The 60,948-nt window shown below is 36.4% G+C and overlaps 6 protein-coding genes and 1 pseudogene across 6 annotated transcripts; 5 read left to right on the plus strand and 2 right to left on the minus strand.

The window, feature by feature from the left end:
- Positions 1 to 21,158: 21,158 nt before the first annotated feature.
- Positions 21,159 to 24,640, minus strand: LOC137748825 (beta-glucosidase 12). Its single transcript, XM_088689674.1, has 13 exons — positions 24,403 to 24,640; positions 24,139 to 24,208; positions 23,904 to 23,962; positions 23,691 to 23,766; positions 23,482 to 23,559; positions 23,234 to 23,321; positions 22,876 to 23,131; positions 22,597 to 22,712; positions 22,288 to 22,505; positions 22,162 to 22,193; positions 21,965 to 22,067; positions 21,686 to 21,794; positions 21,159 to 21,601 (listed from the first exon to the last, which is right to left on the minus strand). The coding sequence occupies exons 1-13, from the start codon at positions 24,580 to 24,582 to the stop codon at positions 21,373 to 21,375; spliced, it is 1,614 nt and encodes a 537-aa protein (XP_088545800.1). The 5' UTR covers positions 24,583 to 24,640; the 3' UTR covers positions 21,159 to 21,372.
- A 5,888-nt stretch (positions 24,641 to 30,528) lies between these two features.
- LOC148689664 (senescence-specific cysteine protease SAG39-like) lies at positions 30,529 to 31,702 on the plus strand (annotated as a pseudogene).
- Positions 31,703 to 41,710: 10,008 nt separating this feature from the next.
- On the plus strand, positions 41,711 to 42,858 carry LOC148689665 (senescence-specific cysteine protease SAG39-like). Its single transcript, XM_088689946.1, has 2 exons — positions 41,711 to 42,152; positions 42,262 to 42,858. Exons 1-2 carry the CDS (start codon positions 41,711 to 41,713, stop codon positions 42,852 to 42,854), a joined length of 1,035 nt encoding a protein of 344 aa, XP_088546072.1. The 3' UTR covers positions 42,855 to 42,858.
- A 1,826-nt stretch (positions 42,859 to 44,684) lies between these two features.
- LOC148689666 (senescence-specific cysteine protease SAG39-like) lies at positions 44,685 to 45,868 on the plus strand. The gene is made up of 2 exons (XM_088689947.1): positions 44,685 to 45,126; positions 45,236 to 45,868. The coding sequence occupies exons 1-2, from the start codon at positions 44,685 to 44,687 to the stop codon at positions 45,826 to 45,828; spliced, it is 1,035 nt and encodes a 344-aa protein (XP_088546073.1). The 3' UTR covers positions 45,829 to 45,868.
- Positions 45,869 to 48,566: 2,698 nt separating this feature from the next.
- On the plus strand, positions 48,567 to 51,843 carry LOC137749148 (senescence-specific cysteine protease SAG39-like). Its single transcript, XM_088688686.1, has 3 exons — positions 48,567 to 49,008; positions 49,118 to 49,240; positions 51,282 to 51,843. The coding sequence occupies exons 1-3, from the start codon at positions 48,567 to 48,569 to the stop codon at positions 51,749 to 51,751; spliced, it is 1,035 nt and encodes a 344-aa protein (XP_088544812.1). The 3' UTR covers positions 51,752 to 51,843.
- Positions 51,844 to 53,283: 1,440 nt separating this feature from the next.
- LOC137708034 (senescence-specific cysteine protease SAG39-like) lies at positions 53,284 to 54,669 on the plus strand. Its single transcript, XM_068446997.2, has 2 exons — positions 53,284 to 53,833; positions 53,968 to 54,669. The coding sequence occupies exons 1-2, from the start codon at positions 53,392 to 53,394 to the stop codon at positions 54,558 to 54,560; spliced, it is 1,035 nt and encodes a 344-aa protein (XP_068303098.2). The 5' UTR covers positions 53,284 to 53,391; the 3' UTR covers positions 54,561 to 54,669.
- A 1,178-nt stretch (positions 54,670 to 55,847) lies between these two features.
- Positions 55,848 to 60,628, minus strand: LOC137708033 (ketol-acid reductoisomerase, chloroplastic). Its single transcript, XM_068446996.2, has 10 exons — positions 60,094 to 60,628; positions 59,622 to 59,714; positions 59,260 to 59,325; positions 59,005 to 59,145; positions 58,139 to 58,366; positions 57,930 to 58,047; positions 57,689 to 57,828; positions 57,402 to 57,569; positions 57,091 to 57,246; positions 55,848 to 56,456 (listed from the first exon to the last, which is right to left on the minus strand). Exons 1-10 carry the CDS (start codon positions 60,382 to 60,384, stop codon positions 56,091 to 56,093), a joined length of 1,767 nt encoding a protein of 588 aa, XP_068303097.2. The 5' UTR covers positions 60,385 to 60,628; the 3' UTR covers positions 55,848 to 56,090.
- Between the last annotated feature and the right edge of the window lie 320 nt (positions 60,629 to 60,948).

The raw sequence follows: 60,948 nt of genomic DNA on the forward strand, positions 1-60,948 counted from the left end.
AGAAGCAGAAGAAAAACTGCAGAAAAGAAAGAAGATCGAAGAAGGAGAATCCGGAGGATTTGGTTTCGGAGATGATTCTCTCCCTAATGATAGAATTTGATGGCTCTCTTCCTAGCTTTGACAGTTTCGCTGCACAGTTCATGATTGCTTCCTTCACTCATCTCATGCAAACTCTAGGCGGGATCGTATGCCTATATCTCTCAAGGAAGTCCTGAAACAGCTCACTGGAAAGGGTAAAATAGGTACAAGAAAATATTTGATTAATTGTGGTAGTAAATATAAGCTGACTCATCCTCCTAGCATGGAATGTGTGCTGAGGCGGGATGATGATCAATGAGTTTACATTGAAAATTAGAAAGAAAAAAAAAATGGGTTCTTTCAAATAATATTATTCTTACCATTTATTTATACTATTATTTATATTATCTCTTTAATAGTGTTGAGATCGATATATGTTGGTGGACCTTATCTCTATTAAAGGTATAATATAAATAAATAGTAAATATATTATTACTCGGGTTATTGATAAAATATTCTTATGATGGTTTAAACTAACTTTTCTATTTTAGTTTTTCATTAGCAATGATATCCGCGCCATGTTAAGGGTTTTAAAACTATATAAAACATTCAGAAAGTACTAAATACCTTTCATAAGCAACACTATTTACATACATATGAAAATTTATTTACAACCACATTTACAATGACTAACATATTTACAATAACTTACACATAAGTGTCCCAGTGTCCATATCATGGTCATTGGATTCTGGTGCAGAGTTCGATGAACTCGCTCTAAACTCCAATCAATTACAGGGCTGCTATCTGTCAGCAACTCATCATCAAGCTCAGTATGCTTTTGATCTCAACTCTCCATTCACAGAAACTCAATAGCCATCTACTCCCTCATGATCAGAGCATTAATCTACCTCAATTATAGTTCTAAAACTGAATTCAACCCATAAACCCAATTCTAAATTACCAAACAATTAACTAAAACAAATTTAGCATCAGATAACGCTTTAAACAGACAAAAAACACAATATGCAATCTTGCACCGTCGAAACCCGAAAACAGATGATCATAAAAAAAGCACCCAGATGATCAAAGCAAAATGTGTTTTACTCATGCAAAGGTTTGCATTTTATTTATACCCAACCCTCAAACTTGCAGAAATCAGACAAAAGAAAAAATTAAGATGTAGATATGTCCTCAAATATACTGTGTGGAAGCAAAGCTTAGATGTTTGTGAAGCAAACTGCGACATCAGCTGTAACCACTTGATGACTATATAAATATGCAAACATGCATGCAGCTCCACTTGATGATATGAGATGATTTGAGCTACCAAGGGAAAATGTTACTGGGGATATCCAAATGTCATCTTTAAGATCAAAGTGATTTCAAAATAAATTTATTGATGACAAAGTTTATCAAAGTTATTTGAAGAATGATCTGCTGAACATGTGACTAAATTATGACATTATAGGCTCTCAATGCCATACAAATTCAGGTTGTCAACACCGCATTTTCGACTATAGGAGTACAGAAACCTGTTAATATTTCACTTAATTAAAGACCTCAATTAACTATGTTTTATGATTGAAACTACACTCTAGAATTTTAAATTTTTAGTCTAAATTAGAAGACTGAAAAAGCAAAAAATAATTGGCAAAAATATTGGTAAAAGGATTGGCAGTTCATAATTATTCGGCTTGTCGGCAAAGGAAGAAAGGATGTTTTATCGAATGTGCAAATCTACAACTTTTTTATTCATCGAATGTGCTATATTACAAAGAGAAGCACATGCGTCCAGAGAATTGAATATTAGTATCACTACTATGTATTTAGTTTCATGAAAACAAAGCACATTGAATTGAATTACACAAAGAAATGGACAAATTGAAGCAGAGTACACCATCTGAATCTTCGTCGTCGTTGGAAATCGATCAAAGTCTCCGGATGCATATAGAGATATTCCCGATGAACGCGAGAACTTCCTTGGTCACACCAAGAGCAGCACCATCTACCTTCGCCTCATCTTCTCATCAAAACTGAAGCGAATTTGAAGGGATTTTAGTGAACTCCGAAACCCTATTAACAGATGGGGAAAATATTATATTATACCGAACACATCTATCAAGTAAAAGGATGATTATTATACTGAACTTACACAGTCAAGAGCTAGGTTGCGGTGGAGATGGACCTTGAATAGGGCTTCTTGGTTGAGCGATGCTTCTTCTTCACATATTCAGCAGCAATGTCCTAAACAAAAAATCATATGATGACTCATATTTTTTGTCTACTCAAGTTGTATAGTGTAATAATGCAACTGCAAAATGACCAAGAGAATAAAACTTCTACTACTAAAAAGCTTTTACAAAATCATAAAATTATAAGAGTTTGAACCCTACCGGAAAATTATATGAGTAGACGAAGTTCTTAAAGCAAGATCGTAAGCTCTTGCAGCTTCTCCTCCGTATCATAGGTCATAGCCACCCGCAGGTCAAATTAACAGAAATTCAATGCTAAATCAAAAACTAAAATCCTTAACTATTGTAGTAGAGAAAATTCATATCAAGATAAACTACATTATTTAATTTGAATGGAATCAAACATAAACTTGAAATGTAAAAAATTAATACCTAAAGTCAGTTTTCAGCAGCAATTAATAGTAGCATAACTCAGATTTCAGTGGTAGGGACCCAAAAAAAAAAAAAAAAAAAATCAGTTAAAAAGGAACAATTCCAAAAAAATAGTAAGAATGATGTTTTGTTTTTATTGACCAATCTTGTCTTCTTTTTTCTGATTATCCCTTCCTTCTTGCAGTTGTTGTCCCACTGATTTGCCTTGTATCTTTCAGTTCATCTGTGCCTAATGGAAACAAAATTTAACACACCAATTTGTAGTTTTAGCTAACTAACTCAAGGAATCCAAAAAAATTCAATCAGAAAACATAAAATAATAACAAATGGAGAAAAATGAAGAACTTAAAAAGATGGACAAAACTTTTGAGCTTACTTGAAACTTTTGAGCGCTTAGTGTTTCTTGACAGCTCAATCCCCTACTTCGTAAATCTGCAAGGCCTAATGAGTATGAGTTAATCTAGAGATTTTGATATAACATCTCAGAAATTAAATGAATAATTTAGATAAAATGAAATCATATCAAAAGGACCCATAACTTTAAGAGAAAATTTTTCCTAGACCTTGGAAATTTAAACGAAGAATCCTACCAAAAAAGTAAATCAAGATTATGGAGGCTTCAGAGAAGAAAAAGACTGAAAGTCGTTCCACTGATAAGTGATGATGTGTTTTCATGGTCCCTTGAAGATACTTTCGATGAGTATTTGTCCAGGACCAGCTATATTCAGACTTCTAATTACAATGTGCCTTCTTTATGAATTTTTAAATGTAAGTGTACCTTGTGGCTTTTGAAATTTTGGTTGAAATTGTGAATGCTGCTCCGTTAATTAAATGTTGAAAGGATTTTGTAAAAACTATTCTGGATTTTACAATGCAGTTACAAAACTTAAGACCGTACAATTACACTTTTAATAAATAAATGCAGAAGTTTAAGTCAGTTACCTTGAGGACAAAGTGCGTCCAAAGGTAGGAAGAAATAGCCTTAAACCACAATTATTGAGATTTGCCAAAACCTGTTAAAAAAATTAGGGTGCTTTAGATTTTGGTCCTTACAATTCATTATTTCTAGATAAAAACCCATTTATCTTTAAAGATTCAGTTTAAGCCCAAATTTAAAATTTGCAAACATATAGGAACACTATTGACATATTAATACAATTTATTTACACTCATGCCACTCATACTTTATAGTCCCTTTTCCAAATTCCTAAATTTATGCCAAATGAAAAGTAGTAGAAAAAGTGAAATAAAATGAAAAAAGTGTTTGCATTAACCATATCTATGTCAAACTAGAAAAGTAGTTTTTTTTTTTCGTGATATATTTTGTAGCAATTTTATCCATATTAATTGGTAGGTAAATTAGTTTGTTCCAATTATTTAAAAAAAAAAATACTACACCTATATTATATATTTTTAATCAAATAACATTCCTCTAACTTGTAGGTAAATTATTTTCTATGTATTGTTATATATGTTAGACATGTTTTGTTGTTGTATAAACATGAGTGGAACATAATATTGTTGATTTTATACATCAAACTGCATTTCTTTTGTTATAGGTAAATTATTTTCCATGTACAAGTACTTATGTTAGGCAAGTTTTGTTATTGGTACATACAATATTTTGTATCATTGTAAAGAAAGATGTTACATTACACCCATGGTATAATTGTTGTAGGTAAATTATTGGAAATTAATTTGTAGTTAGGTAATGAATATTTTGCATCATTGGAAATAAACATTTCAAAGAGTAGGTAGGTAAATTAATTTCTTCTAATTATATATACAAAAAATTACACTACACCTAGCTATATTTAATTTTTCCAATTATTAAAAAAATTTATACTACACCCAACCAAATAACATTTCTCTAACTTGTAGGTAAATTATTTTTCATGTATTGTTAGATATGTTAGCCACGTTTTATTGTTGTATAAACATGGGTGTAACATAGTATTTTTAATACTATACATCGAACTACATTTCTTCTTAATATAGGTAAATTATTTCTTCTTTTTAATATACATCGAACTACATTTCTTCTTAATATACATCGAATTACACCCATGGTATAATTGTTCGTAGGTAAATTAATGTGCATGTAGATAATGAAATACAATGTTCTAATATATTAATAAAAAAAAGGTTAAATTCAAAAGTATGCAAGAGTAGGGTGAAAAAACTGAATCGAATAGTTTTATGAAAATTCAATACCTTTCTAAAAAATTAATATGCAATAAATTTTTAACATTAATGTCTTTTTTTTTTCTTGTTGCAAAATCATTTACTATTTCCTTACAATTAATTGTCTACATCAAGTATGTAATAGGGGTATTTTAGGCATGTGAAAAATGTAAAATGTGTGAATTAATATGAAGTTAATGAATTTGCTTATGTGGATCCTAGTCATTTGGTTTTCTTTGAGTAAAAAATTTATGTAGGGTTTTATATAAAGAAAATTGAGTTTGAAGGGCTAAAGTCATATTTTCACTTATTATTATTAAAAGAGCAAATGGTTTATTTCTCAAATATCCATGTTTTTAATGAAATACGATAATTACTATATTGAGGAATACATAATGAGATTACGTATCCTGAGAGAGCAGAACTAACGTTTAAATTTCCAATTAATTAGGTATATACCATCAGAGCATAATTAACCTTTTTTTTTTTTTTTTTTTTTTTTTTTTTTTTTTTTTTTAACGGACGATAGTATTCATACTAAGGGGTGAGAGAATAGGTTAAGCTTTACAATTAGCTTGCCATAATAATGTAGTTCAACTTCGTTTTTGGCGAGAATCGAACCAAAGACCTCTCACTTACAGATAGAGATGAATAACACTAGACTGTAGTACTATGTGGCAGAGGAGAACTAACTTTAACTTAAAAAAAAAAAAAGTAAAATACATAATTTCTCTTTCCTTTTTTGAAACTCTTCTGACTTCATCTTCCACAAGCCACCAGAAGGAAGAAAACCCCTTTCTCTCTCTCTTCCCTTACTTTGAAATTCCTAAAGATATCATTATCCCTCGTAAACTTGGGTTTGTTAATTGGTGGATATTGGAAGGCTATTAATTTATTCTCGGATCGCCGTTGCATATATAAAGTGGCCCGAAATGCTTTATTTGTACTTTCCAATAATAAGATTATGAATAAGGGAAATAAGATTGAAGTTTTGAGTCTTGACAATTTATTAAGAAAAAAATTATTTATTGATACAAAGCACTCCATCCCAAATCTTCTAGGTCAGTATGAAAATAATTTATTTCTATAATTTCGGTTGGTTGGGGTTGGGGAAGATGGGAGGGGTTAAAATAAAATCTGGTTCTTTCACTCAGTGTGAAAAATTAAAAATTAAGAACTGCAATGGTGAACTGAGGAAATTTGAGGGAAACAACGATGGGGAGTTTTTCTATTGATAAATTATTTTATTTTTTTTTGAACAAACGGTATTATCTGCATTAAGAGAGTGAAGGAGAGGGTTAAGCTTCATAATGAGACAGCAATAATGTGATTCAAATTCACATTTAGCGAGAATCAAACCTAAGACCTCTCACTTACAGCAAGTGAGAAGGAATATCACTAAATCGTAGTACTAAGCGACTTCTATCGATAAAACTTAAAACTCACACCTTTAAATTAGTTAAGGTTCATTTAATTCTTATTCTGCATATAATAACAGTTTTTTTGGATAAAAGTAAATTAAATACTTAGTAATAATTAATTAGCTTTAATCTTTCTTGTACATATCTTTAATCTCAAGAGATAGCTACATTTTCACACCTTCATGTATGGGCTGATTTTTCAAAATAAATCAAGAATTTCAATTCTCACCTACAACACTATAAGATATTGAAACTGTATTAATTTGTGTACTTGGTCAAAATAATTGTATGATAATTCATTAAATTTGAGCATTTTCAAAGGTGATGTCTATTATAATGTTATGTAATAAAATTTGAAGGTAGAAGAAGTTTCAACCGATTTGTCAATCTGACAAGGAGAAATTGTGTGCTGTAAATTTTGACATATGAAAAAATTTAATTTCTTTTTTATTTTTATTTTTTATAAATGTTTTTTGGTTGAGTCCTAGTAATGCATCAGTCATAATTCATGAAAATTAGCTTTGATTGATCTGTTTTGAAGAGTGGTTTATTGAATAAGATAAAAGATATGGGTTGGAGCAAAATGAAATTTGACATTGGTACATAGGCCTTCAAATTTACATTTGACAATTTTCTTTTGACATCTCCATTGGAGATCGATGCTCTAAGACGCATTTGCACCACATTGACAAAAAAAAAAAACTCATCAATTTAATAAAGGATTAGATGTTCAGAGAAACAAAAGGTGTAAATTTAATACGATTTGAAAACATCATGGTGCAATATGAGAAGATTGAAACATCATGGTTAAGTTTGCAAATCACCTCAAACTTGTAGGGTGTAAAATGTAGTTAGTCATAATATTAAATGTGACATCCCACATCGCCCAGGGGAGTGATCCTTAAATGTATATTTCAATCCCTACCTAGCACGAGGCCTTTTGGGAGCTCACTGGCTTCGGGTTCCGTAGGAACTCCGAAGTTAAGCGAGAAGGGGGCTAGAGCAATCCCATGATGGGTGACCCACTGGGAAGTTGCTCGTGAGTTCCCAAAAACAAAACCGTGAGGGAATGGTAAGCCCAAAGCGGACAATATCGTGCTACGGTGGTGGAGCGGGCCCGGGAAGTGATCCGCCCCGAGCCGGGATGTGACAAATTGGTATCAGAGCCTAACCCTGGCCGCGTGTGTGCCGACGAGGACGTCGGGCCCCTAAGGGGGGTGGATTGTGACATCCCACATCGCCCAGGGGAGTGATCCTTAAATGTATATTTCAATCCCTACCTAGCACGAGGCCTTTTGGGAGCTCACTGGCTTCGGGTTCCGTAGGAACTCCGAAGTTAAGCGAGAAGGGGGCTAGAGCAATCCCATGATGGGTGACCCACTGGGAAGTTGCTCGTGAGTTCCCAAAAACAAAACCGTGAGGGAATGGTAAGCCCAAAGCGGACAATATCGTGCTACGGTGGTGGAGCGCGCCCGGGAAGTGATCCGCCCCGGGCCGGGATGTGACAAATTGGTATCAGAGCCAATCCCTGGCCGGAAATGTGCCGACGAGGACGTCGGGCCCCTAAGGGGGGTGGATTGTGACATCCCACATCGCCCAGGGGAGTGATCCTTAAATGTATATTTCAATCCCTACCTAGCACGAGGCCTTTTGGGAGCTCACTGGCTTCGGGTTCCGTAGGAACTCCGAAGTTAAGCGAGAAGGGGGCTAGAGCAATCCCATGATGGGTGACCCACTGGGAAGTTGCTCGTGAGTTCCCAAAAACAAAACCGTGAGGGAATGGTAAGCCCAAAGCGGACAATATCGTGCTACGGTGGTGGAGCGGGCCCGGGAAGTGATCCGCCCCGAGCCGGGATGTGACATTAAAGTTGTCCGAGTCCCGCGTGTTTAGAGAAAACATTGTTGGAAAATATTAGCATTAATTTTAGGTATATTTTATTGTTTGGGTATTTTACATAATTCAAGTATTAGGTTTTCTAGGGTATTGTTGGATTTTTGGATCGACATGCCTGTGAGGCTCTACTCTAATAACACCGATATTGTCTCAAACTTTACCACCAGCTCAATTTATCAGGTGTGAGGTTTTATCACAAAAAGTCTCGATATTAGTTAAAGTGGGGCAATCATATTTAAATCTCCATTATTCTTTTTACCCACCGATGGGGGATTCCAACACTCTCCCTCACGTGTAACCCCATTTAGTTGTTCACATGTGGACATCCACACATAAGCAATTGAAACTCAGAGGTCAACTTTATGTTAAGAGTTCATACTTGTTTTCAATAGAACTCAGAGGGCGGCTCTATGTTAGGAATCCTGGTTTTGTTTCCTTCATTCTATGTTAAGAATCACGGCTTGTTTCCTTCTTGGGGACAAGCTCATTGGCTTGCACGGGGCCCGAACCTTCGCTCTAATACCATGTTGGATTTTTGGATCGACGAACATCCCACTCTAACAACACCGATACTGTCCCAACTTTACTACTTACCCAATCTGTCATGTGTGGGGTTTTATCACAAAAAGTCTTGAGATTAGTTAGAGTGGAGAAATCATATTTAAACTCCCATTTTCATTTCACCCACACCAATGTGGGATTCCAACATGTTTCACCCACCATTCCCACTAACTTAGGGTTGCACTGCTCAACCCCCACTATATTTGTCGTAGTCCATGTTACGCTGCCTAGATATTGCTAATGCAAATCCATCTACACATTATTGTTGCAACCAAAAACCCAAATAGCAACTGGTTTCCGACGAACCGAATTACCATTACTGCTTGTTTCTAGACCACAAAACGAGATCACATTGAACCACTGCAGTCATTTTTGCACGATCAAACTCACATATGTGTTGCGATCTAACCACCTGTGTTGTGATCTAATGAACCCATGAATTTGAGAGAGGATCCTCATCGGATCCTCCAATCACATCCGTTCATCGTATATCATGTAGCCAGTTTTTGTCAAGTACTATTTACATTCAATTTTAAATAAAAAATTTACAATAATTTATGACCACACGATGTACGATGAACGGATGTGATTGGAGGATCCGGCAAGGATCCTCCTAACATGAATTTGATTTTGCATTGTCACAGCCACCAGGTATGCTGACACACCTCATTTGTACCCATTATTATATTCTAGCTGTACCCACATAAAGTCCATTCCACTTGTTCCCACAAAAGAAATGGAAAAAAAGAGTAGAAAAAAAGGAAATGAAAAAGAAAAAAAAAACAGTAAATGTTTTGAGGATAAAAAAAAGTATTTGTTGTTATTGGGGTGTATAAGGGTGACGTGTGAAGGATTGATGTTGTTGGGTCTGTATATAGAGTCTCTTGCAACTGTTTATCGCAATTACTTAACTGCTTGGATTGGTGACGCTTTAGTAATGGTTGTTAGAGTTTCCAATGTTGTATATGTGGTGATACATTTGATTTATGTTCATTTGTTGTTGTACTTGTGATATGAGATCTTGTTCGTTTAGTGGCGGAGAACATTCATATGTTTTGTTTCTATACTCCCAACATCTATCTGCATGAATATGTCTGCTTGAAGATGGTGCAAAGTATATGTTGACCTTACAAAATCTATATGTTGAAGAGTGCCAAATAGAATATGCCTGCCTCCATATATGCCTAGCAAAGTATGCGTTTACATTTGCTTGTTGTCAAACTCATGTCGTTATCACCTTGAGTTTGATGGGATTGTTGAAAAATATTAGTATTTTAGATTTATTTTATTATTTGCGTGTTTTAGATTTTTAAGTATTAGGTCTTATAGGGTCACTTATGATAAACACAACTTTTAACTCAATATATATTAGAAACGAGTCGATGAAAATGTATTCCTTAGTTTGTAGTTGTATCGACAATTTTTTTTTTTTTTTTTTTTTGGTTAGTTAAACAATATTCGTAATTTCATACTTTGTTATGCTAGTATGACTCAACTTGTATGCTAGCAGTGCCATAATTAGAAATGGTTCACGTAGAGCATTACCCCGCCAAATAAGAAGAGAAGCGTATATGAAACGGACGCCCCAATGTGACTGCTTTTTTCTCAACCCAGTAGGCCACCATGCCTTGTATCTTTTGTACATTCATTTGCATGACTACTTTGAGACACCTCCATTTTTATGCAAATCCTTCTCCTAAATAAGTGCCCTGAATAAAATACTAAAACAATCAAGAGAAAATTATTTCCAATCAATACAGCACAAAAGTTACAAGATGAATTTGTAAAAAACATATACCGATCTAAGCTTAGAATACTAGAAGAAAAAAATCATCTACCACGGTTGATGTCCATGGTAAATTGCAATCAATCATGGGCACTGTGCCCATTAGTAATTTGAACATGATAAAAAATGTTAGTTTCTACTACTCGCTATACCCGTTGTCCGGATTATGCTAGTTTCACGGATTGAAGCAATCCATGGGAATGGAAAAAATATTTAATATTCAGGTTGCAGTTTAAAATTTGGAAAACCTTATTGGTAATTCGATTCTAAAACTTCTAAACTGAACTTGAAATAGTTATTCGTAAGGTGATATGATTAAGAAAGCATTCATGCGCATATATGTAGTTCATTGGGAGTTCAATAACTGGGTGTTGCTTGGTGTTAACATATTGTTGAAAACATTTGGCAAGAAGATGATCAATGGCAAAATATTGTTGAAGGTTTTTATCAAATTATAACATTCATTGAAATACTTTAGCATTTCTTGTCCCTTCCATGCATGCATGCACATACGGTCCCAATTGGATTGAAAGTGTAAAGAAGGAAAAATTGAAATTTGTAGTTGTGACAACCCGTCCCTAATTCTACGATTTTATTAATTTTAAAAGTGTGAATTCACGAAAATGCCTCTACAATAGAGATTGTTGATTTTCATTGACCGCCTTTTTGGGACGTGTACAAGCTACTATTTTAGCGTATCCTCGAAGTCCTCGACAGTACGAATACATAGGCGTAAACGGAATCGGGATCAGAGTTAAGGTTAAAATTTCACGAAACATTGAATACCGATATCAAGTTGGTAATTTCATTTTGGATGATATTTTGTATTGTTTTGTGAGCCACTTAGGGCCCATTTAGTGAAATTTTAACCGTCCTAAGCTAATTTCGATGTCCTAAGTCCCTTTTGACACCCATTTAGTGAAATTCCAAAGTTTTAAAGTGGTTGACTATCGGGGCGTCCCGGTTGACTTTTTTTAGGGTTGATCGTTGACCTTTCATTGACTTTTTACAAAAATTGCCTAGGACCCTTCTTAACGTATTTCAACAAGCTGATTCCAAATCCGCCGTCTGTTTCCTCAAATTCAAACATTTTGATAGAGTTTTACTAATGGGTTCCAATATTATGCTTAGATGCGATTACTATCGGAGACTCTGGCTAGCCTAGTTCGAACGGTTGCAACCTCGCAAGTAACTGTGAGTGGGTCTTTTCTTTTATATAGTATATACATATTTATTAGTTTCCATTTATACATTTGAAAAAGAATTCACTACGTATGCCTAGATTAGACTAATGTTTACAAGAATTAGCGAAATGACAAAATTTACGAAATTATTCCGAATCCTACGAGATGCACAGTTATGTGTGGGATGCCTTAATTATATGTACGACCGCAAATATTATATGCTGATTAGAATTATCGAATCACTATGCCATGATTATATTTATGTTATTTGCTCATCGTTTGTTGCACCGGTGTTAGTACTCGCCCGGGCCAGTGCCAGGCTTTCACGTGTAGGTGCCAGTCATGTCGTACAGGTTACAATAGCCAACTCCAACTCATATGTGCTGCACATAACGCCAGTCTTCACGTGATAGTAGTATTAGAGCGTATATCATTGTTACACCCAGTCCTATTGATGTCAGAATGCCTCTGCATGAACACGTGTCGATGAGCACTCGATATGATATGTTTGCTTATGTGAGATTATACAATTACTGATGTCATGCACTTATTTACGAATTATTATGCCGTATTGAATTCTTGTGATTTTGCAAGTTAGGGTAAGTATTTTCTTACTATACGTAATATGTATATTTTGGAAACTATACTTGTTTTACAGCGAGGGGTTATAATGTTTTCAGAAAGGTTTTATTAAAACTTTATTTTCAGGCCCACTCACCCTTGTTTTTCACCCGTCCAGGTTTTAGAAGCTGAGCTTTCGTATTGACGAGGATTCTTGGCAAACATCAGTATTGGAGATTACCTTCAGCGGTATAATTCTCATCCTACTTTATTGTACTTTACTTATACTCTGACATCACGTGTGAAATGGGTTCATTCCCGCTCACTAGCACACTTTTACATTTAGGCACTTTTAGGTTTAAATTTAATAACATTTTCGACATCACTACACTTTATGGCTTCTTCACCCTCAAAGTGTCGGCCAACATAGCTAAATTTGGAGTCTAAGTGGACATTCCGGGTCGGGGTGTGTCAGTAGTTGTTTATATTAATGAGATTTTAAATAAAATCCATAATTTGTGGGATTTGAAATATTAAAGGGTAGAATATATTCTCCACTACATTGTATGTATATATAAACAAGAGTACATATTTTTAACACTACAAAAAAAAAGAAAAAAAAAAAAAGAATACTAGGTTTAATAACATTATTAAATTTCTTCAATTAAACTTGACATGGATACATTATCAAATCAAATGAAATATAATGTACCCATATAAGTTTAGAAAATGGATTAGGACAAAAATGAATGGATTTTACATTAAAAAATGGGTACAATATTAAAAAATAATACATTTCACATGTAACAAATTGATATATTTAAGAATGGGTACATTCATGATTAAAAAAAATTAAAAAATTATACGAATGGGTATATTTAATAAAACCAGAGCTTTTAACAAAATTGTTTATACATTGTATTTCCAAGCAAACAATTATTATTAAATAAAAAAAATTCTCCAGTGAAATTGTCTACTTCATAATGGGGCACAAGGAAAGTGAAAAAAAAAAAAATCAAGGGTATAATCCACACATTTTATTTCACAATTATCACATTTCCCATGTTGCACCAAACATAAAGTTCCCTCATTTTTTGTTAGGGCCAAACCACAGGCGGAGTCACCCACAAGGTTATGGTGGGTTGTAGTTTAGGGAGGTTTTTTTTTTTTTTTTTTTTTTTTTTGAAATTTTTTCTTTTTAAGTGTAGTGCTATTTAGACACTTAATTTTATTTCTCTCAATTTTCGACATTCAAATGAAATGAATTAATGAAGATTAATGACAAAAAATTAATAAAAATGTGTGAATATCATTAACCATTTTTAAACTCATGCTTTAATGGCTTATGTTAACGCATGTAGCATATATAGCTCACTCAATTCCAAAACAGGTTAATATTAATAAATAACACTTTTTCTGCTAAGAATAATAAATTAGTTCTATCTTCTCTCCTCCTTGCCGGAAAAGGCTCCAATTTCACTCAAACCCGTCGGAACCCTAAAATGGGTGGCTTTCAATTCCTGTTCACAGGTGCTCCAACGCCTTCAATTTGATTGGGTTTTGTTCCCGGAATCCATTGAAGTCCGATGGTAGTGGTGGCCCTCATCAGAACATGCAGATTAGCTAGAATTGACGATCGTGCACCCCGCAACGCCGTCGGTGTCAAACCCTACGAAATGGAGCCATTAACTCTCGGATTTGGAGTGCAAACTGAAGAAGGGCAGTAGAGGTGTTGTTCTTAAGTGGTGGCTGGCTTCGAATCGTCGGAAAACCGCCTAAAAAGGCGTCGGAAAAATTACAGGACCCGGATCTGCAACCGGGTCGAATGCGGGTCGAAAACTGGGATCCAGGTAGGGTGGTTTTCACTCCCCCTCATTTCCCTCCTTTTCCCCTCTCTAATTGGCCATCGCATTCCTCTCTCATTTCCACTTGGATCTCTATTTCCTTTTCCCTGATTTGGGCAGCCAATGCCTTTAATCTTAACTTCCCCCGCACCTCTCCTTCTTTCCTCCCCTTTATTTTAACTCCTTTAACCTTTAACCCACATGTGGAAATAAATAATTCCCAATATATAGTTTTACAACTTCAAACGTACGTAACTATATCGATATAATCCGGACTAACAAACGGCTTTCGCCTATACTTTCGTACCAACGAGTACTACACAAATGCGCGAAGTAAATAAGTCATACGTTTCTCTACACGTTGGTCAAAAAAAGTCAAAACCTTCATCTCTAGGGCATTGGGCATAAATTCATTCTTTTAAAATTTATAAAATCGTAGAATTAGGGACGGGTTGTCACATAATCTCATGGTAAAAAATTTGTGTCTAAATTCTGAGAATTATAGAATTCAGATTCCCATTGTATACTAAAAGTTTTCTAGAATCAGAGTAAGAATAGTAATGATGCCAAATATGTTTTTTTTACCATGAGCCTTGTGATTCCTTCTCTAGAAAGCATTCTTGCTAATAAGCGCTTAACTGTTCAAACCACCGGTTTGCATTTTCAGCTTTGATGTCGTTTCTAACCAAAGATAACTTTGAAAGTTAATAGGTGCAAGAATTGGAAACTTAATACATGTTAAAGAATTGGATCATCTTAATTAAATTCCATCCAACTAAATAAAATTTAATATGAAAATATTAACAATCACCTACATGAATGGAGTTTTGCTCTCAACATTTTGCAAATGAAAATACACACTAAGAGAGAGATTCAGTTAAAAAGGTACCGCATAGAGATATGTAGTTTTTGGTTTTCAACATTTTGTAGTGCATCATCATTAGATGTACTTGACAAATCAGCGAGCACGATGTCATGAACTATTTAGTCGTTTGTGTAAACCAAAACAATAGTAATCACACTACACATTCCAGACCCCCGTAGTTACTCAGTTGTGTTTTCATTCCTGAACAATTTCTGATTTCTCTTGAGTGCTCTAAAGAATTAAGTCATTCAAAAAAATTTCATTTGAACTGCCCTACTCCAGACTCAAGTAGATGACTTCACATTAAGAGTATCCTGCAATATCCCACTTGGATTTTAAGAATTCGATTTGAATTATTAAAAACAAAGTTCAACATAATCTCACTAGTAAGCATTATAGTTATTATCAAGACATTAGTGAGAAAGTATATCTCCATGGTGCTACTCCAAATTATCATAATTTAGTTGTCCCATTTGAACCTAGATCTTTGAATCTCCAGACAACTTGTATGACAACCCGTCTCGGATTTTTTTGTACCGTAGGGGTGAAATGACGGTTTTGCCCCTAGTATGTTTGTTTCGTAGTGTGGTTGTTTTTGGGTTTTGTTTGGCTGGTTTTGGACCACACACACTCTCCCACACCCCCTCACCCCTTTCCCTATCCCGTATCCCTGTCCCTTTCTCTCTCTCTTTCCCATTTTTATCCTCATATGTACGGACACACCCAAAATCCATTGAAACCTTCACAGATCGAGGAAACAAATTACATATTCGTGCTCGTGAGGTCCGTAGGAGTTCAACCATACCCATTTCAGGTAAGTATACATTCGTTTTCACGTCGAACTCGGGATACCCCGATTTGGTCATTGTTCATGCACACATTAATTCTTGTGTTTTTGGGAATTTCAAGCTTGTAGGAAGCTTGGTGAGGTCCTTAGGAGGCTCGGGGTGGTTCGTTTGAAGGTTTTGGACGTCGGGATCGTGAGTTACAAGCTTGGCCGGAGTTGGTGGTGTTTTCCCGGCGAGATTCCGTGGGTTTTAGTGCTTGAAAGTGGTATGGATTTGTTCCTCTTGTTGTAAGCTTCATTTTGGTACCAATTTTGTGAAATTTGGTTGAAAAATGAGTGAGATACAAGGTTTTAAAGTTTTCCCGATTTTCCGGCGCCGGAGTTTGGCCAGAGAAGATGACGGAATATTCCATCAGTTTGGACGGAATATTCCTAACGGCGTTAACGGAATCTGTCAGAGTTAACGGAATATTCCTGACGGCGTTAACTAACGCCGTCAATGTGCCTGTGCGTGGGCGGCACGTGGGGGCGCGTGCGGCGTTGGAAAATTTTTCTAAAAATATGGGGATGTTCCTGAGGTTAAGTAGATCACGTTGGTGTATTCATACACCCCATTTGAGTATTGTATGAGAAGTTATTTCGTGTTGTTGGTTATGTGCTTTAAAATTAACGTTTTTATAGTTGTTTCGCATATAGGTGAGACCTATCCCGAGGACGAGTGCGGTCACTCGAGGCAAAGGGGTTACGACCCTTCTACATACCAGTGAGTGGGCTTTTGGTTTTCCGTATATACCTATATACTTATGTTTTTCCCGGAAAATGAATTGAAACGTTTATATGTTTATATGCCATGCATTATGTTTGCCTTTGGTTTCTGCATTATTAGTAGCCTATATATATTTGTATGTTGGTGCTGCGGGCGCACAGGCAAGTGCCAGGTGAGTATGGTTTATGCTTATATTCAGTAGTGGTTTGAGATGCATAGAGAGCTCATAACCTGCACCCCTGGTGTTAGTGCTCCCGCCCAGAGTTGGGCACAGTCCTTCACGTGATGTTCACCTCCCGCACCACACGTTCATCTTGGATCCAAGTTAGGCGCACAGTCCTGTCATACATACCACTTTAGGTGGTTACGACTCGTAAGTGACCCTCGATTATTCGCCCAGCTTTCACGTGATCGTAGCACTTGAGCGTACTTATATTACATCCAGTCCTGTCGTACAGACCATTTTAGGTGGTTTCGACTCGTGTGCAGGTATAGTTAGTGAGATGGAGATTTGAGCTCTAGATTCAGCCGTACAGGTCACGTTAGGTGACTTCGGCTGACAGATTACATGGCATTGATTTGACATTTCCTAAGCACTTGCATTTTAATTAGAGGCTTTTGACATGGCATATTTTCCGAGCATGATTTATATATATGTATATTCTATTTTTCTGGGAAGTATACAGGTTTTACGGCGAGGGGTTAGAACTTTGTTTATGAAATGGTTTTTGAAAAGCTTTGTTTTTGCCCACTCACGCTTTCTGTTTTGCGCCCCTCCAGGTTCTAGTTGGCTAGCACTTGTGGTGACTCCCCAGAGGATTTTCCCGGCATATCTGATAGATTATCACCAGTGTAGGACCACCTTTGGGTGTGTTTTTGTAGTGTTATTTCTCCCGGACTGCATTAGGTCTTCGTGCTCTGAACTTTGTTTTCTCACTTACGCTTGCACATGTATGTTCTTACGTTGTGTATAGCTAGTTTTTATTTATTCGTACTTTTATTATTATTTTATTAGCTTCCGCACTGTGCACATGGTTACGTCACTTCCACGTGACGGCCACCATGCCCTGATCTCGGTCGGGGTGTGTAAACTTGGGTTTCCATTATGGTGACTCTTAATTACGGGCCCTTAACCCGTTCTCCTTAATAATTAACTTACTCTCTAGCTAAGCCTTGGTACCACTCGGTTGACCAAAAGTATATCTCATGGTGCTACTCCAAATTATCATAATTTAGTTGTCCCATTTGAGCCTAGATCTTTGAATCTCCAGACAACTTGGGTTTCCATTATGGTGACTCTTAATTACGGGCCCTTAACCTGTTCTCCTTAATAATTAACTTACTCTCTAGCCAAGCCATGGTACCACTCGGTTGACCATTTTTTATGGTGTGCACTCTCCTTTTAAGTTCTTAAAAAAATAGTTGTTTTGCAACGTTAAGTTCTTCAAAAAACTTATGTTACGACTTACAAAGTAATTTGCTAATAATAATAATAATAATAATAATAATAATAATAATAAAAAGAAGTTGATATAAAATCTCTAAGATAACCTTCTCAATTGTGGTTGCTTTAAATGCTACCATTAATTCATTCTTTTACTTAAGAAGTAAGAAAAAAAAATATAAAGATAGACCCCTATTTTTTAAGCATCACTAAGCCTCCACAATCCAGTCAACATCCTTACATGGATTCCAAAACTCACTAGTGGTTCCATTACATTACTTCTCTTTCTAGAAAGTGCTCATCATTCTGTTTCCCAGAAAGAAAGAAAAAATGTACTCATGATTCTCCTTCAAAAAAATTCAACACAGTAACTGTGAAAGCCATTTTTAACAAAATAAAATTTTAATACGAAAATATTAAATAGTTCTAACACTTGCAACCAAAATTGTAAAACTTTATTTTTTTTCATTTGAAAATGCTTGTTTTTATTTCCGAGAACTCTATAGGCGTATTAGTTCTGTAGTTTGCTGCTAGTGTTTGAAGGATACATGCTTATGATTTTAAAGCCCAAAAATATCAACTAGCAAAGTCCAAACAGAAACGACAATATCAGATATGAATTTGTTTGGTTTCTAGAGGGACTTCAGTTCACTTTATGATTTTTGAGTGAACTAGTCAAACTGTAGCATACCCACCCATACGTATAGTTAGCAAGTAAGCAACAAACATCCACCTAATTTGAAACAAAATATTCCATTTTTTATTGGTAAAATAAATAATCCTAAGCCAAATTCATTCGGATAAATCATTCAACATTAACCTAACATTATTCATTCAGGTAAAATAGATCGATACATCTCATAAACTGCATCCAACTTTGGAATGCAACAGGAACAACGGATATTTTCGTGTGAAGCAACGCTTTAGTCACGATGATGAAACTGCATTTTGAACATGCACCAAAAATAGATCCAACAAAAGTTCTAGGATACTCCAGCTGTTCTAATCGTTAATCTTTAATTACAATGACTGGAAAATCAAAGGGCATGAGAACCCAATGCATGAGTTGGGTTTTCTTTGTATAATCCCCTCCAAAAGATATCCTAACAATAGTTCAAATGAAGTTCAAAATTGAAAGCAATTGAAGAGCAAGACAGAGAGATGAAATGGTGTTCATGCTCATAGTGGTGCGGTTTTGACAAAATCCAAACAAGTATAGAATCATAGTTGTGAAGTGTGATGATATTCGATAACAAAAAACTCTCAATCCGAAAGTTGATTGCTTCTTTGAAGGAACGAGTTCTGAATCTGTGATTGACATGTAACCCCAAGAAAATGTTGCAACTACGAACAAAGAATTCAACTTAAATGTGAGAACCAAAACCACATAGAAAACCAAGTACAAAAATTTCAAAAAATAAGAAGTGAAGCAATAGAGGCAATGAGTTGAATCACCATTCAAATGTGATTTCAGTTGGGCATTTAATCAAACTTTTTATAGGCGAATACAAGCTTCGCAATCGAAAACCCACAAAATAAAAATTATCTAAGCACCAAGGATTATATGTACCATCATATTTCATTTCTTGCGGAGGCGCACTTATTTCGGTCTACCTTACTTTGGATAGTTTTAGAGTAAGCTGGAGGAATATGCAATTCAGACTTCTGCATGTGCAGAAATCCAAATCCATAACGGCCACATGATGTAGGATTCGTTTAGATTCATGAATTTTTTTCTTCTTACTTGATGTAGTATGCCCCCCGTCCTTTTCCATTACAAGTTAGTAGTGGAGGAGGGCAAGTGTGAATTTTTCACGCAGTGCTTTGCGAGTGACTTTGCTTTTAGCTTGTCAGAGCGGACCTGAATTGGTTAACCCTTAGGTTAATCATTAACTTGATCATGACTGTGTGTATCATGAACTCATAGGTTGTTGCGGCGCGTTATGCGTCGTTTAATATTAGTTCGGGGAAGAACTTGAGGAATTTTGCAGAGGATATGAATGGTCAAACGGCAATAACGTTTCCCATATAGCTCGAAATTGAGTTCTGCAAAATTCTACAAAATGCTAACATCCACATATTCGTGATGGTGTATAAAAAGAAGCTTAGTTTGCTTCGAGAAGGTACAATTTAATATGTCAAGTTGGCAGTGCTGTTCCAATGTGTTGCTTGGGCTGGCTTGCCGCCCAGTTGCTTAGCATGCCAATTTTGGGATTGTTCTATTTTATGAAAAATTGGAAAAATAAGAATATTGAAGCTCTGCATCGTATCTTTCCAAGTGTATATGGCATGTCACTGAGAAACCTTTGAAATTTTCGTTTTTCCCTAGATGTGCAGTTCTGACAAAAATGCAGTTTTGCCTGTTTTTAATTGAAAAATTGGAAGGATTGATCGTGTAGAAAATTATGAAAGTTCGACATTATAATTTTTAGTGTCTTAGCTTTTGTGTCCAACTAGACTTGTGTCCAAATTCGTATGCAAAGTCGATTTTCTGTTAAAAATCATCCAAGAAAGAATGGTGTGATGGGTGATATATCGTGAACCATTCTTGACGAATAGGCTATGGTGGGGCATTAAGGAGATAAGTTATCCATGGACGCGTCTACGGGTAGACCGCGGTGAATATGACAGAATATGCGTGTGGCAGAGCATTATCTTTAGTTTCATTGGTTAGAGTATTTATAGATGTCTTGAGAGTTCTTGTAGGGAAAGTAATCCTAATTAAATTGGGAGATTGTCTATGAAGAAATCTACGATAAGATATCCAATCTTCCTAGGATTACCTTGCCTATTTCCCAATATATCCTAATTTGACTTGAATTAGGGTTTTCAAACTTGGTTGGGAAGTAATATCTTCAGTGGACTTAAGCGTAGTATGTCAGACTAAGAATGTAGGACTATGCTTCATGGGCTATGAGCATTTTGATCATTTTTGCTACCCAGGTGCCATGTGTCATGGTTTTAGAAAATTATGGTCCCCCACACTTCAAGTGCTTTTCGATGATTCACTTGCATTTTTACTAAAGATTGATTCCAAAAACATTTTCACTAGAAACACTTTCAACCATTTTAAACAGTTCCAAATGAACCCTTAGTATATTTTGGTTAAGGAATCACTAGCTGGTATAATGTGGCTTAAGGCCATGGATTATCTATGGCAACTTTTTGGTCGAAGGCCACTGAGGGTAAGTGTACAGTTTAATTGAATACTGAACATTCAAAAACATTTATTTTCATAAATAGTACATTACATTCATATGGAATTCAATTGCGGAAGAGGCACTAGCCATAATGGTAGTACAAATATAGAGAGACACACACTAATAACATATCCAACAAACTCATAACGATTTGTTGCAACTTATTCCAAATCAAAAGGAGCGAAGTTGAAAAAACTAAAAACAAGTCCCACAACATTCATCATTTGAAGTTACACTTGATAGAGAAAATCAGTGTCTCCAACATTATTGGCCAAAATATTTGAACTTCCCTTGCGCTTCTTGAGGAAATTTGTGAACCAATGGGTCGAATTTTTTGGGTACCTTTGGAGTCCGTCAAAATCCACATAGTTAATACCAAATCGAACTGTGTAGCCTTCACTCCATTGAAAGTTGTCTAAAATTGCCCATGCAAAGTATCCTTTCACATTACTACCCTTCCTGCACCACAATATAAATAAATGATGACTTGATATCACTCTAAAATGCAATATAGTCCTAATTAGTATTTCAACAAGCACTTACTTGATTGCTGCATGAACGTAACAAAGGTGGCGATTGTAGTAGTCAATCCTATTGGGATCATGGAGGGCATCATCTAGTGATAAGTTGGAATCATTGAACTCATCAACGCCTGCAATATAATTCAGTAGATATGTATTTAGTACTTTCTCTCAAAAAGAGAGATGTAGTTGGTTTTAAATTTAGATTTGGAATTACTCATCTGTATTTTACATCAATATATACATATATATGTCAGAAATTAAAAAGTGAAATTAAGTGAGGCTTAAAAGTGTCAATTACCATTCTCAGTAATGTAAATGATTGGATCACCATACTTATTCTTCGTGTACAGTATAAAATCGTGAATTCCTTTCGGATAAACATATAACCAGTCTGAAGCAGCCTGTAATACCATTTGAAGATATTTAGGATTGTTAGGAATTGTATAAAATTAATCCTCCAAACACAAATAACTTAACCTAAAATTTGATGCGTACCTGAGGACCAATAGGAATGCCATCACGTTCAGCTGCCATAACACATATGAATGCGATCAATATTAGAATGTAATAATTCTAAGATATTAATTAATTAGTCGATAAAAGGTTTCCATTTGTACTCACTCAGTGTAATAACATGTGGATCGTATAAGTAACTTGCAGGTTTAGAATAATTCTTAGGTACATCAGTTGCATATAGAGCAGTATAATAGTTCAATCCAACAAAATCAAAAGACCCAGTTAACATCTTGGATTCTTCTTCCGTGAATTTTGGCAATCGTTCTTTAACAAGGCCTCGCATGGTGTACGGGTAGTCACCTCTTGTAATTGGATCCATAAACCTACAAAGATGTGAAATTTCCAATAATCAACTTTATAAGTCATAAAAAGGAAATATAACCCACTTGATTTATAAATTAATAATACACTTGCCATCCAAACATAAAATCCATAGCTCGATTTGCAGCATCTATATCTTCCCTTGCATCTGAGGCAGGCTCAAACCAATGTGACAATAGTGTTATTCCTATCACCCCATTTTGATATGCCTACAAAGAAAATTCAGAAAATGATTTGATGTAGTACCATACAAACTCCAAACTGTTTACCTCGCTATACAAAAGGTTTCCTCTTGTGGTGGAACCTAATACTAGTGACTCAGAGAGATTTCAGACCCAAAAAAAAGGGAACTAACTAGTTAATTCATTATACCTGAAATTTATCTTTGTACACTTTTACAGCAGCTGCATGAGCAAGGAGTTGGTAGTGTGTTACCAAATAGGGTTCAGTAGCCGAATCTCCACCAAGGCAGGTTGGGTCTTGCCAAGCAGAGCATCGTCCCGGTGCGTACATCCCGATTGTATAACCATGGTTACTGATGGTATATGGTTCATTCAATGTGATCCAGTGCTTCACTCGATCACCAAAAAGTGAAAAACAAAGTTCTGCGTAGTCTTTAAAGTCATCGCTGCATGTCCAAATTTCAAAACATTTTTGTTAGATGTGGTACGTTTTTATTTAATTAAGCAAATGACCAATATTACACTTAGGATAAAATTTGTTTACTTACACAATACGAGGGCTTAATAAACCACCATATGCATCTTCTAACGCTTGGGGAACATCCCAGTGAAAGATTGTCACAAATGGTTGTATGCCTATATATAACATTATCGGAACGAAAAAAAAATATTAATAGTTTGATTCAATATTGTTTTATGAGGGCACGTTATTAAACTCTAATTATATATTAATGGATGGGATGATATATGAGATTAGATGGGAGGGATGATATATGAGATTAGGTAGCTTTGTCACCATTGCGAAGGAGTTCATTGATGAGATTGTCGTAGTATTCAATTCCCTTCCTGTTGACACCCCCACTTAGCGTGCCATCTAATAATTAGAACAAAATAATCAAGTGAGTTAATACCTATCTATATATCGAAATCGAATTAAGTAAAACAGGTTAATCCATGAAGTAATTGGTCCCAAATCAAGTATATGGAAGCGGATGTCAACATTACTTGGTAACAATCTGGGCCATGAGATAGAGAACCTATAAGCATCCAACTTCATATCCTTCATAATTGCTACATCTTTCTGTAATGACAAGAAAGGCATACATAATTATAAGAAAGAAGCTAAAAATTAATTAAGGATCTCATGTTCAATGTGCTCTTCAACTTCATAGTGGGAATTTAGGGTTTGGAGAATAATATTATTCCTTGATTGACAACCTTATAGAGGTGGTATTGATCAATGGCGACATCTCCATTGCTGCGATCATCGATTTTTTCTGTCATTAACCATAAAAGTTTTTATTATTTAGAGCATAAAGATGGTAGGAATCATAGAATGAGAACTACTATATATGTCCATGTAGTGCATGTATAGTCCATATGTATCAAAAAATATACAGACATATACTACGTGCCCGAGCGTATTTGATGATAATATGTAGAAGACTATAACCTGGATGGTTGTGGGTGAAGGTGTCCCATATGCTTGGTCCTCTACCATCTACGTTCCATGCACCTTCTACCTGAAATATGCATATGCACATTCAAACTGAAGATGTCAATATTCATGCTTGGAATGAAACTGAAATGTGCATGTGCATATATATATATATGCTATAGTTTTTCTGACATTGAAATCAAATTAGACCTATGTGATTATATGAAACTCAAATTAATTAAAGGGTAATTAAATAGCTAAGCCCTAGCAGGGACTGGCCTGGTAAGCTGCTGTAGATCCACCAAAGACGAACCCTGGTTTTAGAGCATCAAACTTGGTCCTGTCAAGTGAGTTACAGACAATGGGTTTATCTGGCTTAGCAGCTTTGGTGTTTGTCAATGCAAAGCCATTGAGTAGCAAGACACACAAGAGCAAAGAGCCTAAATCATGCATTGCCATAGTTAACTGGAGGGGTTTTGGTGATCGAGATAGCTAGGTTGGTTCTTCCCCGCATATTGCATGGGGTTTATATAGCGGGCTACGTACCACGTCTAAACGTGAGAATAATTGATAAGCATTTATTTACTAAAATTTGATAAACACATGCAGGCTTTAAAAAAGTGAAGACCACTTAAAAGTCCAAAGCAAAATATACTTTTGTCACAATAATAATTAAATATGAATACTGTTGGGATAATACATATTTATACAAAAAACTAAATATACTTTTGTAACAATAATAATTAAATATGAATACGTTTGCAATATTATATATATTTTTATAAGTAAATAATTTCTCAAGCATGTATGTAACGTAAAACTTTGGTGGATTGGTTTTGGGAAATATATCAAGGAATGGAATTACGTAAAGACAAATATTTTAAAAAAAATAATAATAATTGAAAAATGGAGAAACGCAATTCAAGATATTGTAGGATATGATACTTTTTCATCTTTCGACTTTTTATCCTGTTGGGACCTCACTTGCAAGCAATGGCGGTACGCGCATGCATGGAATGGACCAGAAAAGTTAGAATATGACCTCGTCGGATCTTTTTTATGAAAATAAAGGAGATACTATTTTTTTTTATGTCAAAATTTATAGCACATAATCTTTATGTTAAATCATGTAGAACTGACAAATCGATTAAAACTTATATCTACTTTCAAATTTTATTACATAACATTCTCCTTAGAATAGACATCTCCTTTGAAAATGCTCAAATTTAATAAATTATCATACAATTTATTTGACCAATACATAAATTAATACAATTTCAATATTTCAACGTGGTGAATGTGAGAATTGAAATTTCTTGATCTATTTTGAAGAATCAGCCCATATATGAGGTGTGAAAATGTAGTTTACTCAACATGATTAGAGATTTGGAATGAGGATCCTCTTTGGATCCTCTTTGTTTGGATTCCAGAAATTCTTAAATGGTGTCCGTTCATTATATATCGTGCGGTCATAAACCATTTTAAATATCTTTAATTAAAATTAAACACAAACAATACCTGAAGAAAACTGACTGTACAATATACGATAAACGAACACGATGTGAGGATTCATAGGATTCTCACAAAAAGGATCTGAAGAGAATCCTCACAAAGAGGATCCGGAGAGGATCCTCATACAAAGATATGTACTAGCTAAAGAGTCTTTTCTCTCTTTTTCCTTTCTTAAAGCATTCAAACCCCACTGCAAGTGACACCCATCCGAAGATGGAATTCCATCTGTATTCAAATTGTGGAGACCCTAGAGATGGGATCTCCTCACAAGACATAACCCTAACCCCTTAGCCACCATGACAACTTTGATATGACTGCATTTTTTATGACAACAACTCATCAACTTTACCAAAAGAAAAAGAAGGGAAAGAGTGGGAATCTGATTCTTCATTCCACACGTGGTGTAATAGAACAGAAATGCACGTTGAAGAAAAAAGTGTCGTGGCTAGTGATTTTGTGCCGGGGTTTTGTATACCCGATGATTCGAATGGGTAGTGCGAGGTTTATAGTTTGCTGGAAGAGGGAAGACTTTGATTGGGAACAGATTTTTCAATCTAAGGGCATCTTGTCTTTTTGCACACTAGATTTGGCCAGATTTTTAATTAAGAAACTGAAAATGGTAGGATAAAAATGCCAATATAGATGGCTCCAAAGGGGTTTGTTTTTAAAATTTCTCTAATAAGTATTGTTTGGAGTGTACGAGAAATGACACAACATGAGGAGGAGATAGAAGTTCCTTCCCAAACAAGAAGGCTAAGGAGAAGATTGCTAGCAGTCTATAGAATTATTTACTTACTAAAACAACAACACTAATGCTATTAATTAGGCACACAAACTGACCACATGTATTTGCAATAGTTGGGCCTAGATGTATTTTTTTGAACAAACGATATTGTCTACACTAAGAGAATTGGGGAGTGAACTAAGAGCCTAAGCCTCAAAATAGGCTAGTAATAGTATGGTTCAAATTCGTCTTTGACGAAAATCAAACTAATACCTCTCAAATTCGCCTTTAGAGGGTGTGGTAATAATGTTGTTAATTTTATTTGTCTAAATATCTCAATTATTAAAAGGGTGCTTTAGATTTTGGTCCTTACAATTCATTATTTCTAGATAAAAACCCATTTATCTTTAAAGATCCAGTTTAATCCCAAATTTAAAATTTGCAAACATATAGGAACACTATTGACATATTAATACAATTTATTTACACTTATGCCACTCATACTTTATGGTCCCTTTTCCAAATTCCTAAATTTATGCCAAATGAAAAGTAGTAGAAAAAGTGAAATAAAATGAAAAAAGTGTTTGCATTAACCGTATCTATGTCAAACTAGAAAAGTAGTTTTTTTTTCGTGATATATTTTGTAGCAATTTTATCCATATTAATTGGTAGGTAAATTAGTTTTTTCCAATTATTTTAAAAAAAAAATACTACACCTATATTATATATTTTTAATCAAATAACATTCCTCTAACTTGTAGGTAAATTATTTTCTATGTATTGTTATATATGTTAGACATGTTTTGTTGTTGTATAAACATGAGTGGAACATAATATTGTTGATTTTATACATCAAACTGCATTTCTTTTGTTATAGGTAAATTATTTTCCATGTACAAGTACTTATGTTAGGCAAGTTTTGTTATTGGTACATACAATATTTTGTATCATTGTAAAGAAAGATGTTACATTACACCCATGGTATAATTGTTGTAGGTAAATTATTGGAAATTAATTTGTAGTTAGGTAATGAATATTTTGCACCATTGGAAATAAACATTTCAAAGAGTAGGTAGGTAAATTAATTTCTTCTAATTATATATACAAAAAATTACACTACACCTAGCTATATTTAATTTTTCCAATTATTAAAAAAATTTATACTACACCTAACCAAATAACATTTCTCTAACTTGTAGGTAAATTATTTTTCATGTATTGTTAGATATGTTAGGCATGTTTTATTGTTGTATAAACATGGGTGTAACATAGTATTTTTAATACTATACATCGAACTACATTTCTTCTTAATATAGGTAAATTATTTCTTCTTTTTAATATACATCGAACTACATTTCTTCTTAATATACATCGAATTACACCCATGGTATAATTGTTCGTAGGTAAATTAATGTGCATGTAGATAATGAAATACAATGTTCTAATATATTAATAAAAAAAGGATAAATTCAAAAGTATGCAAGAGTAGGGTGAAAAAACTGAATCGAATAGTTTTATGAAAATTCAATACCTTTCTAAAAAATTAATATGCAATAAATTTTTAACATTAATGTCTGTTTTTTTTCTTGTTGCAAAATCATTTACTATTTCCTTACAATTAATTGTCTACATCAAGTATGTAATAGGGGTATTTTAGGCAGGTGAAAAATGTAAAATGTGTGAATTAATATGAAGTTAATGAATTTGCTTATGTGGATCCTAGTCATTGGGTTTTCTTTGAGTAAAAAATTTATGTAGGGTTTTATATAAAGAAAATTGAGTTTGAAGGGCTAAAGTCATATTTTCACAAAAAATTACCATCAACTCTAACGAACTTAGAAAACTATACTGGATTTCACAAATGCAGTTACAAAACCCAGAAAAGTAAAAAAAAATAATAATAATAATAAAGCCTGCTTTCTACGTCTGAGTCAAACTCAATATTTAAGAGGAACGAAGGATTTGTGAAAAACAAAGGGTAAGACAAAGATGGCAAAAGCATAGATTAGCAAAGCATCAAAACGAAAACCAAAGTAAAGTGAAGAAGAAGACAGCCGAGGTAGATAGAATAAGGATGAAAGACGCGCGGCCAACATGGGCAACCACAACTATATATAAAACATACTTGATAGAACATGTAATCGCTTTAACAACATCATTATTAAAAAAATCCTTGGGCGGCAGCTGAAAGGCTGCCATGGTTCATTAGCGCGTATAAGCCAATAATTTTGTCCACTGTGATTATTTGTTACATCAGCATTTGTTTAGAATTCACAAACGCATGAAAAAAATTATAGGAACATAAAAATTCCAGAACAACGAAAAAATATGCATGTATTGCGAACTCTATGTACAGAGAGCTCTTACATGCGCAAAAGAAAGACAAAATAAAAAATCATTAAGAGCTCTTAGATGCACAGACCAACAAAGAATCAATCAGATATAAGATGATATTAACGATTGAGACAAAACTTAAATTAGTTGTCTATCAAATTTTTTTAATTGTAGTTTAATTTGGGCTGGTAATTGAGAATTAGAATGCAAATAAATTTTTTTTTTAATTAAATGATTGGGCGCATCCGCCCCCTAGGCCTACACTAGCTCTGTCCATGGTGATGAAGTACACATGATAAGTGAAAACAGAATAAACCTTACACAAAGTAGTAAGGATAGGAGAGAGGATCCTCTCCGGATCCTTCTTCTTTAAAGGTTGCATCGTGGCTTTCCCGGAGTCAGTGTCGTGCTTCCCTGGAGTTGGCGTTGTGCCTCGCTGGCATGGGTTACCAGTAATGTTGACATAATAGTTGTCAACGATCGTGGTTCTATAAAACTGAGCTTGTAGAAGTTTCTCTATAAACAAACAAAAAAAAAATAAGAAGAAAACGCATAATTGAAGAAGAAGAAGCAGAAGCAAAACTGCAGAAAATAAAGAAGATCGAAGAAGGAGGATCCGGAGGGTTTGGTTCCGGAGTGGATTATCTCCCTAATGATAGAATTTGATGGCTCTCTTCCTAGCTTTTATGGTTTCGCTGCACGGTTCATGATTGCTTCCTTCCTTCACTCATCTCATGCAAACTCTAGGCGGGATCGTGTGCCTATACCTCTCAAAGAAGTCCCGCAACAGCTCATTGGAAGGGGTAAAATAGGTACAAGAAAAGATTTGATTAATTGTGGTAGTAAATATGGGCTGACTCATCCTCCTCGCGTGGAATGTTTGTTGAGGCGGAAGGATGATCAATGAGTTTACATTGAAAATTAGAAAAAAAATGGGTTCTTTCAAATAATATTATTCTTATCATTTATTTGTACTATTATTTATATCATCTCTCTAATAGAAATTAGACCTATATATATATTGGTGAGCTCTATCTTTATTAAGAGTATAATACAAATAAATGGTAAGTATCGCATTACTCGAGTTATTCATAAAATATTCTTATGATGGTTTAAACTAACTTTTCTATTTCAGTTTTTCATTTTCAGTTTTCATTTTTTAACAACTGAAAATTGAAAATGGTTATTAAATGAGATTTTAATTTTCATCAGATTTTAAATAAGTGAAAACAAAGCCGTAAATAAGTAAAAACAAAACTAAAAACGAAATAATTATTAAACTGCCATTTGAGTAAGTAAATCCAACAGGGTTGATTATCGACGTACATATTTCAAAACCCAATATAAACACGTACATTACGCACCCAAAGGACAAAGGCCCCAAATTAAATGAAGGTCAATATAGGAAAAGGATTATCGCTGGATCCTTTTCTTGGGGATCTAAGAGATCCCGTGATCGTAATCATTTATCGTATATCGTGCGGTCAAAAATTATTTCAAAATTTAAAATTAAATATAAATAGTACTTAACAAAAACTGATCACACAATGTGCAATAAACGGTCATGATCACAGGATCCTAGAATTCCTAAGAAAATGATCCTCGCCGGATCATTTTCCGTCAATATAAACAAGCATCAAACATATTTTTTAAGGTACGTACCATGCTATGATCATTTTTTGGAGCACTGAAATAGCAAAAAACGCCACTCTCTGTACCACCTTAATTAGCATATAAACTGCAGAGCAAGTCTACAATTTATGTATATCTGCTCATCATCATATCTTTTACTTTATCCAACCCTAGCTTCCTCTCTAAAACGCTAGCTAGCTACCATGGAGTTTCTTAACATGGAGGTGTGGAAATGTATGTACCCGGGCTTGATCATCATGTTATCAATGTACGGGAGATACGAGCAATTATTGGCTCGTTACGGCCGCATATATAACTACATCAATGAGAAGGAGACTCGTTTGAAGATATTCAAGGAAAATGTGACGTTTATAGAATCTTCTAATAAGAATGCAAACAAACCTTACAAATTAATTGTCAATCAATTTGCAGCCCTTACAAGTGAAGAGTTCAAAGCCTCAAGAAACGGATTCAAGGGACACGAGTCTTCCACAAAGACAATTTCTTTCAAATATGAAAATGTGACTGCAGCTTTACCAGCAACAATAGATTGGAGAAAGAAAGGAGCTGTAACGCCCGTTAAGGACCAAGGCCAACGCGATAAGTACATAAACGTCTTGTCATTAATTTAGAGAGACACTATATACATATATATATATATATATATATATATATTCATTTTTATTTATTCCTTAATTTAATTACTTTTGATTCAAATCAAAATACAGGATGTTGTTGGGCTTTTTCAGCAGTGGCCGCCACGGAAGGAATTACACAACTTACAACTGGTAAATTGATCTCTTTGTCTGAGCAAGAGCTCGTTGATTGTGACACCACTGGGGAAGACCAAGGTTGTGAGGGTGGCTTGATGGACGATGCGTTTCAGTTCATCCAACAAAATCACAGGATTAGCGCATAAGCTAATTACCCCTACAATGTTGTTGATGGTACATGTAATACCAAGAAGGAAGCCAGCATTGCAGCCAAGATAACTGGCTTTGAGGACGTGCCTGCAAATAGTGAAAAGGCCCTTCTAACCGTTGTTGCTCATCAACCGGTTTCTGTTGCCATTGATGCTAGTGGTTCTGCCTTCCAATTCTATTCAAGTGGTGTTTTCACTGGAACTTGTGGAACGAATCTTGACCACGATGTTACTGTTGTTGGCTCTGGCGTGAGTGAGGATGGGACTAAGTATTGGCTAGTTAAGAACTCGTGGGGTGCAGAATGGGGCGAAGCTGGGTACATAAGAATGCAAAGAGATGTTTGCTGCAGCTGAAGGACTTTGTGGGATCGCTATGTCTGCCTCTTACCCCACAGCTTAGTTAATTAAATCAATGCCTACTAGCTATATGCCTTGTAGGTAGTATGATATGTATCAACCTGTGTGTGTAAAATATTTATAAGATAATTGTTGGGTATTTCTCATCTTAATTTAAGAGACTCACTCCCTTGGTGATACGATTCTCAAGAAATCATGATAACACACTATTGACCCTAAAAATTATAAAGCCTACGTGGCGTGCAGGCTGAGTAACTAATGAGCTAACTACTTCCTTCGGTTGATGCGGGGCGTGCCAACTCATCGGCCGAGCCTAGCCAAGGAGTACAATTTGTTGATGTTGCGTTAAGCACATTGCTGACTTCTTGATCTTGCAATTGCGGCCGAGGAAGGAACGAGTCTCGGCCTTTGGATTCTCGAGCTTGAAGACAAGGCTGTTAGTTTTGCGAAGTTCATGAATCGTCAGCACCGGATTCGGTCACAGTGATTATATTCGTGAGAGTATAAGCACGTCGAATCGACACTAGACTATGTGGACACAAGTACTCAAAGGAGATGTTTGTTTTGATGGTAAATGTGGTTCAGCCGTCAGAATGCCGAACTCTGAAACTCACTTATGAGTATCCAATCATACAATCACTCGGCGTTCAATGTGCCGAATGTCATAACTCGTAACACCTTACTTCGCTAGGAAGGCTAATAAGATGACCTCTGCCAATAAGGATTCGGAAACCCTTCTCGACCGAGACTTGGATAAGTAACCAATCAACCTCGACACAGTGCTATTTATCCAAATTGAAGGTGCTTCTTGGTCGGCTGATTCTACAGCAACATTGCTGTTTATCCAAACTGAAGATGTGTCGGCGGAAAAAGAAAATAAAAAATCTCAAGATGTTTGTGCAGGGCAGTTGTGTGTTAAATTGGAGAGAAGCTCGAATTGTGCACTTTGCTCTCTATTTATAGCAACAAATCCTCTTAAGATCAAGTTGAAACCATATTCGGATTAGGACTTCTTATTCTGATCCAACTTTACCTCGACCAATCCTACTCTTATTAGAACTTTGAACTCACCCCCTTTTTCAGGCCATATTCATTGCCGGCCAAGAATCCATATTGCATTTGAACCCCTTATCGTACTTGGACTTCGACCCATCCGCTCATCCAAATCAATCATTCTTGCAATAGGACTCGACCACCTTCACTGAACGACCCAGGACCACCAGGCAGCTCATAGTACATTTGGAAAAGCTTTGGGTCGAACATAAACCTACGCTCAGCGCAATAATATTATTTTGGGCCCAAACACACACTTTTAGATTTGATATAAAAGATTAAATTAGAACACCAAAAGCACACATTTATTCTCCATCATGGTCAACCGGTGACCAAAACAATATATGGTCCATGTAGCATTGCCCTCCGACTCATCAAAAGAATTGCAATCAACATCCATTCAGGTAGCTGTTGGGCTTTTGCAGCCATCAGAGCCGTTGAAGGAATTATTGATCAACTTACAAATGGTCAATTAACTTTGTCTGAGCAACAAGTGGTTGATTGTGATATCCACGGTAAAGACCTAAGTTGTGGTGGTGTCTACCTTGACCATGCTTTTGAGTTCATCAGTCAAAACCATGTGATTAGCTCCACAAGGAATTAAAACTATACCGATGTTAGACGATACATGTAACACCCAAGCCCCTCATAGAGCCAATATAACTGGCTATGAAGGCTTGCTGATCAACTTATTTCTGGTTCCACGTCTTTATTTTAATGGCGCAGTATGCCATTGTGACAATATATCTGTGTCATATAAGTCATATATTATTGTGTCTCAGATTTTATCCAAAAAAGAATACCACTTTTAGAATTGCAAAAATTGTGAAATGGCTTCAAGGGGCATGTATAAACCAATAACCAGACCTTCGAAGGAACCACGAACATTGTTAATATTTCTGAAAGTATGACTTTAGCCCCTGAAACTTAATTTTTTACACATAAAACCCGATATAAGATTTTTACTCGAATAAAACCTATTGACTATATTTCACATCAGCAAATTCATTACGTATGTTTGACTTGAATATTTTAACTACTTGTTACCACCGCATAATCATAATACAACATTCAACGTTAAACGGAACTTGCAATGTGATGAAGTACACATGATAAGTAAAAATAGAATAAACTAGGACAAACTACGGCACACCTCAAGTATGGAGCCAAACGGAACTCCGTGGGCCAACTCAGGCAGTAAGGTCTTTGAATTTTAGTTGCTCTGATGCAACTACTGTAACACAAAGTCTGCATCAGCAGTTACTAAAATATCAACTGTAGCTCTCAGTTCGGCGCATACTTTGATGGCTTCGTGCATTGGATATGACATGAAGTTGCTGATGATGTCTCGGTTGATGGGTGCACCATTGTCCACATAAACTAAGGCCTGCTGAGTAAAGATGTAATCAAATCGTGGAGCATACTTCCTTGATCCCAACCGAGCTGTTGTTGAACAATTATCAACCATGAAAAAAACTCCCCATGCATGCATAAAAGGATTTAAAGAATCCAGCGACTCCATAACACAACCAATTTCCAACAAACTCTCTAACAGCTTATGTTGACATGGCACTCCAAATACTAATAGCCTAACATCATATGTTGACATAGCACACACTACTAACAGCTATATTCAACATCCCCCCCCCCTTCAATCTCAACTAGGATTTCCTAGCTTAAGATTGTAAAAGTGTTTAACAAATGATGGACAATGTAACCCTTTTGTCAAGATGTTTGCAATTTGATCTTCAGTGGGAATATACAAAACCTCCAAATCTCCTTGTTGAACACGTTTATGAACAAAATGATAATAATATCCAGATGTTTTATTCTAGAACAGAATGCTGGATTAGCACTAAGAGAAATTGCAGACATATTATCACAGTGAATACTTGGTGAATGAGACAAGAAAACTCCCAAATCCTTTAGTATATTCCTTACCCAAACTATATCAGCAGCAATATGTGCAAGTGCTTTGTATTCAGCCTCATTAGAACTTCGAGAAACTGAGGTTTGCTTCTTAGATTGTCATGAGATAGGATTATTACCTAAGAACACAACATAACCAGTAACTGACCTCCTTATGTTCAAATCAGCTACCCAATCAGAGTCTGAGAAAGCATTTAATTGAGGTAGTGTTGATGCAGAATATAAGACTCCAGTATCTATTGTCCCTTGTAAGTATTTGAGGATCCTTTTCACAACTCCAAAATGAAATTCAGTAAGTGATGACATGAACTGACAAACAGTATTGACTGCATAGGCAATGTTTGGCCTACTAAAAGTCAAGTACTGCAAAGAGCCTACTATACTCCTATACAAGGTTGGATTTATCAACAAAGTACCTTCTAATTCCAACAATTGATGGTGTGGTTTACATGGAGTTTGAGTTGGTTTACATGTCTCCATACCAACTTTATGAATCAAATCCTTGATATATTTAGACTGATTTACAAAAATATCACCATTGTCCTTGTATTGAATTTGTAAGCCCAAAAAATATGTGAGCTTGCCCATATCTTTTAAATCAAACACTGCAGATAGCTCTTTCATCACCCCTTGTATCTTCTCAGAATTAGAGCCAGTTAATATGATGTCATCAACATATAATAAGAGGATGATTATATCAGACTCATCTTGTTACATAAACAAACTAGTATTAGAAGTTGAGGCACAGAATCCCAATGCTCCTAGATAGGTTGTGAATTTTGAATTCCAAGCTCTCGAAGCTTGTTTCAAACCATATAATGATTTAACAAGTTTGCAGACATATGTGGGATGAGATGCATCAACAAATCCTTGAGGCTGCTTCATGTATACTTCCTCTTGTAAATCCCCATGAACAAAGGCATTTTTAATGTCCAATTGTCTAAGATTCTAGTGATTCATAGTAGCCAAAGCTAAAACAATTATTACTGCAGTGTGTCGAACAATAGGACTAAAAGTGTCCATATAATCAATGCCATGTTCTTGAGAAACCCCCTAAGAAACAAGTCGTGCTTTATATCTTGAAATTGTACCATCTGGATTCTTCTTTACTTTATAGACCACTTACTTCTACCTATAGCTCGATCTTCTGGAGGTGGAACCAAAACCCAAGTTCCCTGAGCTCTTAATGAATCATACTCTTCCTGCATTGCTACTTGCCATTGTGGGATTGTTGATGCCCTTCTAAAAGATGATGGTTATTTTATATCAAGTATTTCAGATAAGAATGAATATCCACCAGTGAATGGATCTTCCTCAATAATTTTTAAAGAATGAAGTTCAGGAAATGAGACTAGCAAAGCAGCATAATTCTTTCTTTCAATAGCACCACTTTTTACTCTAGTGGTCATGGAATGTGTAGAATCAGGAGCAGAAAGATATGGTTTAGGAGTAGGTGAAAGTGGAAGAATTACCTCAAGTTGAGTGGTTGAGTGGACATGCAACATTGATGTTCTACCTGAAGGAGAAGAATAGTGAAGATTTGTATGATGAAACTGCAAACTGTTGTCATTTAATTCTGACACATGTTAATCACTGTTATTTGGAACAAAGTCACTGTTCTCTGAATTTGCATTTCTTTCATTAACAGAATAACTGCTTATGTCATCAGTACCTGAAGATTGACTCATTTCAGACACTAATATATCTTTTCTTTCTGGAACTAAGGCACTGTTCTTTGAATTTGCATTTCTATCACTAACAGAATGACTGCTTCTGGAACCATGATTTGATGCATGTGTATTCTGAGATATTCATCTTGGTACATTGACTTGTACAATTACAGGAGCAATTGAACTTCTCTATGTTTCCCTTGAACCATGAGTATCACATACTTGCCTCAATGGAAAAACAGTTTCATCATCAATTACATTTCTGGAGATGATAAACTTCTTTGTTTGAATGTTATAGCACATTACCTCTTTATACCCAGTAGCAAATCCCAAAAATACACATTGTATTGATCTTGGTTGTAATTTGTTCTCATTAAAAGGTCTAAGAAGAGGATAGACAACTATTCCAAAAACTTTTAATGAATGAATATCAAGATTACATTTGAACAGAACCTGATAAGGAGATTTCATGCCTAAATTCTTGCAAGGCATTCTATTTATCAGAAAAGCAACATGAGAACAACTCTAATACCAAAAATAATTTGCTAGTTTTGCATCTAACATCAAACTGATAGTTGTCTCCACAACATGCCTATGTTTTCTCTTAGCTAGGCCATTATGTTGTTGTGTGTGTGGACAAGAAGTGAGATGAACAATGCCCTTACTATTTATGAATTGATGGAACTTTTTACTCATATATTCACCCCCACCATTTGATTGAAAATACTTAACAGTAGCATTAAACTGTGTAGCAATGAATGCAAAGAAGTTGCAAAATATTGAAAAAGCATCAAATTTATTCATCATTGGGAAAATCCATACAAATCTGGAACAATCATCAACAAAACTCATGTAATATCTAAAACCTTTTATAGACTTCGCTGGTGAGGGTCCCCATACATCTGAATGGATCTTCTCAAATACAACACTTGATCTATATTGTTTTACATGAAAAAGGTAGTCTACTAATTTTTCCATGAATACATTAGAACATAGTGATGGACATGAATCTGTTACAACTGGTATCTCAGCAATATTCATCATGTTATGTAATACTTCTTCAAATGGGTGACCCAATTTTTTATGCCAAACTGAGCTCTTAATCTTTTTTCCAAATAAGGTAGCACTACTTCCAAGCTTTGCACCAAAAGACTTTGAAAACACATTAACTGGAATCTGGAACAGCTCCCCATCATCACTATTTCTTTGGTACAACACCATCCGAGTTGCCTTGTCCTGTATAAAGAAAACCAAATCATCACAAATGAACCAACATCCATTATCTGTACACAATTTCTTGACATATAGTAAATTCATAGTAATTCGGGCACATGTAAGACATTGTGCAAAAATAAATCATGCTATGAAGTTTGAATGATAAATGAACCAATATTTGAAACTGGCAAACATTCTCCACTGCCAACAGTTATTTTGGCATCACCATTATAAGGAACAAGACTGTTCAAGACATCTAAGTTTGATGTCATATAGTGAGTAGCACTTATATCAACTACCTATGTATCAGCTAAAGCAAAATCATGAATGTTCTAGACACCATTTGTACCATTTGTTGTATTTGAACCTTGAGCAGTCATTCCTACAATTGATGCAGGAGGTGGAGCACCTTGAAATGAGAAGTTGTTCCTGTGAAAACACTCAAATGCAATGTGTCCTTTCTTGCCACAAATTTGACATGTCACAAATCCTCCAAAGGGTCGAGCATTATCAATTCTGTAATAGCATTTAGGTGATGTGTGACCCTTTCTTTAACATATCTGACACTCAGGAGATATAGGAGACTTGTAATTAGTGTTTCCATTCCAAGAATTGACTTCTTTACTTCCATTTGAAGAATTCTAAGACCCACTGAACTGATGGCCTTTTCCATTATCATGAGAGAAATTAAAGCCAAAATCAGATATGTTTCCCAAGTTAGAATAAAACCTAAAGTTGTTGCCTCCTCCATTATTTCTTCTGTTATTGAAATTGTTGTAATTTGGCCCTTGGTGAAAATTCTGTTGAAAGTTCTTGCCCTCATTGCTTCCATAACCAGATCGTCCATTAAAACTCCCATCTCTATATCCATCATTAAAATTATTTCCTTGTAACCTTTGTGAGTTTGAGCTTTCACCATTCTCATAGCTTTGATATTACCCATGTGGGTGTGAAGAATATCTTGAACAGACATTGCAGAAATGGATTGAGATAAACTGTGTACTCTGGACTCAATACTTGCTTTAGCACCCAGAAGTTGAAATGTGTCATTGAAATTGATGTTTCTCTGGCAAGGATTATTGTCTTTATCATCTCAGATGCTGGTGGTAACCCAGATAAGGCAGCAATTACCAAATTATTTTCAGTGATCTTTTCCCCTGCAACCACTAATTGATCTTTAAACCCCTTCAATTGCAACAAATATTTATCCACTGAATCAGACCCCTTTTGTATCGTGTGAAATTCAGTCTTAAGCTGATTAATTTTGACCACATACACAGATGCATAACGTTCTTGTAGACATTTCCATGCTTCATGAGAATTCTTGCAACCAATAACATAGTTTATGGCTTCATCTGAGAGAGTGGCAATGAGCAAACTTAACAAAGATACATCAATCTTAACCCACTCTTTGTACGCTATGGAAATTTCCTTTATCACTCCAGCTTCAGGAGTAATACAAAACTTTGGCGGGCATTGTGACTTTCCATCAAAGAAATCAAAAAGATCATATCCTCGAAAGACAGATTGAAACTGATAATTCCATTTGATGAAATTATCTTCTTGTAACTTCACAGTAATCATACCCAAAAGACTCTCGATTTTAACAGTACTGAACGCGATATCTACTCAAGAACACAAAATCTTTACACAATTCAATCAAGTACTAGACTTTTGATTGTTGCAATCAACACACTCTTGGCAATTGACCTTTATCAAGTGAACAAATCTCAAATCAATCAAGAACTAATCTTTCAAATAGAAAGAAATGGCAATCGGCCTTTGTATTCCTTCAACAATCTTGCAGAAATTGGCTATCAGCCTTAACAGACAAACTTGCATACAAGAAATTTTCATTGCAACATATAGACAAACAGATGAAGTGCACGAGATAGAAACGAGACCTGAATCACCATTTCTTGATCGGAAAAGCCCATCGGAGATCAGCAACCAATGATCAGATCACAGCCGAACAAACAACCCAAAAATAGAAAGCATCGGCAAATGATACCATGATAACCATTCTAAAGTTATGCGGAAAACTCAAGACTTTCGAAGAACACTTGAAAAACAAATGAAAGAATCTTTAGAGACAAAACAGATGAGAAAGTTTTGATTTTTGTATTGATGAATGCTGAATGAATTACATTTGCATAGCTTAGTCTGTTATACAAAGCTCTAGAGACTTAGCACCCAAAATACAAAGCTAACTAACATAACCAATTTCCAACAAACTCTCTAACCGCTTATGCTGACATGGCACTCCAAATACTAACAGCCTAACATCCTATGCTAACATGGCACACACTACTAACAACTATATTCAACACTAACAATTGCTTGTGTTTGCTATGTTACATTCTCACTGGAATTTACGTAAAATCGACAACCAGCCAAGACAACACTGCGGATCTCCCTACCACTGGCAACATCTTCATAGCAATCATACAAGATGTCCATGCATGGATAAAGCCACTATATGCAGCCTCAAATTCCTTTTTACCATCTTCAAAGAGAGTTATACATCTCTAACATGCTCCGTTGGGAAAAAAAAAAAATGATTCCACTATGTGGCAGAGCTAACATGGGGTCATTGGTTGCTCATAACCCCAATAGCTTTAAAATCATAATGCATACTTATTTGTATATTTGCATATGACCCCTAAACATAATTGCAGCAAGGGTTGTGATATCCACACACCCCATTTTATTTCTCACACACCTTTTTAACTTTCAGCCGTCGGATCGGATGAATTGAAAAAGATCAACGGACATAAATTATCAAGGGGTGTGTGAGAAGTAAAATGAGCTGTGTGGACAATACACCCCTTGCAGTAAACTAAAAGAATAAGTCAAAAATACTGAATTACAAATTGCTGCTTCTTTTGGGCAACCCTTGTACAGTTATTTGTAGATTTTCTTCTTTCTTTCTTTTGTCTTTCTTCTCCTATTTCTTGTATGCGACCTTATGGTATACAACAAGTATTTGATAAAACGCGTCACTCAATATCCTTGGCAAAAAGCGATAAACTACGACATATTTTGGCAGGTACCCACTAGAAGCTCAACAAAATGATCCAATGAAGTCTTTTTGGCAAAAATTATGACTCAATTATTATAAAATTTTGGCTCCGCCTTTACACTTGTTCTCAAATTGATATACAAGCACGGATGTGCATAGGAACACATAGATGTAATCATCGCCTAAGTGTAGAGGATGCAATCATGAGTGTTTGTATATTCTTTTCACATTTTTCACACTTTTACATTCAATATTATGAATTTTTATTTATTCTAAACTTCTCGAAACACATTGCCCGAAACACGCTGTTCACAAGGGTTTCTAGGATTTTATAAATCCAAATGACAATGTACCCATCGTCAAAGCGTAGAGGATGCAGGGTCACTAGCATTTGCATATTTCATCACATTTTCATACCTGTGATTAATTACTACGATTTTTTTTATTGTACTTTGGTATTTTTAATGTGCATTGGAATTTTTTAATCTGACTTATGTGAGATTAAATACTATGCCTCTTCTAGTAAGGTATTTTGGTAGTTTAAAATTATCAAACGAACATTTTCCTATCGGATTGAAATGGGTTACCTACCAGTGGATAAACCTGTTAAGAACCCGTCAGTGACCGGTACCCAATTAGCTAACATGTTAACCCAAACTCATAATTCTCATATCGTTTCGGATCGGGTTATCTAATTGTGTAAGAAATTGTCAGGTCTATTAGGGACTTTCTCAAAAGTAAGACTCCAGTTACTCTCTCAAAACTTTTTACTTCAGTTGAAGATTTTAAGTATTTACCAAATAAGATTTCGGTTTTCATATTTCAAATAAATAAAAACTAAACTAAAGACAAAATAATGATTATCAAACCATCCTCAAATAAAAATCCAAGATGGCTGAGGATCCACGAGTACATTTCAGAACACAACGCGAACAAGTATATTACGCACACAAGGACAAAAGGAAAGCATCAGGTCCCAAATTCAATGAAAGGTCAATTTACTAATAATAATCTTACAGGTCTATATCAACATATTTTCTAAGGCACGTACCACGCTGATCATTTTTCGGGGCACTGAAATTGCTATAAACACCATTGTCTCTACCACCTCGAGCAGTATATAAATCGCAGAGCAAGTCTACCATTTCAGTATATCTGCTCATCATCATATCCTTTACCAAAATCCAGCTTGCTTCTACTACAATAGCTAGCTACCCATGGAGATCCAAAACCTGCGGCTGTGGAAGTATATGTGCTTGGGCTTGATCCTCATGTTGGGAGCTTGGTCTTCTCAAGCCACTTCTCGCAGTCTGCAAGATGCATCAATATATGCGAGATACGAGCAATGGTTGGCTCGTTATGGCCGCGTATATAATGACGTCGATGAGAAGGAAATTCGTTTCAAGATATTCAAGGAAAATGTGGCCTTTGTAGAATCTTCTAATAAGGATGCAAACAAACCTTACAAATTAAGTGTCAATCAATTTGCAGACCTTACAAATGAAGAGTTCAAAGCCTCAAGAAATGGATTCAAGGGCCATGAATGTTCCACAAAGACGACTTCTTTCAAATATAAAAATGTGACCGCTGCTTTGCCAGCAACAATGGACTGGAGAAAGAAAGGAGCTGTAACCCCCGTTAAGGACCAAGGCCAATGTGGTAAGTACATAAACGTCCAGCTTCCTGCCATTAATTTAGAGAGACACTATATATATTCATCTTTAATATATTCCTAACATAACTACTTTTGATTCCAATCGAAATACAGGATGCTGTTGGGCTTTTTCAGCAGTTGCCGCCACCGAAGGTGTTACACAGCTTACAACTGGCAAGTTGATCTCTTTGTCTGAGCAAGAGCTCGTTGATTGTGACACCGCTGGTGAAGACCAAGGTTGTGAGGGTGGCTTAATGGACGACGCGTTTCAGTTCATCCAACAAAATCACGGGATTAGCACAGAAACTAATTACCCCTACAACGGTGTTGATGGTACATGCAACACCAAGAAAGAAGCCATCATTGCAGCCAAGATAACTGGCTTTGAGGATGTGCCTGCAAATAGTGAAAAGGCCCTTCTAACCGCTGTTGCTCATCAACCTGTTTCCATTGCCATCGATGCTAGCGGTTCTGACTTTCAATTCTATTCAAGTGGTGTCTTCACCGGAACTTGTGGAACGAGTCTTGACCATGGTGTTACCGCTGTTGGATATGGCGTGAGTGAGGATGGGACTAAGTATTGGCTAGTGAAGAACTCATGGGGTGCAGAATGGGGCGAAGCTGGGTACATAAGAATGCAAAGAGATGTTGCTGCACCTGAAGGACTTTGTGGGATTGCTATGTCTGCCTCTTACCCCACAGCTTAGTTAATTAAATCAATGCCTACTAGCTATATGCCTTGTAGGTAGTCTGATATGTATCTACCTGTATGTGTAAAATATTTATAAGATAATCAAGATAATTGTTGGGCATTTCTCATCTAAATTGAATACTCGCTTTCTTGATCATCAGGTGTTCAAGAATTCATGATCACACACTATTAGATTTGATATGAAAGATTAAAAACCTAAATCACACATTTATTCTCCATCTTAATGACCCGATCACAAAAAGAACCTATGGTCGAAGTTCGCATTGCCCTCCCACTAATCAAAAGTATTGCAATCAAACATCTATATATTCAGGTTGCTATTCGGCTTTTGCAGCGGCGAGAGCCGTTGAAGGAATTATTCGGCTTACAAATGCTCAATTAAACAATGTCCGAGCAACAAGTATTTGATTATGATACCCGCGCTGAAGACCAAGGTTGTGGTGGTGGCTACCTTGACGGCGCCTTTGAGTTCATCAATCAAAACCATGTGATTAGCTCCGCAAGGACCGCAACGCCAGTGTTAGACGGTACATGGAACACCGAAGGTCCTCATACAGCCACTGTAACTGGCTATGTAGACGTGCCGATAAGCAAATGAGAAGGCCCTGGGCTAGTTTGGTATTGTTGTGCTTTGAAAAAAAAAACTGTTTCTGTTGTGTTATAAGAACAAGCTCATTTTTGCTGCTTCACGTTTTCAATTTTTTTTCACCCAAAACTGTGAAAATAAGCTGTTTTTAAGTGTTAACCAAACACCTTTTTCAACTTAGCTTTTTTTTATACTCACTTTTTATAGAAGCACATCAGTACCAAACCAGTACCTAAGACTCATGTTAACCACACACATAAAAAAATAAAAAAATAAAAAAAAAAAAGGGCCCTATAAGACTCATGTTGAGTTGTCAATTATTATGAATCAAATTACTTAAAAGGCAAATAACTTGATCTTCAATATATTTAACTTTTAACGTAATTCAATATTGGTTAGTAAGAATCATGGAACCAAGATATATTAGTTGACGAATTGAAACCCTAATTAAGTAAGACATCTTGTACATGCCATTATGGGACACCATTAAGATTGAATGGTGATTTGGTGCATTCCTCCAATTACTATAACAGGTGAGATTGGAGGAACCCTAATCACTATAATAAGGGTGTCCCTGCTTTCACAACACACACGTTCAATTTTAAGCAAACCCTATTATTGCTGGAACACTTCCGCTTGTTGAAAGTAGAAGACTCTTTTGTCATCCACAAAATTCATGTCTTCCGTATACCATAGATAAGTAAATTGTAATTAATTTATTATAATTTTAGTTTATCAAATCCGTAATCCTAATGTCTTGTTGTTTTTCTTATGATTTCAGAAATTTGTTGCAAATCCTTCCCAAGGCTTGCTATTCTACCTATTTCGGTTTTCATATTTCAAATAAATAAAAACAAAACTAAAGACAAAATAAGGATTATCAAACCATCCTTAACTAAAATAAAAATCCAAGATGACTGAGGATCCACGAGTACATTTCAGAACACAATGTGAGCAAGTATATTACGCGCACAAGGACAAAAGGTCAGCATCAGCTCCCAAATTAAACGAAAGGTCAATTTACTAAAAATAATCTTACAGGTCTATATCATCATATTTTCCAAGGCACGTACCACGCTGATCATTTTTTGTGGCACTGAAATAGCTATAAACGCCATTCTCTCTACCACCTTGAGTAGCATATAAATGGTAGACCAAATCTACCATTTCAGTATATCTGATCATCATCATATCCTTTACCAAAATCCAGCTTGCTTCTACAACAGTAGCTAGCTACCCATGGACATCCTAAACCTGCAGCTATGGAAGTATATGTGCTTGGGTTTGATCCTCATGTTGGGAGCTTGGTCTTCTGAAGCCACTTCTCGCAGTCTGCAAGATGCATCAATGTATCGGAGATACGAGCAATGGTTGGCTCATTATGGCCGCGTATATAATGACGTTGATGAGAAGGAAATTCGTTTTAAGATATTCAAGGAAAACGTGGCCTTTATACAATCTTCTAATAAGGATGCAAACAAACCTCACAAATTAAGTGTCAATCAATTTGCAGACCTTACAAATGAAGAGTTCAAAGCCTCAAGAAATGGATTCAAGGGCCATGAATGTTCCACGAAGACGACTTCTTTCAAATATGAAAATGTGACTGCTGCTTTGCCAGCAACAATGGACTGGAGAAAGAAAGGAGCTGTAACCCCCGTTAAGGACCAAGGCCAATGTGGTAAGTACATAAAGGTCTAGCTTCCTGCCATTAATTTAGAGAGACACTGTATATAATCATCTTTAATATATTCCTAATCTAACTACTTTTCATTCCAATCGAAATACAGGATGTTGTTGGGCTTTTTCAGCAGTTGCCGCCACCGAAGGTGTTACACAGCTTACAACTGGTAAATTAATCTCTTTGTCTGAGCAAGAGCTCGTAGATTGTGACACCGCTGGTGAAGACCAAGGTTGTGAGGGTGGCTTAATGGACGATGCGTTTCAGTTCATCCAACAAAATCACGGGATTAGTACAGAAACTAATTACCCCTACAACGGTGTTGATGGTACATGCAACACCAAGAAGGAATCCATCATTGCAGCCAAGATAACTGGCTTTGAGGATGTGCCTGCAAATAGTGAAAAGGCCCTTCTAACCGCTGTTGCTCATCAACCTGTTTCCGTTGCCATCGATGCTAGCGGTTCCGACTTTCAATTCTATTCAAGTGGTGTCTTCACCGGAACTTGTGGAACGAGTCTTGACCATGGTGTTACCGCTGTTGGATATGGCGTGAGTGAGGATGGGACTAAGTATTGGCTAGTGAAGAACTCATGGGGTGCAGAATGGGGCGAAGCTGGGTACATAAGAATGCAAAGAGATGTTGCTGCACCTGAAGGACTTTGTGGGATTGCTATGTCTGCCTCTTACCCCACAGCTTAGTTAATTAAATCAATGCCTACTAGCTATTTGCCTTGTAGGTAGTCTGATATGTATAAGATAATCAAGATAATTGTTGGGCACTTCTCATCTAAATTTAATAGAGTCGCTTTCTTGGTCATCAGGTGTCCAAGAATTCATAATCACACACTATTAGATTTGATATGAAAGATTAAAAACCAAAATCACAATTTATTCTCCATCTTAGTCACCTGCTGACCAAAAGAACCTATGGTCCAAGTTGGCATTGGCCTCCCACTAATCAAAAGAATTGCAATCAAACATCTATATATTCATGCAGCTATTGGGCTTTTGCAGCAGCGAAAGCCGTTGAAGGAATTACTCGGCTTACAAATGGTCAATAATTAAACTTTGTCCGAGCAACAAGTGATTGATTGTGATACCCGCTGTGAAGACCTAGGTTGTGGTGGTGGCTACCTTGACGGCGCCTTTGAGTTCATCAATCAAAACCATGTGATTAGCTCCGCAAGGACCGCAACGCCGGTGTTAGACAGTACATGGAGCACCAAAGGCCCTCATACAGCCAATATAACTGGCTATGAAGGCGTGCCGATAAGTAATGAGAAGGCCCTATAAGACTTATGTTGAGTTGTCAATTATTATGAATCAAATTACTTAAAAGGAAAATAACTTGATCTTCAAGATATTGAACTTTTAGCATAATTCAATATTGGTTAGTAAGAATCATGGAACCAAGATATATTACTAATTGAAACCCTAATTAAGTAAGACATTGTACATGCCTTGATGGGACACCATTAAGATTAAATGGTGATTTGATGTATTCCTCCAATTACTATAGCCAACGAGATTGAAGGAACCCTAATCACTATAATAAGGGTGTCCCTGCTTTCACAACACATACATTCGATTCCATGCAAACCCTATTATTCATGAAACACTTCTGCTTGTTGCAAGTAAAAGACTTTTTTGTCATCCACAAGAATCATGTCTTCCGTATACTAATGATAAGTAAATTGTAATTAATTTATTATAATTTTAGTTTATCAAATCCGTAATCCTAATGTCATGTTCTTCTTATGATTTCAGAAATTTCTTATCCTTCTCAAGGCTTGCTAATCTACCTATTTCTGTTTTCATTGATGTCGGAGGAGAAGATTTCATGTCAGTCCTACAACAGTGGTCATTAAAGGGGTATGTGGACTATCCATCGACCAATGTGTTTCCGCTATTAGTCAAGGGATAGGTGTTGATGGAGAACATATATGGCAAACGTATACCGCAAGTGGTGTTTTCTCAACGAAATAAGAACATGTGCAACTCTGGCGCAAGCCGTGTTTCCGCTTTTAATTGCTCTGACGCAACTCTTGTCGCATAAAGTATGCATCAGCAGTCACTGAAATATCAACTGTAGGTCTGAGTTCAGCGTACTTGGGATTAGGATTCTCTCTCTTTTTATTTCCATTCCCTTTCATCTCTTTCTCTCATATTCTTTATTTTATCTTTCTCTTTCTATAAAAAATTAATATAAGATGTTAACGCGGCTTAACTGTAACCCTTCAAATAGGAAGAGAAGGAAAAAAAAGGAGAGAAAATCTTACTCCCTCAGTTGATGGGTGCATCATTGTCCACAGAAATTAAGGCCTGCTGAGTAAGGATGTAATCAAATCATGGAGCCCATTTCCTTGATCCCAACCGAGCTATTGTTGAACAGTTATCAGCCATGAAAGAATCTCCCCGTGCATGCATAAACGGATTCAAAGAATCCAGACTCAATAACACCTTCATTAATGATCTCCGAACATGAATGTCCTACTAATTCTACTAATTAGAGCTTATCTTTGGGGTTTAATTTTCTGATATCATTCTTCTCATCAAAAAGGAAAATATATAATGTACAAGAGTGATTTACAATGAAAGAAATAAACATCAAATAACCTAATTACAATCTGATTATAAAGACTCAAAAAAGGGTAACTAAACTACAAAAAGTCAACTCTCCAACATGTCCAATGCTAGGGAGACCAAAATTTTAAACTAAATTTACAAACCAAATGATATGTCACCAATAAGAAATAAATACGTTAATCAACGTTTAAGTAATAATCACATCATTTGGTTTGCAAATTTGGTTTAAAGAATTTGGTCCCCCTAGCATTATCCCCAATATGTGACTTGATAATAAGCCGATTAGTTAACGCCTTGACAATCCGTTATTTTTGTATCATTTCAGATCAGATTAACAGATCGTGTAAGAAATTATCTGGTCTATCAGAGACTCCTCGTGGACTCTCTGGAAACTTTTTATTTCAACTTTTGGTTTTTAGTTGAAAATTGTATGTAGTTACCATATAGATTATTTCAAATAAATAAAAACACAAGTAAAGACAAAATAATGATTATCAAACCATCCTTAAATAAAGTAAATTCAAGATGGTTGAGGATCCACGATTACATTTCAGAACACAATGTGAACAAATATATTACGCACACAAGGACAAAAGGTAAGCATCAGCTCCCAAATTAAATGAAAGGTCAATTTACTAAAAATAATCTTACAGGTCTATATCATCATATTTTCCAAGGCACGTACCACGCTGATCATTTTTTGGGGCACTGAAATAGCTATAAACGCCATTCTCTCTACCACCTTGAGTAGCATATAAATCGTAGACCAAATCTACCATTTCAGTGTATCTGATCATCATCATATCCTTTACCAAAATCCAGCTTGCTTCTACAACAGTAGCTAGCTAACCATGGACATCCTAAACCTGCAGCTATGGAAGTATATGTGCTTGGGTTTGATCCTCATGTTGGGAGCTTGGTCTTCTGAAGCCACTTCTCGCAGTCTGCAAGATGCATCAATGTATCGGAGATACGAGCAATGGTTGGCTCGTTATGGCCGCGTATATAATGACGTCGATGAGAAGGAAATTCGTTTTAAGATATTCAAGGAAAATGTGGCCTTTATACAATCTTCTAATAAGGATGCAAACAAACCTCACAAATTAAGTGTCAATCAATTTGCAGACCTTACAAATGAAGAGTTCAAAGCCTCAAGAAATGGATTCACGGGCCTTGAATGTTCCACGAAGACGACTTCTTTCAAATATGAAAATGTGACTGCTGCTTTGCCAGCAACAATGGACTGGAGAAAGAAAGGAGCTGTAACCCCCGTTAAGGACCAAGGCCAATGTGGTAAGTACATAAAGGTCTAGCTTCCTGCCATTAATTTAGAGAGACACTATATATAATCATCTTTAATATATTCCTAATCTAACTACTTTTCATTCCAATCGAAATACAGGATGTTGTTGGGCTTTTTCAGCAGTTGCCGCCACCGAAGGTGTTACACAGCTTACAACTGGTAAATTGATCTCTTTGTCTGAGCAAGAGCTCGTTGATTGTGACACCGCTGGTGAAGACCAAGGTTGTGTTGTGCCTTGGCCCGTTCGTTAGTGCGGAACCGAGATTCAGATTACAACCTCACCAAAATCACACACAGTTGAATAGTTTAAAATACAAGAAATAAAGACATAGAGAAATTTACGAGGTTCGGCAAAAACCTGCCTACGTCCTCGGAGAGATATTGCTCTTCACTATGAGAATAACAGTACAAGTATACATGAGTTAAATCGACATAACCCAATCCCATATCCCTTGTACACCCACTCACAGAATTTTCCCAAGAGCCTCACTCTACCCCAAGAGTTCTTTCACAAGAGATCTTTCACTCTAGCTCTCTTGATTTCTCTCCACCCATGCCCATGGTAGAGCCAAATGCTCACACCATCTCTTTTGGATGTTTTCCTTCTCTCATCCGTATCCTTGTTTTTCCAAATGCTCTCTTTTTATGCTTTTCTTAATCCAAGCCTTCTCCCACAAAACATGGCTTTGAAAAAACCACAAAACATGGCTTTGAAAAAGCCACAAAACATGGAGCAATTTAAGCCACAAAACAAGGAAACATTTGGCCATTATCCAACAATCTCCACCTTGGCCAAATTGTACCAAAGTCCATTGGCCTTACGTACCAGCATGCACACTCTGAATCAACCTCGTTGGTCCTGTTCCGATTCAGTTACTGCCAATGCATGTGCAGCTGTTGCAAGCTAAAAATCACCATTTAGCTTCAGACAAGATCTCAACACATCCTCGTCTCCTCCAGCAGGTTTTCCTCCTCTTCATTGTCTGCAACCTGGAAACTCTGCAGCGCGCCTATTTCCAGCAACAACCCATCGAGCCAGACAAAATTCCCACGCTTCCTCCTACCTCAGGACATTCTCATCACCTGTGAATCCCATAGCTCCACCTACTGCAAAACCCCTGCAACACTTGAGACTAAATATCACCAGGAGAAGTGTTGCTTCGAGTACCTAGAGGGCATACTCAAAGTCTTCCACCACAAACTTGCTAACCCGGCCTTGCACCCGTAGCACTGTGGACCCTTGCCTCCGGAACCGGATCTGAACCTGCTGTCTCTCTCAGATCCTCTTTCCAATTTTCTTCCACGATTTCAACCTTGAATAGCTTAAGCAGTCTTGTGCCCACCATCATTCATGGTCTCTTGTGTGTATCATTCCACACCAAAGAAGCTTGCACCTGCTGCAAACTTACTGTTTCTTTCCTTGCAGTAAAGTTTCACAAGGTTCTCGTACAAATCTGAAAGTGAGGTAAGAAGAAAGAGGCCTTTGTCTTATTCCTCAACATCAACTTTCGCAGTTGATCCAAGCATCCCTAAACACGGCTTCCATTTCTTCAGGCTTCCATTACTCTCCTTTACCAAGAGCAAAACCGCATCTCCCTTTAAACTGCTCAACTGAAAATTCCATGGTGAACAACAAATCTGGACCTCCAACGAACCAAAGCCCCCAACGATGCTCTGATACCAATTGTTGTGCCTTGGCCCGTTCGTTAGTGCGGAACCGAGATTCAGATTACAACCTCACCAAAATCACACACAGTTGAATAGTTTAAAATACAAGAAATAAAGACACAGAGAAATTTACGAGGTTCGGCAAAAACCTGCCTACGTCCTCGGAGAGATATTGCTCTTCACTATGAGAATAACAGTACAAGTATACATGAGTTAAATCGACATAACCCAATCCCATATCCCTTGTACACCCACTCACAGAATTTTCCCAAGAGCCTCACTCTACCCCAAGAGTTCTTTCACAAGAGATCTTTCACTCTAGCTCTCTTGATTTCTCTCCACCCATGCCCATGGTAGAGCCAAATGCTCACACCATCTCTTTTGGATGCTTTCCTTCTCTCATCCGTATCCTTGTTTTTCCAAATGCTCTCTTTTTATGCTTTTCTTAATCCAAGCCTTCTCCCACAAAACATGGCTTTGAAAAAGCCACAAAACATGGCTTTGAAAAAACCACAAAACATGGCTTTGAAAAAGCCACAAAACATGGAGCAATTTAAGCCACAAAACAAGGAAACATTTGGCCATTATCCAACAGGTTGTGAGGGCGGCTTAATGGACGATGCGTTTCAGTTCATCCAACAAAATCACGGGATTAGCACAGAAACAAATTACCCCTACAACGGTGTTGATGGTACATGTAACACCAAGAAGGAAGCCATCATTGCAGCCAAGATAACTGGCTTTGAGGATGTGCCTGCAAATAGTGAAAAGGCCCTTCTAACCGCTGTTGCTCATCAACCTGTTTCCGTTGCCATCTATGCTAGCGGTTCCGACTTCCAATTCTATTCAAGTGGTGTCTTCACCGGAACTTGTGGAACGAGTCTTGACCATGGTGTTACCGCTGTTGGATATGGCGTGAGTGAGGATGGAACTAAGTATTGGCTAGTGAAGAACTCATGGGGTGCAAAATGGGGCGAAGCTGGGTACATAAGAATGCAAAGAGATGTTGCTGCACCTGAAGGACTTTGTGGGATTGCTATGTCTGCCTCTTACCCCACAGCTTAGTTAATTAAATCAATGCCTACTAGCTATATGCCTTGTAGGTAGTCTGATATGTATCTACCTGTATGTGTAAAATATTTATAAGATAATCAAGATAATTGTTGCGCATTTCTCATCTAAATTTAATAGACTTGTTTTCTTAGTCATTTGGTGTCCAAGAATTCTTGATCACACACTATTAGATTTGATATGAAAGATTAAAAACCAAAATCACACATTTATTCCTAAATTTGATAGACTCGCTTTCTTGGTCATCCGATGTCCAAGAATTCATGATCACACACTATTAGATTTGATATGAAAAATTAAAAACCAAAATCACACATTTATTCTCCATCTTAGTGACCCCGATGACCAAAAGAACCTATGGTCCAAGTTCGCATTGCCCTCCCACTAATCAAAAGAATTGCAATCAAACATCTATATATTCAGGCAGCTATAGGGCTTTTGCAGCAGCGAGAGCCGTTGAAGGAATTACTCGGCTTACAAATGCTCAATTAAACTTTGTCCGAGCAACAAGTGGTTGATTGTGATACCCGCGCTGAAGACCAAGGTTGTGGTGGTGGCTACCTTGACGGCGCCTTTGAGTTCATCAATCAAAACCATGTGATTAGCTCCGCAAGGACCGCAACGCCGGTGTTAGACGGTACATGGAACACCGAAGGCCCTCATACAGCCACTGTAACTGGCTATGAAGACGTGCCGATTAGCAATTAGAAGGCCCTATAAGACTCATGTTGAGTTGTCAATTATTATAAATCAAATTACTTGATCTTCAATATATTTAACTTTTAACGTAATTCAATATTGGTTTGTAAGAATCATGGAACCAAGATATATTAGTTGACTAATTGAAACCCTAATTAAGTAAGACATATTGTACATGTCTTTGTGGGACACCATTAAGATTGAATGGTGATTTGGTGCATTCCTCCAATTACTACAACAGGCGAGATTGGAGGAACCCTAATCACTATAATAAGGGTGTCCCTACTTTCACAACACACACATTCGATTATAAGCAAACCCAATTATTGCTGGAACACTTCCGCTTGTTGAAAATAGAAGACTATTTTGTCATCCGTAAGAGTTATGTCTTCCGTATAACAAAGATGAGTAAATTGTAATTAATTTATTATAATTTTAGTTTATCAAATCCGTAATCCTAATGTCTTGTTGTTTTTCTTATGATTTCAGAAATTTCTTACAAATCCTTCTCAAGGCTTGCTAATCTACCTATTTCGGTTTTCATATTTCAAATAAATAAAAACTAAACTAAAGACGAAATAATGATTATCAAACCATCCTTAACTAAAATAAAAATCCAAGATGGCTGAGGATCCACGAGTACATTTCAGAACACAATGCGAACAAGTATATTACGCACACAAGGACAAAAGGTAAGCATCAGGTCCCAAATTAAATGAAGGGTCAATTTACTAATAATAATCTTATAGGTCTATATCATCATACTTTCTAAGGCACGTACCACGCTGATCATTTTTTGGGGCACTGAAATTGCTATAAACGCCGTTCTCTCTACCACCTTGAGTAGTATATAAATCGCCGAGCAAGTCTACCATTTCAATATATCTGCTCATCATCATATCCTTTACCAAAATCCAGCTTGCTTCTAGCTACCCATGGAGATCCTAAACCTGCAGCTATGGAAGTATATGTGCTTGGGTTTGATCCTCATGTTGGGAGTTTGGTCTTCTGAAGCCACTTCTCGCAGTCTGCAAGATTCATCAATGTACGGGAGATACGAGCAATGGTTGGCTCGTTATGGCCGCGTATATAACGACGTCAATGAGAAGGAAACTCGTTTCAAGATATTCAAGGAAAATTTGGCGTTTATAGAATTTTCTAATAAAGATGCAAACAAACCCTACAAATTAAGTGTCAACCAATTTGCTGACCTTACAAATGAAGAGTTCAAAGCCACAAGAAATGGATTCAAGGGCCATGAGTGTTCCACAAAGACGACTTCTTTCAAATATGAAAATGTGACCGTACCATTACCAGCAACAATGGATTGGAGAAAGAAAGGAGCTGTAACCCCCGTTAAGGACCAAGGCCAGTGCGGTAAGTACATAAACGTCTAGCTTCTTGTCATTAACTTAGAGAGACACTATATATACATATATATATATATATATATATATTCATCTTTTATTTTTCCCTTAATCTAACTACTTTTGATTCCAATCAAAATACAGGATGTTGTTGGGCTTTTTCAGCAGTGGCCGCCACCGAAGGAATTACACAGCTTACAACTGGTAACTTGATCTCTTTGTCTGAGCAAGAGCTCGTTGATTGTGACACTGCTGGGGAAGACCAAGGTTGTGAGGGTGGCTTGATGGACGATGCATTCCAGTTCATCCAACAAAATCACGGGATTAGCACAGAAGCTAATTACCCATACAACGGTGTTGATGGTACATGTAACACCAAGAAGGAAGCCATCATTGCAGCCAAGATAACTGGCTTTGAGGATGTGCCTGCAAATAGTGAAAAGGCCCTTCTAACCGCTGTTGCTCATCAACCTGTTTCCGTTGCCATCGATGCTAGCGGTTCCAACTTCCAATTCTATTCAAGTGGTGTCTTCACCGGAACTTGTGGAACGAGTCTTGACCATGGTGTTACCGCTGTTGGATATGGCGTGAGTGAGGATGGGACTAAGTATTGGCTAGTGAAGAACTCATGGGGTGCAGAATGGGGCGAAGCTGGGTACATAAGAATGCAAAGAGATGTTGCTGCACCTGAAGGACTTTGTGGGATTGCTATGTCTGCCTCTTACCCCACAGCTTAGTTAATTAAATCAATGCATACTAGGTGTATGCCTTGTAGGTAGTATGATATGTATCAACCTGTATGTGTAAAATTATTATAAGATAATTGTTGGGTATTTCTCATCTCAACTTAATACTCCCTCCCTTGGTGATCTGGTTTTCAAGAATTCATGATCACACTCTTAGATTTATGAAAGATAAAAATTAGAACACTAAAAGACGACATTTGTTCTCCATCTTGGCACCCGGTGACCGAAAGAACATATGATCCAAGTTGGCATTGCCCTCCCACTCATCAAAAGAATTGTTTTCAAACATCCATTCAGGCAGCTGTTGGGCTTTTGCAGCAGCGGGAGCCGTAGAAGGAATTACTCAAGTTATAAATGGTGAATTAAACTTTGTCCGAGCAACAACTGGTTGATTGTGATACCAGCGGTGAAGACCTAGGTTGTGGCCGTGGCTACCTTGACGGTGCGTGCTTTTGAGTTCATCAATCAAAACCATGAGATTAGATCCATCACACCGGTGTTAGATGGTACATGCAACACCCAGGCCCATCACACAACCAATATAACTGCCTATGAAGGCTTGTTAATCTACCTGTTTCTGTTTACGTTGATGTAGGAGGAGAATATTTCACGTCCTATAAAAGTGGTCGTTACAGAGGTATGTGGACTACATCGACCAATGCCTTTCCACCATTGTTCAAGGGATAAGTGACGATGGAGAACTTACATGGCAGGTAAACCGCAACATGGTGTCTCATGTCAATGAAATAAAGATATGTTTACAAAATTTTCCACTTTTTTTCTTTATTATTGACGAGAAACACCACTGTAGCAATGTGCCAATGCCATATACGCCCTATATTATTGTGTCTCAGATTGTATCCGCGAAAGAAGCACCAATTTTAGAAAGACTTTTTAGCCATAATAGTCCCTAAAAATTGCATAACTCGGCACTTTGATCCTTGAGATTTGAAATCAATAGAAATGGTCTCTAAGTTTCTTCATCATCAATCATTTTGGTCATTTCATAAAAAAAATATATTAAATAAGAACTAAAATAACAAAAATACCCTCAATTTAATAAACAATGGGCCAAATGATTTGACAAAAATTTAAGGTATTTTTGTCAATCTAGCATATTATTTAATGGACATTTTTCATGAAATGACAAATAATTGATAGTGAACAAACTCAGGGACTACTTCTAGTGTTTTCAAATCTCAAAAACCAAAATGAGAAGTTATGCAAATCTCAGAGACTATTTTGACTAAAAAACCTTTTAGAAATGCCAAAAAGAAATGCAAAAAATGAGAAACTACATCCATAAACCAATAACCAGACCTTCGAAGGAACCACCATCCGCAGTAACATTATTAATATTTTAACTACTTGGTACTACCGCAAAATCATAACACAACTTGCAATGTGATGAAGTACACATGATCAGTAAAAACAGAATAATCTAGGACAAACTACAGCACACCTTAAGTATGGAGCCAAACGGAATTCATAGGCCAGCTCAGGCAGTAGGTTCGTCGAGTTTTAGTTGCTCTGACGCAACTCTGGTCGCACAAAATCTGCATCAGCAGTCACTGAAATGTCAACTGTAGGTCTCAGTTCAGCGCATACTTTGATGGCTCCATGCACTGGATCTGACATGAAGTTGCTGATGAGGTCTCGGTTGATGGGTGCACCATTGTCCACGGAAACTAAGGCCTGCTGAGTAAGGATGTAATCAAATCGTGGAGCCCATTTCCTTGATCCCAATCGAGCTGTTGTTGAACAGTTATCAACCATGAAAGAAACTCCCCGTGCATGCATAAAAGGATTCAAAGAATCCACCGACTCAATAACACTTTCATTAATGATCTCCGAATATGAATGTCCTTTCTTCCTCAATACTTCAATCTGAAAATTCATAAAAGCAATTAAAATCAAATGCAGAATTATCCCCAGTTACTAACAATATCATTTATTTCTATTACGACAAAGATAAAATAACATCACAGCATTTATGTTCCAAGGATCTGAAGGTTCAATTGATAAAAAGAAACCTATAATTTGCATTACGAAACAATACGCGTGTTCATTGTTTAGTTGATGACCTAAAATATATATTTGAAGTAGATGTTTCATGATTTTGACTAGATACATTGACAGAAAAATAACCCTTTACAAAATCCACATTCTTAACTATAGGTCTAAACCTGATATGCATCTTAGTCTGAGAAAAGTAAAAACATCAAACTATTTTCACATACCAATCTTTTGTTGCCAATATTTTAATATTTTTTAGGCACGCACTTGCTATTCAGGCTGTTTAATTAACTAGTCTGGTGTCAATATAAAGTCAACGACGAACGTTATTAATCTTGGCAAGTTAAAGTATGAAAATACGTATCATTATAGACTACTACACTCTGAGATCAGAACAGAAAAATCCCATTCATGTGTAAGCAACTCGGAACAATTGCTTGTTGGAAGTTAATTTCTTCTTTTGCAATGTCACATTCTCACCCATTCTAAAGGGTTAGGCTCGTACCTGTGCCATCATTAAGGCAACAAAAACACCCGCAGTGAAAGGGTGTAATGGGCCTAGATCACCAGCTGGCCTTGTTGATCTGACACGCTCACCAACTTTCCACATGCGGGTCTGATCAATTTTACCCATTGGGAATGCAGGCAGACCCTCCTTCTCCTGTAACAAAGGTATGTTCATTATCAATTGCATGACATTAATATTCGTTTTACTTAAAAGTATTCAAAGAACTATGACTCTGAGAATCATGTACTTCTAAACAACAATAATCAAAATTTGGGCTTTCACCAATTGAAAACAGATGGAGAACATACATAAAAGCGACGACCGGCCAAGACAACACTGCGGATCTCGCTGCCACTGGCAACATCTTCATAGCATTCATACAAGATGTCCATGCATGGATAAAATGAGGCGCTATATGCAGCCTCAAATTCCTTTTTGCCATCTTCAGACAACGAGTTGTAAATCTCTAACATTCCCTGTTGGGAAAAATAATAAAAACAATGACCACTTGTTCTTAAATTGACATACAAGCACAGACGTGCAAGGAACACACAGATGTAAACTACAAATAATGAAATTCATGTCCAGGCAGTACCTTAGCCGAGATGGTCCTTGACACAATTCCAGTTATACATTCAACAGTGTTTTTATAAGCCAAATCCTCACTCATTCCATTTTCAGTGTACCTTCTAAACAGGGACTCCACAATTCCATGAACAGCACCAAGTAATATGCCTACAAAGCAGAGAAGAAGAGATGAGATATCAACTTTACTGGATTCAAAGCATAAGCAAAGAAAAGAGAAAGAAAGCTACGATGTAGCGAATAAATCATACCTCGTTCGCCAAAGATGTCACTTTTGTATTCCTGCTCTAGTGTAGTGGCAAATGTGAAAGGAGAACCAAGGGCAACTGACCAGCCCAGGGCCACATCTGTGGCTCTACCATCAACATCCTGTACAAACACAGCACATTTAGTATCCAGGATATTGGGCCAGAAAATATGTAGTCACAGAGAGAGAGAGAGAGAGAGAGAGAGAGCTGACCTGGTGGACAGCAAAACTGGAATTAATTCCCGCACCATTTATCTCTTTGCCTTGGACATAAAGTCTCCTTACAGATGGACCCATCCCCTTGGGACATACAGCAATTACACTGAAGTTCTTGGGAAAGTCAAGTCCCACTGACTGCAAATGCCCTAGAAGAAAACCATGGGAAAGACCAAGTATACTATTTGGTTTCATGTGTGAAAATACTTTCTCATAATTATCGGCCTGCAACATGAGACAAAGTTAAATCCTTTCAGAAAGATGCTTCTTAGGGTAGCCAGAAAACAGGCTCGTTCACCCACACACTCACGACTTCATTCCATTAGAGATTACTTTCTGTAATATGACCTGATTCTCAACAAAGTGAAACTTCACCAAGCAAACGTTACTTAGGTTAGCATGGCAGCAAATAATTTCCGACTAGCAAAACAAAATCATGCATAATTATGAAGATATTCATGAGATGACAATTACATGCAGATAGCTTAATACCACTCTGGTTTAATGCTAACAAATGACTTGTTAAGACTCACATGGTAGAGAACTTAAAAAACACTTGATTATTAACACCATCATTCAACAACTTTCAGCACATATAGTTCGCGATATTACATCAAAGAAAAAACAAAACAATATGGTAATCGATTATCAGTACTTCAGTCTTTATTAACCTAGTTTCCAAAGTGACTTATTAGTAAGTACGAAAAGTCAGTATCCAGGTATAAGAAGATAAGAGATGGTTGAAAATGATAAATGGATTAGCAGACCCAAAATCATTTTAGCAGAAATAGAAGCGCCGCCGCAACTACAAGTTACAGCCAATATTAGCAGAAACACAATAACCAAAAGTGCAATCGACAGACCTGTGCAGAATCAGAGATTAGTAGCAACACGAGATCACTGCCTGAGATTGTTTCCCATATATCCCCCAAAGTCCCATTCTCCTCAGTGAAACCAGCTGCACGAGCTTCAGCAAAAGAACGAGAACCCTTCCTGAGTCCAATCTGTAAAGTCACAAGAAGTTAAATTAGTTAACCGCAAGACATTGAAAAATAAGTCAGTAACCATATCTTTTTTTCATATTAAATATATTTTAGTGTAAACAGAAAAGCATTTACCTTGACAACAATGTCAGACTTTGCTTCAACTAAAGAATCTCTTAGATTCTGAGCTTGAGCAGGTCCCTGGGGAAAAGATAGGTTAAAGACCCAAATAACATATAGCGACTGAGACAGAAAAACAATATACATTCACTTTCTACAACAGTAAAAAATGCACGGAAAAAAATACGATACATAACCACCCCCTCTCAATTCATACTGGATTAACATAACGAATCTATTGGCTTAGAGAACAACCGTATGGATACAGAAACGGAGAGAAAACCTAAGAACCAATGCAGACCCAAATACTAAGCATGATATTCAATAAAACAACCATTTAACAAATACATAAAATATATGAGAGAAAGTTCATTCACCTGAGAACCCCAACCGATAACACCAATCTGCTTGATACCCTTGAAAGCATCGGGCAGCAAGTGGAACAGATCCCTTCCTCCTCTCACAATATACTGCAGTCAGCATCAAACCCACCACACACAATCAATAAAAAATTCCAAATGGAAATCTTTCTCAATCATTATTAGCAATATGCATATCGTTACGACAAATAAATACAGTTTATATGTTTTTGCATAAATCGGCGGAAAATCACTAAACAATTTGGCCTCTTTTCCATTCCAATCATTCTTTTTTTTTGTTTGTTAATGATAAGTACAGAGAATATGCACAAAAGCTATCAGGCAGTATAAAAAGCTTCCCTTTCTCTTTCCCCAACCCATTTATTCAAATCCAAGCAAAACCCATCAACTCAATTTGTAAATTAATTAAGCAATATCATAAATGTGTTTGTACAAATAGACAGATAGTGAGAGCGAGAGAGAGAGCGACCTCGTCGTGACCAGCGAGGTTGATCTTCTCCTTGGTGAAAACAGATGTATCGAAATCGAGAGAAGGAGGGGGCTTAATGGACGGCATTGACACCATGCGAGCTCCGAGAGCTAAGCCGCCGCCGGAGACATTATTACCACCGCGGGTGGCCTTGACTCTCAGAGGGCTGAGAGACTTGGAGACCGTAGATGAAAACCCTAGACTGGAGGGAGCCACATGGGTTTTGGATGCGGAGGATAATTGGGGAGCAGGGGAGAGGGCAGGAGAGAAGGAAGAAGTAGCCGCCGCCATTGATGACTGGGATGCAGAGGAAAATGAGCAGGGAGAGTAAGGGTTCGGTGATTAAGCACGTTTTTATACTCGGTTGGGATGTGGCTAACGTGCGCCGGATGTTTAAATAAGCCCGCTGGTTTTGTCTTTTTTTGGGGGAATTGGTACTAGTAGGTACGATATAAAATCATTTCTCATGCTCATCCTCCTTCCTCAGTATCTGTTTATCAATCAAATCCAATCACCAGAATAAATAAATAAAAGTATTGGTTGCACTTTTTTCAGGAAGTTCTAAAGTTTTTTTTTTTTAGTAGAAATAGTTTTTAAAATTAGCATAATTTTTTATTTTAGTCTCTAAAATATGAAATTGAAAATGTTTCATGAACTTGTCCGTCATTAATTGTTTTGATATCTTCATTAAATGAAGATAAAATTTAGGGTATTTTTGTAAAATTATTTTGGCTTATTGTTTATAAAATTCAAGGTACTTTTGTAATTTTCATCTTTGTTTAATATAAATTTTGATAAACCAACCAAAATGATTGATGGTGTCAAACCAAATGACTACTTCTATTGATTTCAAAT

Source organism: Pyrus communis, chromosome 17, assembly GCF_041283825.1.
Source record: "Pyrus communis isolate YQ-2024b chromosome 17, ASM4128382v1, whole genome shotgun sequence".
Taxonomy (NCBI): Eukaryota; Viridiplantae; Streptophyta; class Magnoliopsida; order Rosales; family Rosaceae; genus Pyrus; species Pyrus communis.

Bases quoted from the DNA above. Each gene is read 5' to 3' on its own strand.
- LOC148689665 (XM_088689946.1), top strand. From the start codon at position 41,711: ATGGAGATCCAAAACCTGCGGCTGTGGAAGTATATGTGCTTGGGCTTG. The intron at 42,153-42,261 runs GTAAGTACATAA...ATCGAAATACAG, and splicing joins TAAGGACCAAGGCCAATGTG to GATGCTGTTGGGCTTTTTCA.
- LOC137708034 (XM_068446997.2), top strand. From the start codon at position 53,392: ATGGAGATCCTAAACCTGCAGCTATGGAAGTATATGTGCTTGGGTTTG. The intron at 53,834-53,967 runs GTAAGTACATAA...ATCAAAATACAG, and splicing joins TAAGGACCAAGGCCAGTGCG to GATGTTGTTGGGCTTTTTCA.
- LOC148689666 (XM_088689947.1), top strand. From the start codon at position 44,685: ATGGACATCCTAAACCTGCAGCTATGGAAGTATATGTGCTTGGGTTTG. The intron at 45,127-45,235 runs GTAAGTACATAA...ATCGAAATACAG, and splicing joins TAAGGACCAAGGCCAATGTG to GATGTTGTTGGGCTTTTTCA.
- LOC137708033 (XM_068446996.2), bottom strand. From the start codon at position 60,384: ATGGCGGCGGCTACTTCTTCCTTCTCTCCTGCCCTCTCCCCTGCTCCC. The intron at 58,048-58,138 runs GTCAGCTCTCTC...GTGTTTGTACAG, and splicing joins CCAGTTTTGCTGTCCACCAG to GATGTTGATGGTAGAGCCAC. The intron at 57,247-57,401 runs GTATGTTCTCCA...CCTTTGTTACAG, and splicing joins TGGCCGGTCGTCGCTTTTAT to GAGAAGGAGGGTCTGCCTGC.
- LOC137748825 (XM_088689674.1), bottom strand. From the start codon at position 24,582: ATGGCAATGCATGATTTAGGCTCTTTGCTCTTGTGTGTCTTGCTACTC. The intron at 23,963-24,138 runs GTTATAGTCTTC...GGTTAATGACAG, and splicing joins CTTCACCCACAACCATCCAG to AAAAAATCGATGATCGCAGC. The intron at 22,713-22,875 runs GTATAATGAATT...TTTTCTTTGTAG, and splicing joins TGTACAAAGATAAATTTCAG to GCATATCAAAATGGGGTGAT.
- LOC137749148 (XM_088688686.1), top strand. From the start codon at position 48,567: ATGGACATCCTAAACCTGCAGCTATGGAAGTATATGTGCTTGGGTTTG. The intron at 49,009-49,117 runs GTAAGTACATAA...ATCGAAATACAG, and splicing joins TAAGGACCAAGGCCAATGTG to GATGTTGTTGGGCTTTTTCA. The intron at 49,241-51,281 runs GTTGTGTTGTGC...ATTATCCAACAG, and splicing joins CACCGCTGGTGAAGACCAAG to GTTGTGAGGGCGGCTTAATG.